Source organism: Prosopis cineraria, unplaced genomic scaffold, assembly GCF_029017545.1.
Source record: "Prosopis cineraria cultivar Desert tree isolate PC_DT_omini unplaced genomic scaffold, ASM2901754v1 PC11, whole genome shotgun sequence".
Classification (NCBI taxonomy): Eukaryota; Viridiplantae; Streptophyta; class Magnoliopsida; order Fabales; family Fabaceae; genus Prosopis; species Prosopis cineraria.
Genome location: NW_026555342.1, coordinates 16,376,328 through 16,448,416, shown reverse-complemented (window position 1 = coordinate 16,448,416; position 72,089 = coordinate 16,376,328). Strand labels below are relative to the sequence as shown.

General features: G+C 33.1%; 8 protein-coding genes and 3 pseudogenes across 8 annotated transcripts; 9 read left to right on the top strand and 2 right to left on the bottom strand.

The window, feature by feature from the left end:
• Positions 1-8,032: 8,032 nt before the first annotated feature.
• LOC129284907 (uncharacterized) lies at positions 8,033-8,979 on the bottom strand. Its single transcript, XM_054920422.1, has 2 exons — positions 8,934-8,979; positions 8,033-8,848 (listed from the first exon to the last, which is right to left on the bottom strand). The coding sequence occupies exon 2, from the start codon at positions 8,801-8,803 to the stop codon at positions 8,261-8,263; it is 543 nt and encodes a 180-aa protein (XP_054776397.1). The 5' UTR covers positions 8,804-8,848; positions 8,934-8,979; the 3' UTR covers positions 8,033-8,260.
• Positions 8,980-15,646: 6,667 nt separating this feature from the next.
• LOC129285451 (UPF0481 protein At3g47200-like) lies at positions 15,647-19,896 on the top strand (annotated as a pseudogene).
• Positions 19,897-42,247: 22,351 nt separating this feature from the next.
• LOC129286205 (uncharacterized) lies at positions 42,248-42,685 on the bottom strand. Its single transcript, XM_054922219.1, has one exon. It carries the CDS (start codon positions 42,683-42,685, stop codon positions 42,248-42,250), a length of 438 nt encoding a protein of 145 aa, XP_054778194.1.
• Positions 42,686-47,734: 5,049 nt separating this feature from the next.
• Positions 47,735-48,860, top strand: LOC129286767 (fasciclin-like arabinogalactan protein 12). Its single transcript, XM_054922789.1, has one exon. The coding sequence runs from the start codon at positions 47,805-47,807 to the stop codon at positions 48,654-48,656; it is 852 nt and encodes a 283-aa protein (XP_054778764.1). The 5' UTR covers positions 47,735-47,804; the 3' UTR covers positions 48,657-48,860.
• Positions 48,861-50,740: 1,880 nt separating this feature from the next.
• LOC129286766 (fasciclin-like arabinogalactan protein 12) lies at positions 50,741-51,931 on the top strand. The gene has a single exon (XM_054922788.1). The coding sequence runs from the start codon at positions 50,871-50,873 to the stop codon at positions 51,717-51,719; it is 849 nt and encodes a 282-aa protein (XP_054778763.1). The 5' UTR covers positions 50,741-50,870; the 3' UTR covers positions 51,720-51,931.
• Positions 51,932-53,758: 1,827 nt separating this feature from the next.
• LOC129286923 (fasciclin-like arabinogalactan protein 12) lies at positions 53,759-54,910 on the top strand. The gene has a single exon (XM_054923028.1). It carries the CDS (start codon positions 53,840-53,842, stop codon positions 54,770-54,772), a length of 933 nt encoding a protein of 310 aa, XP_054779003.1. The 5' UTR covers positions 53,759-53,839; the 3' UTR covers positions 54,773-54,910.
• Positions 54,911-59,320: 4,410 nt separating this feature from the next.
• On the top strand, positions 59,321-60,222 carry LOC129286204 (fasciclin-like arabinogalactan protein 12; annotated as a pseudogene).
• A 3,391-nt stretch (positions 60,223-63,613) lies between these two features.
• LOC129286932 (fasciclin-like arabinogalactan protein 12) lies at positions 63,614-64,854 on the top strand. Its single transcript, XM_054923035.1, has one exon. It carries the CDS (start codon positions 63,695-63,697, stop codon positions 64,505-64,507), a length of 813 nt encoding a protein of 270 aa, XP_054779010.1. The 5' UTR covers positions 63,614-63,694; the 3' UTR covers positions 64,508-64,854.
• Positions 64,855-66,981: 2,127 nt separating this feature from the next.
• LOC129286203 (uncharacterized) lies at positions 66,982-67,637 on the top strand. Its single transcript, XM_054922218.1, has 2 exons — positions 66,982-67,032; positions 67,140-67,637. Exons 1-2 carry the CDS (start codon positions 66,982-66,984, stop codon positions 67,635-67,637), a joined length of 549 nt encoding a protein of 182 aa, XP_054778193.1.
• A 68-nt stretch (positions 67,638-67,705) lies between these two features.
• Positions 67,706-68,355, top strand: LOC129286202 (fasciclin-like arabinogalactan protein 12). The gene is made up of 2 exons (XM_054922217.1): positions 67,706-67,715; positions 67,775-68,355. Exons 1-2 carry the CDS (start codon positions 67,706-67,708, stop codon positions 68,206-68,208), a joined length of 444 nt encoding a protein of 147 aa, XP_054778192.1. The 3' UTR covers positions 68,209-68,355.
• A 2,157-nt stretch (positions 68,356-70,512) lies between these two features.
• On the top strand, positions 70,513-71,813 carry LOC129287076 (fasciclin-like arabinogalactan protein 12; annotated as a pseudogene).
• Positions 71,814-72,089: the final 276 nt, after the last annotated feature.

Genomic DNA, 72,089 nt, shown 5'->3' with positions numbered 1-72,089 from the left:
AATAAGTGGATTAGTCTCAATGATTCAAGAAAATTGAGTTAAAAGAACCTTTAAACCCACAATGGCACTCTAATTGATGATTTGCTCCTCTGACATGTTTTGCATGTAATAACTTCCTTCGTTAACTGCTGATTACTCCACTAACTAATACCTTTGAATGAAAGGATCAACCATAGCTTCCATGCTGAAAACATTTATTACATGACAATTAGGAATTGGGATCTCAAAATAAAAATCATTAAAAATTAAATAGAATAGTTATCTAAAATTAGGTTGTTTACCTAATGTGAAAAGAGGTAGGAAAAAAAAAAAGAAATAAGGGTTACCTAAGGTTGTAGAAACTTCAAAACACCTCCAAGGTTCACCAACATGAAAACCTAGCAAAGCTCAAATATTTTTTCTCGACCTTACTCTCAAATTCTTCAATGAAATTTGATCATGTTTTGCAATTTTTTAAAATTCTAACGTACTCCTTGTGGAATATTGCATTGTTCATCACAACAAACCATCCAAAATAAACAACTCTAGTTAAGCTTAATTTTTGAGCTAAATTCAGCCCAAAAAGCCTCTAAAGCCTTATTTTTAACCCTTTAGAGAGTTCAATAGGTTTAAATGGCCATCCAAACCTAATTATTTACCTCTAATTAATCTAATTAATTAATTAAATCAACCAGTTAATTAATTTAAGTTCTTAAATTAATCTCGGGATGTTACATGGTACCCATGAGGGTGCTTGATCCTTTTCACGCCAATAATTAATATGATTAAAATTTGTAGATTATATAATCGTTAAATTTATGGATTATATAATCATAACAAATTGAGACACGATACGCGAGCAAGTACATAATTGACGGAAGAAGAAAGAAGGGACGATGGCAAGCAAACTGAGACACGGCACACGAGCAACACACAATCGATGGAAGATCAGAAAAAGACAATGGCAGTGAGCACAATCCCAAGTTGAGGTGAAGGGCTCAGACTTATGAACGGCTGAAGGCAAAGCAAAGAGATTTGGCACTCGAAGATAAATGGAGAGAGAGAAGACTGATAAAAAAATTTAAAAATCATTAAATGCTCCTAACATCCACCACCAGATTTGAACACTCAGTAGAAAGCTCCCTCATGTGACTTCGTTGAAAAAGCTCACTCTCCCCCAAACACCTGTTAACCTTTTTTTTTTTTAAAAAAAAAAGAAAACCAAGAAAACCAAACAAGATCGTGTTATGATGGTCTTTTAACACCCCAATTTAGGTTTGGGTCACCCAACCTCAGTTTGGGTTGAGATGTTAATCAAACATACCCTAAATGTGACATGTTATTAATTTGTATGAGGTAATAAATATGGTAGTTATGTTTCTTTCTTTCTTCGAAAAATCACCACAAAAGTCTTTAATAATGATTCTAATTATTACAAAAAGATATAAACTACTCTCAAGTCTTAAATCCCTTATTTGCAAATATATTTTATGTATAATTGATTGCTCCTACAAGTGCACAGGATAGATATATATAGTAGTAATAAATCTGATGTATTTTAAGTCGAACTCAAAGAAAGATAGTGATATTTGTCATTTATTAAAATAAATAAGAGTTTTGAAAAGAGATTTAATAACTAATGCAAATAAAACTAACGATAAAAGAAATAAAAATAATGAACCAACTAATCAGAAAAGCATCAGGGATCAGGATTCACCTACCAGGATGTTTATCCAAATTCATTTAATTATCTTCCCTTATTCATAGTGACAATTATTTTTAAGGTGTCTTAATTACCTTCTAATATATTAGGATATATTTAGTTAGAGTTAAATCTAGTTCTCACTAAATCTTACTTTTTAACTAAATCATGAATCTACAATCTAAGCTACCACATATTTCCAAATTATTCCTAATGTAGTTATTTGTGTCTAATTATTTTTCTAAGTTTAAGTAAGCATTTCACCTTCTAGTTCATCAAATTATCCATAGGCATATTATATACTGGCCACATATATAAAAAGACAATTAAACCAAGAGAGATAAATATAAAAGCAAACATATAAATTTGGTAGATAAAATTCAATGTTCAATAGGAAAAACAATCAAAAATCACTAAAAGAACAAAATCTATCCTAACTAAGTTACTCCCTACCTGATTGGTAGTTTAGCAAGAAACCATAGAGTTAAAATTACAATTTCAGATTAAAAGGCATAAAAAAAATTTAAAGAAGATGAAAAGAGAAAATCTTAGCTCAGAAGAACTCCTCTGGACTCCTTAATATGTCTCATAGCCTTCAGATCTGAAATTGGATATATTGAGAGGCTTTTGAGAGGTTTATTTATAATTAATACGACATACATATAATTAATTCAACATACATTGGCTTAAAATTCATCCAGATCATGCCTTATCTTATCTGGTATGTTGATATCTAATTTAAAATAATTTGAAATATTAATTTTTTTTGTCTCAGCACCTTTCGTCTGCGCGAGATTGGGTTTAGTTTGGCCATGTCCGCCGGCGGCATATGTCTTTGTCTGCGACTGAATGGATTTTGCACGGAGATGTTCGTGGCCAATGAAGTCACGACGTCCTGGAATCATTGTGATGAGCTGCGTTCGCAAGCAAAGGCAGCCTTTAGAAGCTTGTCCACGATTGGATGGGTCCTTTTTGGTTTAATTCTTTGATCTTTACTCCCTCCATTAAAAAATATAAGGTATTTTTAAATTAATCTCACTCTCAATAAAATAGTTACCTACTTTTCAACTAACCTTATCTTTCTATATTTATTATTATTAAACACTTTACAATAAATATAAAGTCATTATCAATAGGAGTACTTGAAAAAAAGGTAATGATTACACCTTAAAAAACTAAAAGTGCCTTATATTTTTAAACATTTAACTCTTAAAAAAATGCCTTACATTTTTATACAAAAGGAGTAACTCTGAACTTCACATTTTAAAGTTTTTTTCATGTTATTTTATCTCATTTTCTTGAAAATACATCAAAATTTTTGAGTGTGAAATTTTTTTTAATTTTATCTTTAATTCACATATTAATTAATCAAAATAAGAGTAGAATATATATATATATATATATATAAATCTACGTAAAATACCTTTTATCAATAATTGCTAAAGTATTATAATTTAAAAAAAAAAAACTTAAGACATCAACCACCCGATCGATTATCGGATGGGTCATGGGGATCCGAGAGGATGCAAATATGAATTGGCTTTTGTGGACAAGTTGCAAACTACAAAGTAAACGATCTATTCAGCTGCAAACAATTTTAGAAAATTGATTGTGTCAGTGGATTCGCACACAGACCCCAACAGATGTACGCAATTAAGCTGGCAATCGCTTCTTCCAAGACATTAACGCGGTTGTTGAATGAGATTTTTCATTCATAAACTTTTATTTAATGATAATTAGATATTCTTAAAAATTGTTAAAAAAAGTTATAAATATTAATTTAAACTATTGCAAATACAAAAGTGATAATTGCTAATTAAGAATTTTTATTAAGTAGGAGCATTTTGTTCAAAACAAAATGTTAATAAGATAACGTCTTCTGATGGATGAAAATAGAATATTAAAAATAAAAGATTTAAATGATGTGACAACCAGTTAAAAAAACTGGATCACTGGCCAAAAAAATCTCTCTTTGAACTTTATCATCAGGCTGTAACTAGGAGTAAGGGAAGGGCAAAAATAAAAGGAAGAAGATGAGCATTGTTTGATATAATCAATTGGTCATAGTTAAGATCTACAACCTAATTATTACTTTTTATGATAGTTTACAATAAATATTAGAACTTATAAAGTGGTTCTCCCTCGTAAACAAAAACAAACATATTCTCTCCATGAAAAAATGTTTTACATTTTTTGAGGTGTTGGATCAATGTTTTCATAATCAAACCAGATATTAAATCGAAAAAGTTAGTAGTTTATAATTCACATAGTTCAATTAGGTTGGATAAATAGTCAAATAGATGATGTAATGATTAAATTAAAAAATTATATATGTATATAATAATCTAAATATAAGACATAAAAATAAGATTGCTACTTAATTTAAATATAAAACTAAATATTTTAAGTTTATTATAACTTAACAAACCACATGATACAAATATAACATTAAATGATTAAAAAAATTGGTCATTTTCTTAAAAAAATTTGATTAAGAAATAATTTTTAAATAATTCGATTTTTGAAAACTGGATTTGGTTCTTAGCTTGATCTCGATTTCTAATTTGACCGCCGGTCCAAAGCAGTCTAACCTAACTTAACCCCCAAAATAATTTTTATATGCTGACCGATCGAGTTGGTTTGGTCCAATTTTTTAATCATTAGGTTGGATGTAAAAAAATGTAAGATATCTTTAGTATTTCGAGATGTAATTAATGTGCTTTTCTCAAAATTTTTTATAATAAATCAATCACTTTACATTTATTTTAAAATAAAACACATTGTTAAAAAGGATAAATATAAAAAGATGATATTAGTTTAAAGACAATCAACTGCTTTATTAGGATGAGATACGACTAAAAATTATTTATATTTTTAAACAGAGAGAGTAAGAAAGATTTTGGACAAAAGAATTTGTCAAAAGATTCTGCTGCAAGTATATATTGATCAGAAGCAAATGTGTGGTTAAAGGGACTATAATCAAACACGAGGGAGTAAATTATACGATTCATTGATTTTCTACGAAACTCATTGTAAGCATTCTCAAAGAGAAGGAAGATGCTATATGGTATTGATGTTATTAAAAAAAGAAAAATAAAATAAAATATTGTATTGAAACACCATTAGAGAGTTATAAATAGTCTCTTCAACTTGATCTATAATCCTTGCCACTTCTGTTTCGAAGTTAGGTGCTCATCATAAGTTGTAACGTCTATTTTAATTCCTTGTTGCTTTATTGTTCCTGCTCTAGTTTTTTGCTGCAATCCCTACCCCTCATATCATATTTCTTCTTTGCCATAACAATTGATCTCATCTCCTCCAGATTGCTTAGTTATTAAAACTTTCTCATTCTTCAACTTTCTGATTCGGCGAAACAAACAAGAATACACAGAAGCTGCCAGATGGACGAAAACGAAACTTGGTCAATAGAAGAAAGTACGTCGTGGAAGTTAATACCATTGACGGGTCACCTTCCAGCTCCGATGCGATCTCATTGGTTAGTCAAATCCGTCTCGGGAGGCTTGAGGCATGTTCTAATAATGGCCGCGGTGTTTCTGAGCAGAGAATGTCAGCCATGAATGACATAATGGAGGCGTTAACAGATGCCAATGCTTTTATCAATGGCGTGTACGGAACACAACCTGCGACGGTCGATGTGGTAGAGAGAGTTACAAGAAGAGCACACAGAGACAGGTTATTTGATAAGGTGATCAGCGTGAGCGTAGCAATGAAGCCACACCTTAAATGGACCAATTTATTTGTCAAGTGTTTGAGAGTAGGAAGAAGGAGGCCGGACTTGAAAAGGATGCAGGCAGAGCTAGCAGATGCATTGGGCTTCACCATGGAAGAGAAGTCTGAAGCTAACAGAGCTGCTTTGTTGAGAGAGAGAATCAAAACGGAGCAGAAAATTCTGGTGGTGGTGCAACATGTGTACCAGGGAATTGATTTGCAGAGATTAGGAATTCCTTTTGGGGATGATCACACAGGCTGCAAGATACTCTTGACTTCTTCTTCAAGCCCACAGATACTATCAAACCATATGAACGCTTATATGGTTTTCGAGGCTGATGATTTTGTCTAATAAAGGACATTGGATATCAAAGGCTTTTTGTTTTGTTTTGTCTGTTTTTCTTCCATTACGTCCACCTCCTGGGTCACATACATGTTCTGTTCCTTTTCATGGCCGAACATTTTGAGTTTTTTTTTTCCTACCTAAACAGTTACAATTTTTTTCATTAATTTACATCATTGTTCTTAGTTCACTCAATATTCTATTATTCATGTCACAGCATATTTTAATAGTTTATGTTACCTCATCTTCAAAATCAATAAAAATTAAATACAAAGGTAGAACTGAGAATACGAAGTGAGCCTTTTTTTTTTTAAGGATTTGGCCTTCAAAAATTAGGACATTTTTATATGAGAGGACCTTTGAGCCCAACTTTTTTAAGCCTTAAAAAAAGAGCATAGATTTATAATCTTTATTCATGTTAATCTCCATTCCCACCCTATGGCTTTCATTTCTCCATTATCATCACCTCTTTATCAATTTACAACTTTATTTTAATTCATTTTGCTCTCTATTCCATTCTATTATATTTCTTTTCTCTAACCAACTGAGACCTAAGATTTTTATTATTCTTAAAATAAGTAAATCTAACTTTAATATAGATGTATATTTAAAGATTAATGTATAATTTTGTCCTTAAACTATTGAGTAAATTTGCCATTAAACTATTTATAACCTCTAAACTAATTGAAATAGAGCAATGTTGCTCCATTTGTTTAAAATCCAAACGTTTAACCGTTAAGTTGGTGAGGGAATAAGAAGTTTGACCGATAAAACTCCTGCTTTAGCCTCTCGCTCCATTGCCTCCCTTTCTCATCGATCTCGACCTCCTCCTCATTGTCTCTATATGCCAAAACCTTAACAATGCTCCTCATTGGCTAGTAAAAATGTTTCCTTCCATGCTGTTGAAGATTTGTGTGGGTGGTTTTTGACACTCGCATGGACAAATCAAGCGGTGGCGGCGGAGCAGAGTGAACTTTTTTCTAGCTGGGTTCCTGGGAGAAAACAAATTATGACAAAATGACTATGGTGGTGGTAGCGGCGGAGGAGGGAGAAGCGACATAGATGGTGGCAGCTGTGAAGCTCGAGAGTTAAGAATGCTTTCAAAATTTTTTGAAACTCCTCTTTGTTTCTTTTTCTTCCGCCTCAATGATGTTAAGAACTCTCTAGTCGTACTCCCTTTTTTTTTTCTTACCATGGCTAGTCTTCTTCTCCGATGACAGATATAACAGTGGCAGTGGGAGTGGTGGGATTGATGCTGGTGGTGGTGGTGGGAAATTCCTGACTTTCAATTCACTTATTTCCTCTTTCTCGATCATTGGAGCTAGCCTTCAGTGGATTGTGCTTGCGATGGCATGATATGTTCACTTTGCACATCTTCGAACTACGTCAGTGGATTGTACTTGTGGAGGCGATGATGGTGGTGGATGCGGGGAAAGAGTTGATGGCTATGTATTGAGGTGGTAGTGGGAGTCAATCAGAGGAATGAGTCGGAGTAGTGCCTCCCTCTCCAAATCTTCCCCATTGTTTTAGAGCCAATCTAATGTATTGAGATGATCGATGTTGAGTCGGTGAAAAGAGATATGTGGCCTTAGGTGACTGGTCTAGTAGGTTAGAAAGGCCAAGGTGGAGACATCGGCTGACAATGGCAGTGGCGTTGAATAGGGCCTTGCTGAGAATTGGGTTTAAAGGTGACTCATTACCAAATAAATGGGACCCACTTGTTTTAGATGACGGATGTGTTAGGGTTTTAAACTGTGGGGCAGCATTGCTTTAGTTTAATTAATTTATGGGCTACAGTGCTACATTAAATAATTTAAGAATAATATTGCTCCTTTATAAATAATTTAAAGATAAAATTATACCTTAATCTTACATTCAATAGGTGTCTGTGTCTATGCAATCGATGGGCATATACATTTAGGTATGTATCAATGTGGGGAAAAAAAGCTAGGTTATTAGTAATATGATTATAAAATAATTTAAAACATCTTTTATTTTAACATTAGCTCTCGTGCTAATTAATTACCTTGAGTCCTTCACTTTGACTTTCAAATTTCAATCAATTTTGACCTTTTAAAAAGCGAGCAAAATAACTGGGGAAGGCTTTTCCTTAAGAACCCCCATGATCAGTTTATGGTGGATGGCTATGGGATTTTTCTGCAGATCAATCCATTGATTCTATATACCAGGAGCTCCTTGTGTGTTGGCTTGAATATAAAACAAGAACGTGCAAGTCTTTCTTTTTGTTATATATAAGCAGAAGGTAGACACAAATCAAATAAAGCAGAGCTCAAATTATAGTAATATATTTCATCAGAAAATCTATAAATTACGCAATACATAAAACCAAAAAGGAACTAGAAGATAAACCAAATGAACAAACTTTTGCCTTATAGTGGCAAGGAAGGCTAATTACAGTTCTACAAGAATTAAACAAGCATAATTAAACATGAGAAAACATGCAGAAGATGGACCAATAACACACATTCAAATTATTACTAGACAGATCAATCAATCTGGAAAACCCGATGAGCTTGCATCTGGTTGGATAATATGTCTCCACTTGAAGAAGTCAACAATATCTTGCAATCTTTGAGAAGATCATCCCCATGAGGTATTCCCAATTTGTGCAAATCAAGTCCTTTGTGGACATCTTCTAGTATTATCAGAAGTTTCTTCTCCATTTTGATTCTATCTAGCAAGATTGCAGCTCTTTTTGCTTCAGATTTCTCTTTCATTGTGAAGCCCAATGCAGTGGCTAGTTCTGCTTGGATCCTTGTCAGGTCTGGCTTCTTTGTCACCTTCACGTTTATAACCTTATCAAATAAATTTTCTCTGTGAGCTCTTCTTGTAACTTTCTTTACCAGATCGGCCAAGGGGCAAGTTTGTATGCCGTACACCCCAATGATGATAGTAGCAGCACATGCGAAGGCCACCATAGTTCCATTTATGGTTGACACTGGCTGCGAAGAAATATCATGGCCATTTATTGCACCCGATAATGGCATTATGCCCTCGAATGATGGTGAGATAGTTGGGCTTTGGTCCATCTAGCCGTTTCTGCATATCTAATCCTGTTCTTCTCGTTTCGCTAGCTACAGCATAAACGATTATATTGAAAAGTGAAAAGTAAATAAAAAATAAATCTAAAGAGAGATAAATCGGTATGCTATGAAAGACCTGATATATCTGAGGTTCAACCTAATCTTCTGGAGTTGCGGATATGTGATGAGGTTATAGTGAAGTGAAAGTGCTGATGAGTAGATTTTATACATTTGTTCCGAAATATAATGCTCACCTAACGGTTCGTAATGCGGTTAGGTGGCTTTAGACTGGTAGCTGTCGAGACTTGAGAATGAAAAAGAGAGGGACTCAACTGAAAATATAATTTTATTAATCACTCAAACTACAATTTATACAAACACTCATTACTCTTTTTATATTTTTCCCTCACTCGAGTCTCTGTTTCTCTTTCTCAATCACACATTGACGCTACTCCATGGTATTGAAACCCAGACCGAACTGGTCGGGTCAACCCGAAAACCGATGATCCGGTCCCTTGTTCGGTCTGAGTTTACTCCTAAACCGGTGAGGGGATGAACCGGTATAAATCGGTCAACTCGGGTTCAACTCGATATAACCCGGTGGGTTGACTGGGTTAACCGAGTTATTTTTTTTGGATTTTTTTTATTTTTTATTTTTCAGAGTGCTAAGTTCAGAAATGAGATAACAAAAAAAAAAGTGAAACTAAAGTCAAAAAATGAAAAATTAAAGGTAGAGCACGCTAAGTCCAATTTAAATTTTTAGATAGCATTTAGTTCGGCCTTTCATCTGTGTCTCTCCTCTCTCGCCCTAACCTAATCAGCATCTCTTCTCTAGTTTAGTCTTCGCCTCTTTTTCAGGCTTCAGCTCTATCTCTGTCTCTTTTTCAGCTCTATTTCTATTTCTGCTATCTCCATCTCTTCTCTAGCTTAGTCTTTGACTCTCCATCTCTTTTCCAGCTCAATCTCCATCTCTTCTCTAGACTTTTGAGATTGAAGAGTTGTAATTGTAATAATAGATATTTAAAGTGTTGTATTTTATTACTGTTAGACTTTTGAGTGGTTGGATTTGGTTGAATATTTTTATAATTAATGTCTTTTTATTTAAATTGTATTATTTAAATCATGACCGGTTTGCCACCAGTTCAACCCCCGATTCAACCCTAATTAAACTACTAACCCGTGACCTAGTGTCATGACCGATTCAATAACCGATCTAGTTTTACGTACCTTGTGCTACTCTCACACACACACACACACACTTTTTCCTTTGTTCTCACCTCACGTCACGCACGTCTCTCTTTTCTCTCTTCTCTTTTCTCTTCCCTCATTACACTGCCAACCATGTCGGTGAGAACTTCTCCACAACATTCTCAATTTTCCTCTTTCACCTCCCTTAAAAGATTAAAACAATTATTTTCATAATTATCTTTTCACCGTCTTTGGGAAATTTCTTCAGCTGAGAAAATTTCTAAATTTTTCTTGATTTATTCTAACCCTAAATTTTTTCTAAATTAGTTGGTGCTCTTTTAACACTCCCCCTCACCAACTAATTTTGGCACATCTTCGTCAAGCTAAATTGCTTCTTGTTTTCCTCAATCTCCCAAGTGGTTTTTTGAACTTGTCATAGTCTATTTTGTCTTGTTGAGGAAACTCGTATGTATTGGTCTTCATTTTGTACCTTAAAACATTTCTTGATTCTTAACTTCTGTATCTCCATAAATGGTGATGATTAGTCTTCCTCTCTTTGTTCTTCATCTTCGTCCTCATTTTTTTTCTCGATTGATCTCTGAACACCAAAACATGATTCAATCACTTTTTCCAAATTGAGTTTCCCTATATCTTCAGCGTCCTTATCTACGTCTTCATCCTTGTTTACCTTAACATTCTCTTCCTTGTCTTCATTTGCTTCTTCCACAATGCAGCACATTGCTATTTCTTCTTCACTGAAATTTTCTATCACCATCTCTTCTCTAATGGCACTTGAACTCTTAAAATCCTATTCTTCCTCGCTGTCATTCTTATTGTGGGAGGTGACAACATTTCCTTTGGCCCTTCTATACCAACAGTCTTGAGCAAAGTGGCCAACCTTCTTGTAATTATAGCATTGGCCTCTTTTTTCAATGATTTTTCCTCTCTTCAGGCTTGTCTCGATCTTCACAAGCTCCCTCTTGATTTGAGCTTCTGTTGCGACATCCTCTGTGCCAATCATTTTGTCTCCTTTTATCATCTCCTTCCTTTATTGAGCTAGAGTCCTCTTGTTGATATCTCTTTTTACAAAAAGATAACCTTTTCATCATCTTTTAAAGAAACTTTGGACGTTTGAGTATTCAAAGCTTCTTGATTAGCTGAGATATTTACTAACTCAGCTAAAGCTAGTTCCTTAGAGCAACCTTTTGTTGTGGTGACTAGACCATGGTATTTTGAGTTTAACCTCGTAATAATAATTCTTCTCATCCTTGGGCCAGTGATAGGATTTCTTATATCTAACTTTGAAATCTCATTACAAATAGATTTAACTCTTAAAAAAATGCTTGCTTACTTGCATATCATTTTGTCAAATTGAGGCAAGCTCATTCTCCAACAATTGCTACTTCACATCATTTGCTATTGCAAATAACAAGGCTAACATGTCCCATGCTTCTTTTAGCGTCTTCGCTTCTTTGACATATCTAAGAAATTGTGGCTCAACAGTAATAGCCAACATGTAAAGAGCTTTCTTACCCTTTACTTGCCATTTCTTTAACTCATTTGGATTTGTTGAAGGTGTAGCATTATCTCTGTCGATGAGGTCCTAAAGATTCTAACCTTCGAGATAGAGCTCAACTATTGTACTCTACACTTGATAATTCTCATTGTTTAGCTTCTCCACTAAACAAGCATTCGACGTCATGTCTACCATGATGACTTTGGTGGTGCCTTGTACTTACACCAAGTTGATCTGGTATCTGATTGATCTAGTCCCGGACTATGTACCAACAAAACTTAGAGCAAATCTAGACTCCCATAGTTTTTCGCCTAAATATTTGAACTCTACCAAGTCTTGAGCAGCCTAGATGCCCCCTACTAACTTCGACTCTGATACCAAATGTTGAGATTTGAGAATGAAAAAGAGAGGGACTAATATATTTTTATTAATCAATCAAACTATAATTTATATAAATACTCGTTATTCTTTTTATATTTTCCCCTTACTCTTGTCTCTTTTTTTCTCTTTCCGACTGACACTTTGACACTACTCTTGTCACGACCCAAAAAAATGAAAGTGATTGATATGGAATATATGCATAAGCACACATCTTTTAGGCTTTTAATTAATAAAAAAATTTATTTTTAAAATTGCAATCATATTTGCATTGAATTTATGACAGTCTTAATGTTTTTTATTCAAATAAAAGTCTTGATATTTTTTTGGTAGAAACTTCAGTAGAATCTCTCTTGTAAATAGAACCTTTGAAAAATTCTATAACAAAATTCTCAAATAGGAAATCACTATAACCATGAGCTTTATTCTTTTCAACCAACAGATAAAATGTATAAAAAATAAGGACCTAACTATAGTCCATGTGGAGTATTGAATCATATTTTTTATGACATAATATATAAGTTCATATTTACATCAATAGAAAATATTTATAGAACAAATCTCTACCTAGCTCAGCAAAAAAAAATCCCTCATTAGAAAGTAGGAAGTACAACATCAGTTACGTTATCTGAGATCAAAATAACTTTTCAGTGAATAATGTCCTAACCATAAAAATTTTTAGAATCAAAATGAATAAAATATAATAATTATATAAATTAAATAAAAAAGCAATTTAATGTAAACAAATTTGTCAGCTTGGAATAAAAGTTCCATATAACTTCAATAACAAAAACATTAAATCTATAATGACAAAGCAACTTAACACTTGATCTTGATAAATCAAAATAATTAAATAATAAATAAGAATAATAATATTTACTAATTGAAAACCATTAAATATGAAATCATCAATTAACTAAAAATTCATATTTTTGAAGATTTATTAGAACAATTCACAAATGTGGACACACAATACACGAAGATAAATCACTAATAAAAAATGAAATTTAGCGAGGTACAAATCTCTCATTGAATGTCATTTTTTCTCGCTAAATTGCATTTTAGTAAGGGATAAATTTGTAGCCAAAAAAGAATTTGCTAAATGTAGCGAGGGATCACTTAGTGAGGGATCTAGTGAGGGACTGAATTTCTCACTAATTCCTCACTAATACTATTTAAAATTTGATAATTTTAACGAGAGATTAGTCCCTCACTAATCCCTGACTAAATTTGCCTATATTTAAAAATAGTGATGCCACATTACTTGTTATGTGTGCGTCAACTTATGACATATCACCAATAATCTCATGCCTTGTCAACTGTCATGTCACCTACCATCTCGTACCTTATCACCCGTCACATGTGCAACAATTCATAACATGTCATTGTCCACCTTACATCATATCATTTGTTCCTTACCATGTCATATTTTCATCCTGTTTATGTCAAAATCAAGATTTGAACCCTTGATTTTATACCTTTCAAGCCTTATGTTCTCCTTCTTTACTAACTAAATTGAAAGGTATCTGTAGTTATTATATGAGAAATTAAATATATATTATTTAACTACATAAATATATCAAATATATTATAAAAAATACACACATACATAAATATTAAATTTTATTTTGAATTATTACTATGTTAAAAAATTTATATTTTATTTAAATTATTCTTTATATTATATTTTTAATAAAATATTATTTTATTAATGAAAAAACTTAAAATAAAGATAATATTAAATATTAAATAATTTTATTATGAATATTTTAGTTAATTTTTAAATTTAATTTTTTAAAATAAAAATAATTAAATATATAGTTAAAATTCACTATCAAAAGTTAATTTTTTTAGTAATTAGTTAGGGATAAAATTTCTCACTAATTATCTTATTTTAGAGAGGAATTGACAATCTCTTACTATTTTTCTCGCTAATTCTTTTATTTTAGAGAGGGATTGACAGTCTCTCATTATTTTTCTCACTAATTTTAAGTCAACTTATAAAATTAACATCCACTACTAATTTAGCATTTTAGAGAGGAGTCGAAGATGCCTTACTAATTTGCATTTTTCTAGTAGTGAATAACCAAAAACGACTTATGTCATGAATACAAATATGAACACCCAATCGACAAGGGTAATGCTAACTAAATGTAGCCTGAGCTATAAAAATAGATATAGACACACAATTTATGAGGGTAATTAATACTAACCACGCGCAACTCAAAGCTACAAAAATAAAATGTGAGTACTGAACCCACGAATAACAAACGTATCCATTGTTCTATATAATGTCCCCGTCAAATTCATTTTCAAACATGCAAAAAAATTATCTTTTAAAAAAAATTCTCATTCTTAAAGTCAAACTCATATAAATAGTTTTGAGCATTAAAAACTTGCCAAAATAAAATTTTATAGGTAATCCCATGTTTGACATTTATTGAGTAACTCAAAAATTACTAAAGTTAATAAAAATAATCTCAAATATTTTTCATAAGGAAAAGCACATACGCTTGCCATCATTCAAATATTTTCAACATCCCTTTATAATTTCTCAAAACAAAAAATAATTTAATTAAAAATTATTAAATACTTAATATAATAGTTACTAAATGATCTATGTAAAAAAAATATTTTGGTAGAAAAATTGTATTGATAAATCAGTTGTGACGCTATTCACTTACCTGCAGTATCTTCAAGGCTCAAAACTTACTTCTTATGACTCCAATTGAGCTTCCTTTCTTCTAAACACCCTATGATAGATAATAGGATCTTAATGGGCTTTTCTTTTAAATCAATGCATTCTTTTCTAAGAGAGTTTACTTAACCAGAATTAACTATAATAACGTTCAAGTTTTAGGACCATAATGTATGAATAAAAGTTTCTTCAGAACACTCAGCCAAAGTTAACTACTAAATTAAAATTTAATCTCTTCTTAAGCTTTTTGTCCGACGCCTAATGTGCAACATTCTAAACTATTCAATGAAACTTTGTAACTTTTAATTCTCTTGCCCAACAATTTCCAACATTTAAATATAACTTTTAAAATGATAATATATCTTATAAATTAGCATCCATATAACTCTCAAAAATCCATAACTCACATAAGATCTTATTAACCTCTTAGATAACTTCCTCCATACAAAACTCAATTTAGATTTACAAATAGCTAACACCCAAGCTAAATCACATTTTGTGAAACTAATAATATTACAAACACATAATCAAGCAAAACTCTTTTAATAGGCATTTTATCAAACATCTTATAAGCATTCAATCTTAGACTTCAATTCCAAATTCTTTCTCTTCAATTTCATTTTTCAAAATTACAATATTGATATTGAAATCAACCAACCTCCCTATCCAATCCCTTAACATTACCAAAAAAAAAAAAAATCAATTGAACTTTAAAGAAAAGTTAAATCAAATTCCTTTTTCTTGCAGTGACTAGCATGAGTGAAATTATTTACCAAAATCATGCTCTTCAGCTCAAGTTTTAATTATTATAAATAAAAGTACAAATTTTATGAAATATTAATTAATTTTTTAAAATATTTTCATAAATAAATAACATCATTAAATAAAATAAATAAATATTAATTATAAGAACATTTTAGTTTAAATATTTGAATTCAGATAAAATTAGTTGGCCAAAAAGAAAATTCAGATGTAATTATTACAATTAATTAATTTTCATAAACCGTATAAATGAGTGGGTTGAAATTCTCGTTGCATTTAGAAACAAAGAATTCTGTCGGGGCGTCAACGACATTCTCCCAAGCACTAATGACTAACCAGTCTGCACATGGCCTTTGTCGGACAGGGGGATCACTCAACCCGCTCCGAAGTTTCGCTATTGCTGCCTATGTTGAAAGATAAGAGCACTGTGGTCAGTGATTGCTCGATTCATCTTCTCTTTCCTCTTTCCTTCATAACGTTTCCGTGGGTTTCTTCGATTTGGCCTGTTTTGTGCACTTTCTCGTAGATGGCAGCCAGAAACCGCGACGATTTCGTAATTGAAATGAGCAGAATGCTGGAGCAACTAGAGCCAGCCATGACTGCTGAGAGCTGCTACTGCATTTACAGGGTACCCTCTGATATACGCGCACTGAATCAAGATGCGTTTACCCTCTGATACTTCTATCGGCCCCTTACACCATGGGCAACCCAAACTCGAAGAAATGGAAAAGCACAAGCTCATGTATCTCAAGCAATTTTCTCAGAGAATTTCAAGTAGCGTATGTTTGGACAGGTTAATCAGTTTCGTGGAAGAGATTGAACCTAGCGTCCGTCATCGTTACTCAGACACCGTTGAGCTTGGCAACGAGGAACTTGTGAAGGTGATTCTTGTTTCTTATTTGAGCTATTTTGGAGGTCTTTTTATGATGAATGGTCTGGGAATGATGTTATTGTGTTAAAACCGTGGCTGGCCAATACTGTAAGATTGGATTTTCTTTTACTTGAGGATCAGTTGCCTTTTTCTGATCTTGACAGGCTATTCAATCTAGTTTTTCCCTCTAGCACAGCTAATCAGAGACTCCCTTCATTTCTTCAATTTACTTTTGATTACTTTGCCCACTACAACAACATGAAATTAGACACTCAAGGTGTTAACATATGCCACTTTACGGATTTGGTTAGAATATTTTACTTTCAACCGTTGAGTAGACGACCACGGAGACAACAATCAGTGATACATCTTCAAAGTGCAGCTGAGTTAGTTGAAGCAGGTGTGGAATTCAGGAAAAGCACAAACCCATGCCTATTGGACTTAAATTTTTCAGGGCGAATTTTTGAAATACCAGAGTTGATAGTGGAGGATTCAACCGAGACTTTATTTCCAAATATAGTGGCATTAGAGCAGTGTCACTATCCTTCTCATTCGTACATTACAGACTATGTTGCTATCATGGACTTCCTTATCAACACAAGCAAAGATGTGGATGTCTTAGTTCAAGAGGGAGTCATCGTTAATTGGCTAGGGGATAGCAATTCTGTGGCTGACCTGATCAATAGTCTTTGGGAAAGTGTCACGAATGTAGATTTCAACTCTCATTAGTCTAATCTCTGCAAGGACTTGAATGCCTTCTGTAAAAGTCCTTGGCATAATATGAAGGCCACCTTGAGACATGATTACTGCAACACCCCTTGGCAAACTGCAGCTTCTGTTGCTGGAGTTCTACTGCTGGTTCTCTCTTTAATTCAAGCAGTTTGTTCTATCTTACAAGTCGTGCAGCAATATAAACAAGGCTCGTCAAATTGAGATTCTCTTTTTCCATGTATGGTAATATGGTAATTTATTTTGTTTATACCTTTTGCCTTCTTATGGCACCATCCTAAAATAGTAATGATTTTTTCAGTAGCACTGAAGTTGAGATATATTCGCTGATATATAAAGTGTCCGGATTATGAAATCTTAAAGATTCAATTAAATCTTGGAAGTTAAGCATGGAAGAATCTAGCTTGAATAGCACGGATAATAAAAATAACACACGTGAGAGAAGAATTATGTCTTAACTTTTGAACTATGAACTCGAGGCTGAGCCTTGGTGGTGGTTGCTTTCCTATGATTGATTTGGTTCTACCTTTTGGCTGATATAACATGAGAGAAATGGAAATATATATATTTTTAAGTATTGATAATTATTGCTGATTGCACCTTATGGTATAGATGTTAGTTGGAACAGGTTTGACATAGGCTATTAGAATGGGTTAGCTTTTTTCCCTTACTGGACATTCTATTAATGGCAGAGACGTTTACTATCAGGAATGCATAAGACCAATTTGAGTGCGCTGAATCATTTTGACCTTGTGCGTCTTGTCGTCTTCAGGAAAAATTGTGTTATGATTTAGTAGTTAATTTCGTGTGTGGTTCTAATTTAAACTTTGTGGTCCAAAAGAAGCGGAGATCTGACATATACAAAGAGTCAGTTGAGGGAGGCCCCTGACCCTCCACAAATATAAACTTTAAGGGAATGACCAGAAGAATTATCTGTGTATGTGTTTGTGTTTGTTCTTGGATATAAACTGACAAGTAAGATCACTTTGTTCAAGGACTAAAACAAAGTTGTTGGATGAGAATTGAATTAAAAATTCAATACCTTAGCCATTTGTAGTGTTATCTTTGTGTGTCGTAATTTAAAAAGCTTTGTGACAGGGAAGAATTCAGTTTTAAGTCTAAATGAATGCATCGCTCTTGACACAATTAACCCCGGTGCTAAAAAGCGAACCAGAAGCTGCTTTAGAAAGAAAGAAAAATTCACAATGAAAGGAATGATTCTTTTTACTTTGTAAATATCTATTGTTTTTAATGTTGTTGAAATTAAATTTATACAATGAAAAACTGCTTTTTATTCGGCACTAGCACACAGAACAGAGAAATCAGATCCTACAACTACAAACAGCTCTCGGTTTTAGTGGATGCTGAATTTGAAAATTTCTGGGAAAGAGGAATCGACTTCAACTCTATGTAATATAAAATATAAAACAGAGGGACAAGTATTAAATTAAAATATAAATAAATGTAAAATTTAAAGGATGGACGAGGACATTACTATGAATTATGTGTTCATCCTAACTGCGTTCCATATGAATCAAGTTTAGAGTAGAAATAAACTTGTGTTTGAGACGAGACCACACCGCAGCCACCGGAAGCTATTCCTCTGACCTTGAAGCCTAACTCGAAATCACGCGTTGAACCTAATTGCGATTCATCAAGAAGAAAAACCTGGCTACATAAATATTGCAGATTGCATGGAGAACACGAAAAGAAGCTGTGTGCATCATCTATATTCCGTTAATATGTAAGCATATAGAATCTATAGAACCTATGGGCTTGTCAACGTCATTTCAGATGTGGCACTAGATAAGCAAAGCAATCAATATGTAGTCCTCTGATCTTATATATATATATATATATATATAGCCTTTCATCTTCTGGTCCTCCACCTTTTCTCAATCTATATAGCTCGTCATCAAAGGGACAACAGCGGCTCAGCAGCTGATTTGTTTCGCTGAAATTTGCAAACAAGAAGAGAAGCTTTCACCCTAAACAGCACCAACTTTTGAACTTACTGGTTTTGGATGGAAAGGGTAAGGTTTCCGAACCAATTTCATTTCCTCATTCTGTTTCTAACTTATCAAACTCCAGTCTGGTGCTTTTGTTTTGGCTTGAATGATTTGATTTCGCTGTGGATGAGTGTTTCAACTTTCGATTTTCTTCGCAGACTGTGAATGGAATAGTTCAGCAAAAGAAACCAAGAGGGGAACCCCAAATACTCAAGTTGATGAACAGAGAAAGGACGAAGTCGTGAAGCAGTTCTTGCTTGATGGGTCAAGCCACCAATCACAGTAGTTCCTGTATCTCTCTGCAGAGAATATCAACAATTAATGGAATTATGGAGGCTTTGACTGATGCTGGGACTGTTATTATTGGGGTGTACGGAACAGAAAGTAGTGAGATGGCCCTTCTGGTTGAGAAAGTTTCAAGGAGACGCAACAGAGACAACTTATTTGGGAAGGTTGCTGTGGTGAACGTAACAAGGAAGCTGGATTTGAGAAGGATCCAAGGAGAACTAGCCCATGCATTGGGCTTCACAATGGAAGAGAAGTCTGAGGCTAAAAGGGCTGAGATTCTAAGGGATAGAATCAAAATGCAGCAGAAGATTCTGATAATACTCCAAAATCTCAATGAGGGACTTGATTTGGGCAAATTAGGAATCCCTTCTGGTGAAGATCACAGAGGCTGCAAGATATTGTTGTCTTGTACGAGCGAAGAGATATTAACCAACCAGATGCATGCTCAAAAGGTTTTCGTGGCCTGATCCTGTCCGTTAAATGATGTCTGAATGTATTTTGTTTGGATCAAAGGTTGTGTCTTAGTCGTGTCCACCTCCCGTGTGATTTCTCATGTTCTGTTCACTTGGATCATCTGGACCTTTGGTTAATTTCTGAAGTTCATGTTTTGATTTATGGATATCATGCTTATTTATCATAATCTGAGAAGTTTTTCTTGAATTTGATTTGCCTCTACCTTTTGCTCATAACAAAAAGATAGTTTTGCTCTTGTTCATTCAACCCAACATTAAAAAAAAAAAAAAAAAAACTCTTTTTATAGAATCAAAATTTTTCAATCTTATCGACAAAAACTATTGGGTATTATCTTAGTTATCGTTTTGTTATATTCATTTGTCAAGGGAAACTTGCTGATAAATTGGGCTTGAATTTGGTTGAGAAATCTGTGGCTAAAAGAGCTAGACTCTTGTGCGATAAATTTAAAAAGGAGCAGAAAGCCCGGGTAATATTGCAAGAACTCTTTAAAGTAGTGTTTTGATTTATGTATTTAGATTTAAATTTTAGATTTGAAATTTTGCATTTAAAATTCATGTATCTAAATTTTTTTATTTGGATGGTTTAAAAAATTTCAAACAAAGATGATAGATGAGTTGATATTCAAAACAAAAATAAAAATTAGGAATACTGAGTTTATATATTCCTTCCGTTAAAAAATGTAAGATATTTTTAATTGAATTTTACCCCCTCAATAAAATTCTTACCTACTTTTAAACTAACCTTATCTTTTCATATTTACCCCTATTAACTACCCTATAATAAATATAAAGTCACCATCAATAGGGATACTTTTAAAAAAAATAATGATTACACTTCGAAAGACTATAAATGCCTTACATTCAACTCCTTAAAAAATACCTTATATTTTTTAACCGAGGAAATATTAATCAATTAGAGATAATAATGAGTAATGAAAAAAAGATATGATATGAATAATGAAAACATGAAAAGAATGTAATGTTTAAAATGATTGAAATTTTAAATGACCATGGTGTAAAGAAAATTTAAAATTACAAATAAATTGTAGTAAAAAAGTATATTTGGATTTAAATTAAATCTAATCTAAATTTATAAATTTTTGTATATCCATATAAGCGATTTAATTAAACCAAATCTAAATTTAAATTCATATTCTCATCTTATTAATCCAAAAGGACCGTAAGGGACTTGATTTGAACAAATTTGGAATCCTATTTGGTGCAGATCACAAAGGGTGCAAGATACTGCTGAGTTCCACAAACGAGGAGATTTTATCCGACCGAATGCGTGCTCAAAAAGTTTTCATCATATGATACTGTCCACTACAATGACAATTTAATCTGGAAATGCTAGATTTGTGGAATAGTCTAAATAAATTTATTAGTCTCGTGGGAATGGTTAAGTTTAACTGAGTCAGTCAAGTCAATAATAAATTTCATGGTTGAGTTCTTTAATTATATATGATGTTACTATTAGAGCCAGTAATACAGGTAAGTTGGACTCAATTTGAACCCCAAATAAGCTCGATAATATAAAATAGTTCACATATCCAAGCCGCTCGAGGTTAGAGATTATACCGCGGCCAAAGTACATGAATTGTCAAATCTCTCTCTCTCTCTCTCTCTCTCTCTCTCTCTCTTGTAATTTACAGATATTGACTTGTTTCTGACCTTGTTTACATTATTCCCGTGCAGCAGTGAAGAAATCAAAGCAAGAAGGCAAGGAAAGGGAACTGAGAATCACAAATTACAGGAACATAAAGGCACTTCTGGTTTAAATTCAATCCAAATATGAATGAAAGCCAACCGTCCTTGATAAGTATAAGGAAATGGAATGATACAGATCCACCAATTGACCAAACATGACGAAAATGGAAAGGCTGATAAGGATGAACGGATAAAACTCGTTAAATTATTATCCAAAAAAGCCGGCAGAATGAATTCAGTTTCCCAAGGAGGTTTCAGTGCAAAGAATGTCAAACATAGGGAGCATTGTGGAAGCATTGAGTGATGCTGATATAAATATAATTGAAGTTTGTGGATCACAGTGTCGAAAGGGGTGTTACAGTAGAGAAAGTTTCAAGAAGAGCGGAGACAGACCGTTTATTTGATGTGATTGTAAATGCAAGTGTGACAGAGAAGCCAGATGTGAAGAGGATTCAAGCACAACTTGCTGATGCATTGGGCTTTCATCTGGTTCATAAATCTGTGACCAAAAGAGCTTCAAGCCTACGTGATAGAATGAAACAGCAGCAGAAGATCCTTGTAATCCTCGAAGATCTCTTCGAGGGTCTTGATTTAGTTGAAGTTGGAATTCCTCGTGGGGCTGATCATGGAGGCTGCAAGATACTTTTGACTTCCACGAGTGAGGAGATTTTATCCAACCCAATGCATGCCGACAAAGTTTTCATCGCTTGATAATATTCTGTCCCTTGAATAATGAGCAGCTTGTCATTAAGATTGATTAAGCTGTTGGCTACATCTTTCATCTTGTGTTATGTCATTTCATCTTTCTGTTATCAAAGCGAACCATTCTTACGCCTCTTAATATAGAATTATAATAATTAAATCACTCAAGACACAAATGGTATATGATGATCCCATTGTAGTTGAATAAATCATAAATAAATTAGAAAAAAATATAACAAAATAAGTCCCTATATTTTAATTCAATTTTATTTTTAATCTCTATAATTTTATTTTGTTCCCGGTTGTTTCCTAATCATTTTAATTTGATCTGTATGCAACGTTGATTTCTATAAGTTTAAAAATGCATATAAGAAATATTGTATAACCCTTAGTAGATTGTGTTCTTGTCAATGAGTTCAGGGTTTTAGGATGGCCTGGGTTTCCTTTATTAGCAAAAATAAATAAATAAATAAATAAAAATAAAAAGCAAGAATATGCTCTTGTTGCAATTTCATTTTTATTTATGAAAATAAATTAGGGATAAAAAAAAGAATATTAGTAGATAAAGTTTTCTATTTTTCTCTATATATAAACAAAGGTTTAATTACAAATTCTAAACTTAGTCCATCAGTACCAACATTTGCTTAATTGTTTAATAATGCATGCGTTGCCTTCCACACAATAAAGCCGTACGACCGAAAAAAAAAATGATGTACAGGCCTGGGGAGAGAATGTGGCGGAGGTGTTGCTGTGATGTACAGGTGTGCATGTTAATCTAATAGTATACAAGAGCATATTTCAATTATTAAATATAATTGAATTTAAAAATAATGAAACTTTTAATATTTACATTTATTTATATAATCATATCAATTTAGTTACTCAAATTTAATTTTTAATCCATTTAGTTATTTAAATTTATTTTAACTATCAATTTGGTTCTCATTGTTTGAAAATGAGGTAACATCTTTTGCTAATATGAATAATGAAATAATAATAATAGAGATATAAATTAATAAAAAGAAATGTAATTATTTTGGCAAGGAAAAAATAAACTAAAAAATTTTTAAAAATAAAATAATAAAATGAAATGTAAGGACTAGATTAATAAAACTATTAAATTGTTTTGTTGGCCAATTTATTATCATTTAACCACTTATATATGTTATTTCATCAACATATTATACATATCAAATTAAGTTGAGGGCTAATTTGTGTAGCAAAGCCTAAAGGATTAATATGATAAGTTCTAAAATGTAAGGAACTAAATTGATAATAATAAATTTTGAGAGACCAAATTAATAATTGAAACAAAATAGAGGGATTAAGAGTTTTATTATCATATCAATTTAATAAAAATATTATTAAAAATATAAAATCAATTTTTTGAAGTAAATATTACACTCATTTCTACTACACACCATCATGTGTTGTGAAAATAGGTTTTTAACTATGGCACAAATTGTTTTTCACATTAGTGTTAATAATTTAACCATTTCTCCTTAATCTGATGAGATGGTGAAAGATGTCTTATAATAGAAATTGAAAGAAGTATGCAATTAAGCTTCTTGTTCAAAGACATTAACGTTGTTGTTATTGAATATCCTGATTAAAAAAAAAAAAAAGAGCATGGGATTGAAATACCATGAATAGTCCGTTCAACTTGATCTCTAATCCTTGCCTCTTTTGTTTCGAAGCTAGGTGCTCACCATAAGTTGTAGCAATTTACGCGTCTATTTTAATTCCTTGCTGCTTCATCGTTCCTGCTCTAGTTTTTGCTGCAATCCCTACTTCTCATATATATCATGTGTCTTCTCTAATATACCGATTGATCTCCTTTCATTGCTTAGCTATTAATCAACAGAAGCTGTCAGATGGACGAATCGAAATTTCTTTAACAGAAGAAAGTACGTGGACTGTCATACCAACGAAGGGGTCACTTCTCGTTCTCGATGTCGTACATTGCGTTACGAGCTCGGCAAGTCCAAATGGCCTTGATGTTTCTGCGCAGGAAATGGCAGCCATGCATGCCATAGTGGAGGCCTTGACAGATGCTAGTGCTTTTATCAATGGCGTGTACGGAACACAACCTGCGACGGCTGATGTAGTAGAGAGAGTTACAAGAAGAGCACGCTGAGACAGTTTATTTGATAAGGTTATCAGTGTGAACGTAGCGACGAAGCCAGACTTGAAATGGACCAATTATTTGACAAGTGCTTCAGGATGAGGAGGGTAGCATTGAAGCCAGACTTGAAAAGGATACAAGCAGAACTAGCCGATGCATTGGGCTTCACCGTGGAAGAGAAGTCTGAAGTAGCTGAGAGAGCTGATGTCTTGCGAGAAAGAATCAAAATGGAGAAGAAAATTCTAGTGGTGCTGCAGGATCTCAACCTGGGACTTGATTTGCACAAGTTGGGAATTCCTTTTGGGGATGATCACACAGGCTGCAAGATACTCTTGACTTCTTCTTCAAGCCCAGAGATATTATCAAACCAGATGCATGCTCACAACTTTTTCGAGGCTGATTTTGGCTGCTTTGTTTGATTATTGTTTAAACCTTCGGTTTACTGAATTTTATGTTTTGGTTTATGATAGCTTGCTTTATATGATGACGTACGGCGGGGGTCGTTTTCCTTGATTTGGGTATGGTAGACTATCAATTACGATAATCACTCGCACTTGATCAGCAAGGATTCTCAAGTATGTTTTTGCTAGAGTCTCTTTTTCTTTTTTCCTTTCTTATCTCCCTTTTTTGCAAATGAATTATTGTGGGACTAAAAACATAGCATTCTGATGGGAAACTTTATGAAGACAATTATCCTTAGTTGTTATCGAAAAGACAAGGATCCTCGCCTTGTGTTCCAACTTTTTAGAAAGCAAGTAAATTAAGAAGGCTCGTTGTCCCTCGCAGGCTCGTTGTGAAGAATTGTCCCATCTCACTAGACCCAATCTTGTAAATACTTCATTGTGGTTTGTCTTGAGTTTGCAGGCTCTCTAAATCCAGCTCATTAAAATAGTTTGTATAAATATATATTAATTAAATAACTCCTTTTTTAATACTGCATAGATGTTTAATTTACAATAATATTTGATAATTAAAAAATTTAGAAGCTAAAAGTTATATTATCCCTAAAATTTCTATGGTCTAATCTATATATCGCCGACTAGTCTTAGAGGTTAGTATAACGTGTGAAACCAAAAATCATCTATAGTTTCGTCTAGAGTCAACTCTAAAATGCTGGCAAAAATGGATAACGTGTCCCTTACCTTTATTTATTTATTTATTTATTTTCGCATCATTTATTATAATTTTTGAGATGTTGGGATTTTCTTTTGTGTTTGTGTGCGTGTGTGTGTGTAGACCTATAATAGTAATGTGATCAATGAGATATTTTATTGTAATGAGCTTAACGATGAACACTACAGAAAACAAAAGACCTTTGGTGATGATTAAAAGCTGTTGCCAAAAGTTTAAAAGTTATTGTTAAAGATTTTTAGGAACACAAGGTTGTTGCCATAACTCTTGTAGCTATTGTTTGTCGCCACCAAAAGTTTCTCACCCTAAAAGTATATTTTTAAAAATAATTTATTTTATGCTACATTACTCTCCTACATATGCATCAAGTGACGCCATCTTATGTCCTGTTACCTACCATATATATGATAGATGATGTCACATCACTTGCCACTTCATGCGCCACGTCACATATTTATTGCAAAAGATGCCAAAGTCAAGGTTTGAATCCTTGACTCCAATCTATAAGTCTTAAATCTTCCTTCTTTATCAGTTTGAACTAAAATATGCCTGCAATTATTATATATAAAATTAAATATATGTTATTTAACTACATACATATATATCAAATAATATATTATTAAAAAGATATATATATATATATATTTTATTTTATTTTCAATTATTAATATGAAAAAATAATTTATATGAATATTTATATTATATTTTTAATAAAATATTATTTTTCCAAAAAAATATTATTTTTGTTAGAAAATGAATTTAAAATAAAAAAATTTTAAATGTTAAATAATTTTCTTATAAACATTTTAACCAATTTTTAAATTTATTTTTATTTTTAAATGAAAATTATTAAGTATATAATTTATTTATAAATATGTATTATATTATTTTATGTTAAATCTTTTACTTTTATCATCTCCATATTTTTCTCAAAAATTAATAAATTAAATAATTAAAATTTTATCTTCTCTTAAAATGGTTAAATATTCCCCCTCTTTTATTAAAAATATATTTTATCTACAATTTTTCAATATCTTAAAAAATTATTTTAATAAAAAATTAATTTTAACCACTTAAATTTTTTAACTAGTCATTTTGAATAATTTTAAATTTTTAATTAATACTAATAAATTTTACAATACAAAATAATTACAAGGATATCATATGTGATCAATCTAGCTAATATCTAATCATTCTCTATCTTATAAAAGAATATATTTGAATAATTTTTTATATTCTTTTTAGCAATAATTAGTTATAGAAATCTTATTAATAACTTCTTCTTTTTTAATAACAATGGAAACCTAAATACATTAGACAGAATCAAATAAAATTCTTGTCAAGCTAAACATTAAGAGTGTAATATGCCAAACAACTTTAATGTCCTAATACCATTTATGTATTTGTATATATATAATTATTTATGTATAACTTAACTTAATTATAATTGAAAATAGTAATCCATCAAGATTTCAATTAATCATATTTAAATACTAACTTAATAACATAATTCTTAAAAAACATGAGCTATATATGTCTAAAAAAAGATTATGAATAATACATAATTAAAAATGATTTAATGATTAAACTTAACACATTTTCACTATTATTATTTTTATTCTAATTTTGTATATAAATAAGAAATTTAGTTTCATAAATATCATTTGAATGATTTTATTTAATTTTAAATTTTAAAATAATTCACAAGAAGTTTTTTAATAATTTAAATGATAACTTTATAAATTATTTAATATAATTTAAAATTATATTTATTTTTTAAAAATAATTTTATTAGAGACAAATGTTGTCACTAAAAGTAATTGTATAAATTATTTTTTTAAAAAAATACTTTTGACAACAATTATTAAAAGTCGTTGCTAAAAATATACTTTTGGCTGCAACATGTAAAAGTTGCAGCTAAAAATTTATTTTTGATGATGACTTTAGATGGTGGTATATTGTCTATTGTTAAAAAAATTTTCTTTCAGTGATAACTTTTTTTTATCACTTCTTAAAGTTGACATCAAAAGTTTTTTTTTTTTTTGTAGTGGTAAATGAACCTAAGGCTTTTCGTGACGGCGTAGACAACACGGTATGGATCAAATTGAGAGCAAGTGGCAAGTTAAGATGCCAATCTAATTAATTTTGAATTGATTTGGAGGATTAATAATGACTCTCAATGGATTCCTATATATTCTCTAGAAAACAACAAAGTCAAGTCAATGTAATATTAATCCAGCTTGCAGCCATTACTATATATATAGATGATATAAGTAGAGGATCAACGTTATTATCATTGGATTATTTTAAAATTCTACTTCGGGTCCAGTGATTTTAAAATCAAGTTCATTGTCATAGTGGAGAGAGGGTGTGATTAGATTAAGAAGAAAAACTTATATTCATATGGCCTTTGTCTGACCGTGGGATCAATCTTCTCTATCAAAGGCAAATTGGGAATTTTCTTTTTTCATAGCCATAGTTGACAATATAGCTACAGTACCATAGATATATTTCCTTTTTTACTCTTTCCATCAACCATGTATAAACTGGTACGTACCACTACTCTAATCCTCCACTTTCATAACTTGTGAGTTTCTTGGATCTATCTGACCATCTTGTGTCACTTAATCCCCCCCCCTTTAGATGGCAATCAGTGACCAGAATGATTTTGCAATTGAAATGACCACGATGCTGGATCAAGTAGGACCAGTCGTGAGGATATTACATAATCATTACTTTGGATGAATTAATCAGCTTTGTGGAAGAGATTGAACCTAGTGTTCGTAAACATTACTCAGACACCGTTGAGCTTAGTAGCAAGTAACTTTCGAGGGTGATTCTATTGGATTCTTGTTTCTTATTTGTGCTATTTTTGAGGTCCTTTTATGCTGATTGGTCAAGGGGTGATGTTATTAAGTTAAAACTATCAGATTGGATTTACTTTTACTTGAATCAGTTGCCTTTTCCTGAGCTTGAAAGGCTATTCAAACAAGTTTTCCCCTCTACCATGACCGGTCATGGAGTTCCTTCATTTCTTGAGCTTTCTTTTGACTACTTCTCATATTATAACAACATGAAAGTAAATCCTCATGATGTTACTGTTAAGATAAGCCACTTTACGGATTTGATTAGAGGATTTCAATTACCTCCATTGAGCGAACAGCCTAGGAGACAACGTGAATCAGGGATTCATCTTCCGAGTACAATGGAGCTAGTCGAAGCAAGAGTGAGATTCAAGAAGAGTATAAGTTCATCACTATTACAAAATATACATTTTATATTTCTCAATTTACGTCACTTTTTTGTAAAAGTGACATAAAAAATAGAGATAATGACAATTTTGTAAATAAGTATTAAATATATAAAACTATCAATGTCACTTTTTTAAAAAAGTGATGTGAAAAATATGTAGAAATTAATAATTTAAAATAATTTATTTTCTAAATCCATGAGCTTTTTTTTAAAAAGTAACATAGATAACTTATCACATTGCTTTTTTAAAAAAGACGACTTAGATTGTAAAAAATAAATTATTTTAAATTATTAAATTTTGGACAATTCTACGCCGCTTTTTTAAAAAAGTGACGTGAATAACTTTTCACGTCGCTTTTTTTAAAAAAAGAGATATGGATTGTAAAAACTAAATTATTTTAAATTATTAATTTCTGGACATTTTTCAGTTGCTTTTTTAAAAAAGTAGTGTGGATTTCAGTTAGCTTTTTTAAATCAGATCGAGCTCCTCCCTCTCTCCATCATTTTGTATTTTAAAATCCAACTCTTCTCCCTCTTTCCCTTCGATGGTAGCATGTCTTTCTTCTTTTCCACACTACAGATCTCTCCTCTTCTCCACACAACAACTCTCTCTTCTCCTTCCCACTGTATCAAGACCTACAGCATCGAGATCTACGACCGACAAACTAAATAGAGACCCAAGGCTAGTATTTAACGTTGAGCATTTGACAGACAACTCTCTCTTCTCTTCATCTCCTCCTCTTTCCCCCATTCGACAGACAGCTTTAAGGCCCACGGCTAAGATCCATGGCTTCTTCTCATCTTTCCCCAGAGCGAACAATATATAGTTAGTGTCACTTTCAATCACAAATCGTTTTTCTTTCTAGATATTTCTGACATCTGTTTGAACCTTCTCCATTATCTTTGGTTATTTCATCAATTTTGGTATGGTTTTATTTTTCTTTTATTTTGGTTTTAGGTCTGTGAAATCTATAGATAGCTAGAATGATAAAATGGGAATAACATATATTTAAATTTAAATTATTTTAATATTCGTTTTAGAAGAAATCACGTCACTTTTTTTTAAAAAAAAGTGATGGAGTTTCTTTAAAAACGATGTCCCTCATAAAAGTAATGTGGATATTGCTCGAATTTACATCCCTCACGATAGGGACATGAAATGCCCTAAGAAAGCAACGTGAAAAGCTATTTTTTGTAGTAGTGCATGCCTTTTGGACTTGAAATTTTTAAGGTGAATTTTTGAAATATCGAAGTTAAAAGTGGAGGATTGGACTGAGACATTGTTTTGCAATCTAGTAGCATTAGAGCAGTGTCACTATCCTTCTAATTCTTACATTACAGACTATATTGCCATGATGGATTTCCTTATCAACACAAGCAAGGATGTGGATGTCTTAGTTTAGGAAGGAATCATCATTACCTGGCTAAGGGATGCCAGTTCTGTGGCTAACCTCTTCAATAGTCTCTAGAAAAATGTCACAACTATAGATTTCAATTCCCATTACTCAAAACTCTACAATGAGTTAAATGCCTACTGTTGGGTTATTCACCCTTGGTGGATCAGGCCCATATAAAAGCCCAATAAAGGGAATGGGGCTTTTGTGACAATTATGAAAAATGTCTGGGTTCAAAATGCAATTTACTCAGGGCCTTAAAATGTAATATTGTTCAACCTTTGAATTTTGAATCATGAGCGATTAGAGAAACTGCCATACATTCCATAAAAGGTGGTTATGGGTGCAGTTTCAGTCGGTTCAGATTTTCATTCTCTGCATGAAGAAAGAAATCAAACACTCTCATTTTCAGTCAACTCATTTTTCTCTTCACAACTCTTTCTCTCAAAGAGTGCGTTTGCTGTATACCGGAATGAAGTTTACCGGTGTAACTTTGTTTTCGCATACGTACATGTGAATTAACGACTTGAGGTATGTTTTTCCTCCTCAATTTCTTTCATTGGTATCAGATCGTCTTTCCTAGGCTGTGTTTCCTATGTCTAAAGAACTGATAATGATTTGCTTAACTCTATACACGCAAATCTCTAAGTTTAGTTTTTTATTTTCTTACTGTGTTTACGCTTCGATCTTTCTCTGTCTGTCTTTAAGATTATCACTATCAAAATGAACGTGTTAATATGCTTCTTGGTTAATATGAATGTTCCATATATGGCTATACACATTTTGCATGCAATCAACAGTGATGAACATAACGACTGAAAACAAACCAAATAATGGGTGTTAAAAAATAATATTTTTGAACAAAAGGATTGCATAAATGTGAGGAGCTCAAAAAAAATGAAGAAAACAACACAAAGAATGCGTAAAATGGAGACCAGACGAAAAAGATATGGCCTCCGGAAGTTTCGAGTCCGATGGACCCAACACGCTGGAGGAACCAAGTCAAGTTAACCCGATTTGGGAAAGACGACGACAAAAACAACGCATCATTTTTATCCTCATCAAAACAACATGTCATTTTTACGTGTCGTAAAAAAAAGGAAAATTGGTTTCTGGGCTACGAGCCCAAAAGCCTTAAACAAAGAAAAAAAGGAAAGAAAGGTTTAGGCTTGGAAGCCCAACCTAAAAAAAAACAAAAAAAAATGTTAATGGGTCCATGGGTTGTGTTTATCAACCCGACCTAGTTATAAATATATATATAAATATATATATATATATATATATAAAGAGGACACTTGGCACGTGAGACCCACCGACTCACTTAATCGGTGCTTGGATGACCTCACCATGAAGCTGGTGGCGCATGGAAAACCATGGTCCGGTACGTGTCATCAACTGAGGTAGATAAGGTGGCGCGTGCACAACACACGCCTCCCCTGAGAGTGGCATTTTAAAAAAAAAAAGAATTTCTTGATCCTGCACCTTTCTTAGGCGGGTGTCAGTGCATGTGGGACCATATTGGGACGAAATTAGTCTTAAAAAATTCCTAAATTTGAGATCTTCATTTTGATATATAATTTGCATATTTTTTGAGATAAAACAAGACTTTATTTTTTGAGTTATCTAGTACTTTTTATGAGTTTAAAAAAAATATTTCTAAATTTTTTTATTTTTTTTCAAGAAAAATATAAAGCAAGAGGCTTCTAACAGCACTGATAACTCAAAAAAAATATTCTGTCAGCATTCAGTATCTGGATGAATCAGATTATGAGCCTCTTATTGAAGATTCCGACCCGAAACCTTTCAAAGAGGAGGAGGAGGAATATGAACCTCAAAGTGAGGATTCTGATTCTAATCCTGAAGAAGATCCCAATGTTGATCTTGAAAATGTGCCGAAAGGACTTAAAGAGGTGCGCATGCTGTCGGGACCAAAATATGAATCAGAGGGTGATGAGAATGTTTAAAATGAAAATGAAGATGTCGAACAACCTTTCACACCCTCAGTAATCATAAATATAGCAACAAGAGAAGCTAAAAGAATAAAAAAATGGATCAAATTTCTCAGATAGTCAGAGCATATTCAAGCTTCATAACGAAAGAAGAACAAGCCGTGGTTATAGGAGAAATTTGCAAACAAATTAGAAAGGAGTTTGTGCAACATAACAAGCAAAACAAGTCATACTCTGAAAATCCTCTATGGAATAGAGCCATCAAAGGGATGAAAGTATAAGAAAAATATGAAGACATAATTAAGAGTTGTCTTTTTTAGGTTTGTGCCTTAAGCATTATTCTGTTTTTCAAGAATTTGTTTTTATGCTGTATTAAGACCTTGATGATTTATGAAATATATGAAGCATGTTGTTTTATGTTTAATTCCTTTATATATACTTTATTTGAGTGGGAGCTCTAAAGTGATAAATCATTTATGAGCCATATGTAACGATTAAAATATTTGTAAAATTCTTTATAGAAGATAGTGATTTTATTAGAATCAATGTGATGGGAGATACAAACGTAGCCTCCTGATCGTTAACCTAATAGAGTTGTTATCACTTTAATAAAAAATAATACAAATATAAGACATTATATGTTTCTCATAAGTATTTTATTCTTAGTTTAATATAGAAAACTATTAATGTGAGATAGTTTCGTCTCAAAACTAAGAATGGAAACAAAAAGCATTATCGCTGAATTGAATAAGGGCAACAAATTAAACGGGAATAACTGGGATATTTGGCATCATAAGGTGTCATATATTTTGGAAGAATAAGATGCTGTTAAGCTATTGACTAAAGTCATGGTCGAGCCTGAAGCAGGAAATTCGGCTCAACATAGGAGAGACCAAGAGGCATTTGAGGCATGGAAATGAAAAAATAGCATCGCACGAATAATACTTCTAAGTGCTATGGCAGACGATTTGATGTGCGAATTTGAGAAGCACTCCACTGCCCAAGCCATGTGGGCTGCCTTAAAAGAAAAATTTGGTGGTACCTCAACCACCAAACTGAGAAGGCTTACAATTAAATTCGACACTTATAAACTAAAGTTGAATACTCCCATATAGCAGCACCTTAGAGAAATGGCCAACATGATCCGTGAACTTAAAGAAGCTGGGCACAATCTTTCTAATGAACAACAAGTATAGGCTATAATCAGATCGCTCCTATACAGCTAGGAGCATATGAAAGTTAACTTAACCCATAATGAAAATATCGTTAACTTTAACGATATGGCTAAACACTTGAAGCTAGAGGCTGAACGTCTAGAGGCTTACAAGTCATCTGGACAGACTTACCTTATCGAGAAAGGTGGTCCTTCAAATTTTAAGCCCAAGAGAGGTAAGAAGCAACATAAGAAGGGCAATAAGAGTAGCCCTAGACTAAAGAAGGACAAATAACCTTTCAAGAAAAATGGCAAGAAGAGCAAAAAATAGAAAATTAACCTTAAAAAGGTCAAATGTTTCGCCTGTCAAAAGATGGGCCATTTTGCAAAAGACTATCCTGAGCAAAGTGGACATGATTAGGTACTTGTGGATTATGTGAATTCACATTTTTCTTATGTTTCCAGTAATGTTTTTCTAACAGAAACTGTTTCCTCTTCTTGGATTGTAGACTCAAGCTCCACAAACCACGTAAGCAAGGATTGTGGATCCTTTGTAAAGTACCGTCGGTTGTCGAATCAAAGCAAGTGGCTTTACGTTGGCAATAATGTGAGGATCGAGGTAAAAGGCATAGGAACTTGTGAGGTGGAAAACCCTTAATTCTCCACGATGTTTTACATGCACCGGACATCCGACAGAACTTAATTTCAATTGCTTGCCTTTTAGAATTTGGGTTTATGATTAATTTTCATGACAAAATTGTTGACATTATGTACAATTCAACTTTTTATGGTTGTGCTTTGCTTTCAAAAAGGTTCTTTATAATGGATATTGTTGACCAAGTTTATTTTCATGATTGCTTTACCACCTCTTCCAATAATGTAGATATGAATATTTAGCATGCTAGACTGGGGTATATTAATCAAAATAGAATGATTAAGCTGGCTAAAGAAGGAATGCTAGGTCCAATTACAAACATGGAAATGTCCCTATGTGAAAATTGTCTAGCTGGTAAAGCAATAAGAAAACCTTTTGGTAAAGGTGTTAGGGTTGAAAATCCATTACAATTAAGCCATTCTGATATATGTGGTCCTATAAGTATAAGGGCAAAACACAGAGCTTGGTATTTTATTATATTTATTGATGATTTTTCACGTTTTGGTCATGTCTATTTGATATCACAAAAGTTTGAAGCTCTTGAGTGCTTTAGACGATACATTAATGAGGTTGAAAATCAAATGAAAAATAAAATTAAAGCATTACGAATTGATCGAGGACGTGAATACTTGTCTGATCAATTTAAAGAACTCTGTGAAGAAAAAGGAATAATTAGACAACTAATTATTTCTAGCTCTCCACAACAGAATGGAGTTGCTGAAAAAAGAAATAGGACTCTTTTAGACATGGTTAGGTCAATGATGGCACAAGCAAATCTTCCAATCTCGTATTGGGGGCACGCTTTACTTACTGCAGCCTTCATACTTAGTCGTGTGCCCTCAAAATCAGTTACTTTCACACCCTATGAGTTATAGACAAAACACAAACTGGATTTAAATATCTTAAGACCATGGGGGTCAGCTGCATATGTTCATGATGATTCCCATAAATATGGAAAATTAGGTCCAAGAGGAAAGAAATGTATCTTTATAAGATACTCTGAGCAATCAAAGGGTTATGTTTTCATTGGTGAAAATGATGATGGAACTGTAACTAAATTTGAATCTAGGAATATCACATTTTTAGAAAATGAGTTTTCTAGCAGGGGAGAAATTGATCGAACTATATCTCTTTACGAGACACAAGAGCAACATAATATAGAACACATAAAAAGGCCTGAATCATCGCAAAATGTTGATTTAAGTGGGAGCTCTAAAAGGTCTTCCAGAAGACCTAAAAAGAATCAAAATCCATAAGAGACCCCACTTCAAAAAAGTAATAGAGAAAGTGTGCCAAAAAGATGCTTCCAAATTGAGGATGAAGCATTGGTGGTAACTCCTCTAGATGATGATGAGCCATGTTCTGTAAATAAAGCTTTATCAAGACCTGCTAAAGATAAGTAGAAGAAAGTAATGGATGAAGAAATGGATTCCATGAGGACTAATAAAGTATGGAAATTAGTTGATTTACCACATGGCTGAAAGGTTATTAGGAACAAGTGAGTTCTCAATATCAAAAGAAAAGTGGATGGATCAATTGATAAATATAAGGCTCGTTTAGTGGTAAAAGGGTATACACAACAAGAGGAAATAGATTATGAGGATACATTTTCTCCTATTGTACGCTTCAATTCTATTAGACTGATTCTAGCAATAGTAAATAGTTTGGACTTAGAGTTGAACCAGATGGATGTAAAGGCTGCTTTTCTTAACGGTGATCTGGATGAAGAAATTTATATGCAACAGCCATTAGGTTTTATTGATAAAGGAAAAGAAGATAAAGTATGTAAATTAAATAGATCAATTTATGGACTAAAACAATCATCCAGACAGTGGTATTTGAGGTTTCACAGAGCAATAACCTCATATGACTTTCAAATGATTGAAGAAGACTATTGTGTTTACATCAAGAGGTTCAACGAGAACTTTATAATATTATCTCTTTATGTGGATGATATTTTACTAGCTGGAAATAGTCTGGATTCGATAATTGCTATTAAAGAATGGCTTTTGTCGAATTTTGAAATGAAAGACATGGGTGAAGCAGAATATATTCTTAGAGTTAAAATCTAAAGAAATCGCTCTAAGAAGCTTTTTTATCTTTCACAAGAGAATTACATAAGGAAAATTCTTGAGCGTTTTAATATGAAAGATTGTAAACCCATGGATACCCCAGTAGCTTCAGGTGTGAAGCTTAGTCCTGATATGGGTCCTAAAACTAAGATAGCCAAAAGGAAAATGGAAAGAGTTTCATATGCCAGTGCAGTTAGAAGTTTGATGTATGTAATGATGTGTACAAGACCAGATATTTGTTATGCTATAAGACTTATGAGTCACTACCAATCTAACCCCGGAGAAGGACATTGGAAGGCTATAAAGAGGATCTTAAGATACTTAAAGGGTACTGTTGACTATGCACCGTGTTATCAAGGGAGTGATCTACGCCTGACAGGATACTCCAATGCGGATTTAGGTAGAGATGAAGATGAATGAAGATCAACTTTAGGCTATACTTTCTTGCTAAACAATGAGGCTATTTGTTGGAGCAGCAAAAAGCAGACATGCATTGCCCTACACTCTATGAAAGCTGAGATTGTAGCATGTACTGCAGTAGTACAAGAGGCTATATGGCTAAAGAGATTTATAGAACATCTTGGATTTGGAAATGAAAGTACAAATCCAGTGTTAATTCATTGTGACAACACTGTAGCCATAGCCTATACTAAAGATCCTAAATATTATAGAAAAACCAAACACATAGACATTAAGTACAATTTTGTAAGGGATTATATAACGCAAAAGGTTATCATTATTCAATACATTTCCATAAAATGTATGATAGCAGATCCCCTAACAAAATCCATAACTAAGGAGATATTTGAGAAACATGTAAGGGCTCTTAGCATGGCTAGATTGACTTTTTTATTACTTCCATATGTGTACAATTGAGAACATACAATGTCTAGTATGTCGTACAGGTTAATAAGGTTAGCTCTCTCATATGAGCAACTACCTTTGATATTGAAATCAAAGATGAGACATTAGTGTTTACTATCAAGGCAATAAAAAATGTTGATATGGTAGAAAAGAAACACAAATCATATGTCACCTCGATCAAAGAGCAAGTCAAGATGAGATCCATAAGCATACTTGGATCAAGTCATGGATCCCCATATCCATGATACCTATAGCCAAACAACAAATTCTTCTAAATTGACGTCATGTGAGATCAATAGAAAAGAAGAATTTGGGTTTAGATACAATAAATATCTAAACTTAAGTTTGTATGGTGCTAATAATAAATGAAAATGACATACACTCTTACAAGCAAGAGTAACACCATAACATGTGTTTCATACCACATGTGCTTAAGAATCGCAATGGGAAGCAAGTGAATAAATCCTTACTTCATTGTTGTGTGAGTCCCAGAAAGGAAAAATCCTTTCATTGATGTCCTTTGACTTTGACATTATCATGGAGATATGTTATAGTGTCTACTACTTTAACATACACCCTATCGTCATGATTGATGCGACCTAAAGATTTCATGTTAGGAAAGCGACTGTTTCCTATCAAAGTGGTATATGGGTGAAAGGAAGATTATCTTAAATATACACATCCATGCTCATATTCAAGACATGTCCTTTATGAAATAATTTGTGAATTCATAAGTGTGGATACTATACATATAAGAGAGACTATCTGAGTCTTAGACTAACTTAAAAGGGATCAGATTAGTCATAATGAGAAAAAGTGTATATTAGTAAATCTAGGACATTAAGGCATGAATTTAATCAAGAATAAATTCAACTTTAAAGTTATTTGTGCTGATCCTTAATAGGATTTCCTGGTACAAACAACTGAAACGAAAACGTTAAGCCTATGCAGTCACGACAAAGCACATAGTATGAAGAGGGGAAAGAGAAAGAGATAGGATTGACATTATCTTCTCCACCAAGTGTGAGTGGGAGATGTTGGGTTATTCACCCTTGGTGGATCAAGCCCATATAGAAGCCCAAATTGGAAAATGGGGCTTTTGTGACAATTATGAAAAATGTCTGGGTTCAAAATGCAATTTACTCAGGGCCTTAAAACGTAATATTGTCTAACCTTTGAATTTTGAATCATGAGCAATTAGAGAAACTACCGCACGTTCCATAAGAGGTGGTTGTGGGTGCAGTTTCAGTCGGTTCAAATTTTCATTCTCTGCGTGAAGAAAGAAATCGAACGCTCTCATTTTCAGTCAACTCATTTTTTCTCCTTACAACTCTTTTTCTCAGAGAGTGCGTTTGCTATGCACCCAAATGAAATTCGACCAATGTAACTTTATTCCTGCATACATACGTATGAATTAACGACTCAAGGTATGTTTTTCCTCCTTAATTTCTTTCACCTACAGTAAAAATCCTTGGCATAACATGAACACCACTTTGATACATGATTATTGTAATACTCCTTAGCAAGTTGCTGCTTCTGTTGCTGCCAGGGACGAACCTACTTGTATCTTGAGGGGCCAACCTCATAGCAATTTTCATGTATGAGGGTGTATTGTGTGCCTAAACGCATGAAGTTCCATCCCTTCTTTAAAAAAAAAAAATATTACTCTCCCCTACACATATAATTTCTTATTTTTTGGCAACACATATATAATTTCTTATATCGTATGAATATTAAACAAAAATATAAGCCACTTTTCATGAAATAAGATGTGAAAAAATATAAGATATTTTGAATTTTTTAATGTACCATTAATAAGATTTTTTAAATATACCCATAATTAATAAAAAATTTAAATAAGACACTGTATTAAATAAGGGTAGGCATAATTTTTTTTTGGCCAAGTTAATGTTAGTTTAAGCACATTGAGCATGTAATTTTTTTAAGTTTCTATTATATGTATAAAATATATACTAGGACTTAACTTTATTTTTTTATTTTTAAAAATTTATAAAATTCTAAATGATTCTTATTTTATTTTTTTTTTATTTTTTTATCTTATAAAATATTTTAATATAATTTTTATTGCAAATATAATTTTTTTAAAGAAAAATATCAATATATATGATCGTTTTTTTTTTTTTTGAAATTTGGCCCCCCAAACCTCGTGGCCTGGTTCCGCCCCTGGTTGCTGCAATTCTACTCGTTTTTCTCTCTTTAGTCCAAACAGTGACTTCTAACTTACAAGTGGTGCGGCAATGAAAACAAGGCTCGTTGCAATGAACTTCTCCTTTGCATTTAAGGTAATTTATTTACTATTGAAGCCTTATACCTTTTCCTGTGGGTTGTATCATTGTTTAATGCTAAAAGTGAGAGAATTCTATTCACCATAGCTTAGAAGCGCAAGTTACAAAAGCCCATCTTCGCTGTTAAGATTCGACGATCATTAATTAATTAAACAACACCATAAAAGAATCAAGTCTTAGCACGGGATTTATGAACCCAAAGCTGAGCTTTGCTAGTGGCCGGCTGTTTTTGTTTCAGGGGACAGTGAGGAAATTAATGTCTCTTTGTTAAAGGGAAGAAATTATGCAGAAGCCACTCAACTCAGCGGTGACAACCTTGTGAAGCTTATTATGATTATTTTTAGTAAAGATTGATAGTTACTTTTGTGATTTTGGTAAGCATTATATGTATTGATTATTGAAATCATGGTTTACAATTGATAAATTTCAAGACTTGAATGTTTCCAACTTATTGAAGACAATAAGCCTAATTTGATTCTGACAATTTGTTGGTATCACTTCACGATTTGATTCTGCCATTCTATGCTTATGAAGAAGAACCAAATGAAGAAATTATCATCGGATTCTTCCCTACCTTGTTGAACTCTACACATTTCCACTAACCTATTCTAATTCTTTAAGCTGAGCAATTTACATCTCTCCATATATGCACTTGCTCCTTTCAAAGTTTTGTCAATCAAGCCACTTGAATACTTAGATTCAAACGCATGACAGTACAATTGTCAAGTTTAAAAGGGACCAAATTAAAGCTCTCGATCGATCGCTTTTTCTTTTTTCTTTTTAACATAAATGAGTTTGAAAAATCAGTAGACAAGAAAGAATGTTCATGTCGTGTCAATTTCAAACATCTCTTGTTTTAAAGAATGTTCGTTTTCAACATCTCTCCCGCCTCTTTTTCATATTATAATTTCCTTCTGCTTCACGTCTCTATTGATTATTCAAACTCATTTATTTCCCTTTTTATCTAGCTTTTCAATCGTCAACGTGATCCAACGATTACTATTGTGACACGCGTCGGCCACGCATTCCATGCAAGGAGTGACTGCCCTCATGGAATGTGGATCCCATATGTACGTAATAATTGAGCTGGCTATTTAGTGTTCCAAGATATTAACGCGGCTGTTGAATGCGATTTTTTTTTTAAAAAATTTAATCTTTTAATCCTTTAATTTTTAACTCATTTATAACTCAGTCATTCAATTATTATTCATTACAATTCAGTTTTTCAACTATAATTCACTACGATTCAGTCCCTCAACTTTTGATTCATTTATAACTTGATCTTTATTTTTTTAATTTTTTTTAAAAAATTTTATCAAATAAGAGGGATAAAAAAATGCTCATATATTATTTTAAAATATCCTCTCCTTGCTCATTGATGTGAGATATAAGCTAACATGAAAAAATAATTAATAAAAGTTTAGGAACTAATTTGTAAGTGATTCAAAAATTAAGTGACTGAGTCATAGACGAATCATAGTTGAGGAATTGAGTCACAACGAGTTATAGTTGAGGGATTAAGTTACAAGTGAATTAAAAGTTGAAGGATTAAAAGATTAATTTTTTTTAATTTACAAACTTGGATTTAATATGCTTCTTATGCCATTATATAAGTTTATAACAGCGGAGATCCATGGTTAGATCCCAAACTTTTATTTAATGTTAACTAGGTTCTTAAAAAATTTATTAAAAAATAAGTTGTAAATATTAATTAAACAATTACAAATATAAAAGTGATAACTGCAAATTAAGAATTTATATTGAGGGCATTTTGTTCTAAACTAACATTTTGGCGAATTAAAATAAAATATTAAAAGTAAAATATTTAAGAGATGTGAAAAGTGAAAACGTATAAAGAGTCAACAAGAACTTGATTACTGGAAAAAAAGGTGTCTCTTTAAACCTTTTTTTTTATTTATAATCAAGGTCTCTTTAAACTTTTATCATCAGGTCATAGTTAAGATCTACAGTATAATTATAACTTTTATCGATCTTTCAAAATAATCAATTATAAGTTCTTCAAAGTAGTTCTTCCCTTATAAAAAAGAAGATATATGTGGAATATTTTGGACTAAGAAATTATTCAAAAGATTATGCTGCAAGTATTGATCAGAACTAATTAAATCTAGAAGGGATTGTACTCAAACATCACGGAGTAAATTACACGACTCATCGATTTTCAACGAACTCATTAGCAGAAGGAAGATGCTGCTGTATATTAATTAAACATATATGGTATTGACGTTATTAATATATATATATATATATATATATATGATATTGAAACACCATTTAGAGAGATAAATAGCCTATTCAATTTGATCTCTAATCCTTGCCACTTCTATTTTGCAGCAATCATATTTCTTCTCTAATATTATACCGATTGATCTCCTTCAGATTGCATAGCTATATTAACTTTCTCATTCTTCAATTTTCTGACTCAACCAAACATATATACAGAAGCTGCCGATGGACAAAAGCGAAATTTGTTCAACAGAAGAAAGTACGTCGTGGAAGTTAATACCATTGACCGAGTCACCTTCCTGTTCCGATGTGTCTCATTGATTAGAATCGGTCTCGGGAGGCTTGAGGTATGTTCTAATGGCCATAATGGTGTTTCCGCGCAGAGAATCTCAGCCATTAATGACATAATGGAAGCCGTGACTTGAATAAATTGAGAGAAACTTAAAGAATTAAATCAATAAAAATTGAAATTAAAAGACTAAAAGTTTTGTTATTATTAAATTTAATTTAATTAATAAAATTAATTTCAATAATATGTGTGTCGAGCAAATAAATTGGGGAAGGCTTTTCCTCATGAACCCCCATGATCAGTTTATGGTGGCTTTGAGATTTTTCTGAATCCATGGATTCTATACCAGCAGCTTCTTCTGTGTCGGGCTGTATAATCAACAAGAAGTCTGGCTTCTTGTTAATTATAAGCAACAAGTAGCCACAAATCAAGTAAAACTGCTCAGATTATGGTAATATATATATACATATCATCATAATAAAATCTATAAATTTAGACACGAGATACAGAAAACCAAGAAGGAAGAAGAAGATAAACCAAATGAACAAACTTGCCCTAGTGGCAAGCAAGACTCATTAAACACAGTTCATCAAGAATCAAGTATACGTACAGTCATCGTCCAAATGTACTGAAAACCTAATAAAACATGAGAAAACATGCAGGAGATGGACCAACAACAGACATTCAAATTATTACTAGACAAAATCAGCCTGGAAAACCGTATGAGCTTGTATCTGGTTGGATAATATCTCTCCACTTGAAGAAGTCAACAATATCTTGCAATCCGTGTGAAGATCATCCCCATAAGGTATTCCTACTTTGTGCAGATCAAGTCCTTCGTGGACATTTTCTAGTATTATCAGAACTTTCTTCTCCATTTTGATTCTATCTAGCAAGATTGCAGCTCTTTTGGCTTCAGACTTCTCTTCCATTGTGAAGCCCAATGCAGTGGCTAGTTCTGCTTGGATCCTTTTCAAGTCTGGCTTCTTTGCCACCTTCACGTTTATAACCTTATCAAATAAATGATCTCTATGAGCCCTTCTGGTAACTTTCTCTACCAGATCGGCAGTGGCGCAAGTGTTTATGCCGTACACCCCAATGATGATAATAGCAGCACATATCATGGCCTCCATAATTGCATTTATGGTTGACACTCACTGCGAAGAAATATCAGGGCCATTTGAGAAAGACGAACAAGGAAAAAACAAAAAAGTTTGGTTTTGGTACATCTAGCAGTTTCTGTATATATAATCCTGTTCTTGTTTCGCTGCTGCGTAAATACTTGAAAAGTGAAATGTAAATGACGAGGCAATCTACGAAGATATCAATCGGTATGTTAGAGAAAACATGATATATCTGAAGAACTGGCAAGAAATAGAAATATAATGCTAAACTTTGTTGGGGAAACCTCCGGGAAATTTGGAAAAAATTTATTAATTAAAGTCCAGCAACAAGTGATTGTGATCACCGTGTGTGTGAATCCATTGACTCACAAATTTAATGAAATTTTGTCTCAAGTAAATGCACCATCTTTTTTTTTCCTCCTTTATAAGTAACTTTTAGTATGTTTCATTAAAATTAAGAAAAATCTTACTCATTTCGTCCAAAAATATAAAATATTTTTTAAAGAATTAGATATTCATGTATAGCATTTTTAGTCTTTTGAGATATAATCATTGTCTTTTTTCAAAAATGTCCCTATTGATAATAACTTTATATTTATTGTAGGTATTTAATAGGGGTAAATATGAAAAAATAGGGTTAGTTTAAAAGTAGATAACTACTTTATTGGGGTGACATTCGATTAAAAATGTCTTACATTTTTTAACAGAGGGAATAAAGCTTATTAATTTTTTTCTCAAAATCTGAAAATGAATATTTTTATCTTTGTCTTATAAGTAGAATAGTAGGGAGTTGTTTCCCTTATATAGATACAATAACAAACTTTATCTTATTAGATAGGATCGATTACATAAATTATAATTTTTAAAAAATATACTATTTCTATCCTAAATTATAAAACAATTTTTGAGATATCTTGTTATCTCAAAAAATAAGATAATTTGATAAAAATAAAATTTTATTAATAAATTTTTTTAATTTTATCATTCAAGTGAAGAGAAAATCGAAATAGTTATAGTGTAATCATTAGGTCTGTAGGAACATTTTTTTTTTTAAGTTTGCAGTTTTATTTTGAAAAATTAAGTTTGTAAAGTATCATTGTTAAACTTTATTTGTATACATAATTTTATCTCGAATTGTCTTTTACTTGAGAGGAAGGGAGTATATGACTGGGTAGTGGATAGCTTGTAAGCGTGTTTGCACGCAGCAATGCAGAAAATATGAGCATTCAATTTCGCTAATATAAAACTTTACGAGGGAAACCACGGGGAAACATCCAACAAATTAAATTTATTTGACTCCTCGAAGTGCAAGAGATTTTCAGCGTTTGCGTGCGCGGGCTTTTTTATCCGTTGACTAACAAATGTATTGGAGCTTTTATTGTTGGGTTAAATGGCAAACTTGTTTTGAATTTTTTTTTTTTTTTTTGCGAAAGCGTATAGTATTTGAATTTTTTTTTGAGCAATGTCACTTCAAAATTTTAAAAAAAGGTGCAATGTTATCATCATTAACCAAAACTAACGTTCGTCATTAAATCTCTTGGCTTGACCAAGAAATGTGCACGTGGTTTCTGCTTTATCGTTCGTCTTCTTCCTCAATCTTCTTGTTTGTCTTCTCGATACCCTCCACTCAGCATGAATGCTGGCAGTAACACCCTGACACCATATACTCCCCCCTTTTTAAATTATAAAACATTTTTAAAAAAAATCTCACATATCAATAAATTTCATTAAATATATTTAATAACTTTATTTTTTTCAAACAAAAATATAAACTTTTAAAAATACCCATTATTTAATATATTAAAAAGATAAGAGACAAAAATTAATTATAAAAAGAGAAAGGATAATATAAAAATTAATGAATTTAATAAAACATTAATTTACTCAAAGTATTTTATATTTTAAGATGTAAAAACTCTTTCAAAAGTATCTTATAATTTGAAATGGAGGAGTATATTATTTACAAAAATTCTCCACTTTTAATGGTTAAATCGTGGTTAACTCGTGCTGAAAAACTGGCAAATTTGTCATGTTAATGTCTCTCGTTGGTCCAGTATTTGCTGAAGCTCCAAGCTAGAAGTCTATGTGCTTCAACCCAATTCGCCTTCACTCAGAAAATCCAACATACATCTCCGCAAACACGTAATTAACTATAACGGGATTCAATTTTGTTCATGTCGATCCCGATGTTGTTATCATCAAAGTCTTTGATCTCTGGGTTCTGTCCAATGTCGAATTCAACGGCGAATAGGGAAGCGACTATGGGATGGGTAGCGTTGGTATGAAGAGACCAAAGCACTGGCTGGCGAGGGCTCTAGGAGGAGCCATGGTGCAATTGGTGAGGACGAAGGCGAGACCGAGACCTGGGCTAGTGAAGATATGGGGCAAAATGGAGAAGATGAAGGAAGTGAAGAAGGAAGAAATGTTGGAGGGTCAAAAATATTGGCTCTGCTGGAGAAATTTGTTGCTCACCATCAAAACCGTACCACATGGTCAGGGAGAACAATTCGCTCTTCAACTCTCAAGGGGAGCAATCTGCATGGGGTCAGAAGAATCGAGAATGGAACGACTTGTAGAAGAGCACAAAAGCGATAAGGGAGAAGAAGAAGGAGGATTCAACAAGACAAAGAAGGCCTCAGGAAGACGCAAAATACAAAGAGCTGGGATTCGACGTAGTTGAAGAGGAGGAGGAGGAGGAGGAGGAAGGCAAAGGATGGGCCGGAGAGAGCTGGACGCGTAAGATAGTTGAGACTTCGTAGTGGAATGAGGAAGAAAAATGATTCAGCAAGTGTAATGTGTTGGTCAAACTATGTCAGCTTTTTCATGATTTAATGACATCACACTCTTTTTAAAAGTTTTGTGACCATGTTGCTCAAGGTTTAAAATGCAAGACACCTCTCACACGAAATATATATATATATATATGAAGACATTTTACCCTTTAACTCTTTATAATGTATAAGCACTCCTTGAAATCATGATATATAAGTTCATGATATATAAGTTCAGTTTAATTATAACTACATTGCAAAAATAAAAATTATTTTTATAAGTCATTTTTAATGTACATTTTATTGAAATCAATTTTCCAACTTTGCCTTTATAATTAAATATACGGGTTTTAAGAATCTATGGTATTCTATTGTAATATTGTCCACATGACAGCTTATTTGATTTGAAACTTGATCGTTACTTTTATATTCGATATGATCTACTACTGCATGGGATAGATAATGCTTCATGCTTTTAAAATATTTTACTTATGTTTTTAAACATTTAAATCTTGTTAAAACTAATGTGTGGAAATATTTGTTGCATGGAGCCTAAAAGAAGTCATATCTTTATGACTTAAGAATAATTTCTTTTTTTTTTCTTGATTATGCAAGATTTGGATCATTGACTTTTTATTCATACCACATGCACTACTACAAAAATGACTTTTTACAGTGGTTAAAAATAATTTTTTACAGCGGTTAAATAGGTGGTGTTGTTACAGGGGATGTAGAAAGTCTAACTTTCTACATCGGTTATACGACCGCTATAAAAAATACATATTCTATGTCGGCTAACAATAACCGATGTAGAAAATAGTTCAACGATTCAAAAATTAATAAATGGAGCACTTTCTACAGTGGTTGGGGTTCCAACCGCTGTAAAAAGTTTGCTATTTTACACCAGTTTTTACATTAATCGATGTAAAATATTAATTTCTACACCGGTTATGGTAATAACCGCTGTAAAAAGTGTATTTTATTTTTAAAATAAACAACCATATTTTTAAATTTACCCTACTCTGTACACGAGAATTACCATAGCCAAATCAGACAGCTTAATTTATTTACAATTTTCAATATAAAATTAAATTAACAACTATCCAAAACTCAAAGTTATCTACGAACTATCTAAGAACTATATATTGAGCTATCCAAAACATTGTGTCAACAAATGTTTTCAAAAGTTATCTATAACTAACAAACTTCTTAAATTGTACAAAACTTTTTACAAAACTCACAAATTCTCTCCAAAATAAGTTGCCCAACATATGCGAATGTCTTCAATTTCAGCTTCGGAAAATGGATCTGAATTATCAAACATCTAAAATATAATTTGTAAAAGAAACTTATTATGTACTCTCAAATAACATCATAAAATAAAACTCTTAAAAATATATTTACCTTTTTTGTAAATTCAGTCATACCCAATGTGATAATGTTAAGCATATGTCTCATGACATATAGGCCGCACAAATTCATCTTCACTAGTTGTCTACGGCTCTGTATAAGAATAAATCATAAGAAATCAATAAAAAAATTTTAGTAATTGAACATATTCATAAAGTATAGCATTATCTTTGGCTCGATCCATGTAGGATCCTTAAGCTCATGTCCGTGCTGTTGCCACCGCCTTAACTTTTTACATTATTTGCCTTTCAACCGATGTAGAAAGTGTCCTTTGAATTTCATATTTTGTACTAGTGATGCCATCCGCCTTTCGTTTGACTTCATAATGATAAATTTTACTATCTTGATTCTTTGATGAATATGGGCCGGATTTAAGCTGTTACAAGTACTTAGGGGAATAATTGGTTCTAAACACATCATTATGGCCCAACAAGTTGCTGAGAGAAGTGAGCCCAAGTCCATTTTTTTCCCTTAAACAAAGTAAGCTGCAGAAAACGATATTATTCCATGATTTATGAATAATATTAATATTAATTTTCAATTTATCAATAAATATATTTCTCCATGTTTTGTCAATTTTTTTTATTTTTTTTCCAAATTCTTAACTATATTCATAATTTTTTGTTGAATTCGTCCACATCAGATGAATCTGAATGAAAAGAGGCTCTTCCCTTTCTGAATGTGCATCTTCATCAACTCACACCTAATCTCCATTCTCTCAATCGCTTTAACTTCTCTGATGCACCACCTTAATCTCCATGAAACACAACATACTCTATCACACGCCATAACTATAAATCACTGCCATGAATCAACCTTTTACCCAACTCATCATTCTCTTTCCACCTATAAAACCTTACCCTTCCACACCTCCTCAATCATCAAACACGCTCATTCTCAAAATAGCATTATCGCTTTATCCTCATCTATACTATAAGCTCAACAATATGGAGCAAATCCTTTTCTTCTCTCTCCTCTTGCTTTCTTCGTCTTTTTCTTCGTTCACATTAGCTCAGTTAACACCAGCTGCAGCGCCTAAACCTCCGGCAAAACCCGCACCAGCCGTTCCGGTGCCGGCTCCGGCAAAGCCCATCGTTGCCAGTGGACCAGATTCTTCAGACACTTCGAATGACGACATCATTAAGATCCTCAGGAAGGCCAAAAACTTCAACTTCCTTATCCGTCTCCTGAAAACCACCCAGCTGATCAACCAGATTAATTCGCAGCTCATAGCCACGAGATCCGTCAGCGGCTTAACCATTCTCGCTCCCGATGACGATGCCTTCAACGAACTTAAAGCTGGATTCCTCAACTCTCTGGACGATAACCAGAAGATCGAACTCTTGCAGTTCCACGTCCTTCCGGTTTACGTCTCGAGCTCCAACTTCGACTCGCTGACGAACCCGGTCAGGACACTCGCCGGACTGAACCCGAGCAGGTTGCAGCTGAACGTGACGGCTTATGGAAACATGGTGAATATTTCAACCGGGGTGGTGAATACAACTGTTGCAGGCATTGTTTACACCGATAGGTCGCTGGCGATATATCATTTAAACAAAGTGTTGCTCCCGTTGGATTTCTTCAAGCCAAAGGCTCTCGCACCGGCGCCATCGCTGGCACTGGCTAAAGCTCCGAAAGCTGATAGAGAGAATCCGTCTATGGAAGGGGACGATGACGACAGTGATACCGCGAAAAAGGACAAGTCTGGGGCTGCCGGTTTGCATGGCACCTTTGTAGCAACAACGTTGGTGTCTGTCGGAGTAGCTTTGGTTGCAGCAACATTAACGACGTCGTATTGAAGCTGAATTACGCCATTTTGCAAGATGTTAATAATTGTTTTCTTTCTTCTTTTTCCCCCAATTTTTCCCTTTTAATTTTATGTTCGTTCTAATTTTGTTGTTGTGGCATGGGGAGAGACTGAATGGAGGGATATGTATGTGAAGCGTTGGCTTTATATTCGTGTTTTTCAATGAGAAAGATCGATGTGATTGTTTGTTGGGTGATTTCATCGGCGCTGATCAATCTCTATGCATGTTCTACATCTCATCTAGTTAAGACGTGATGATCTGATACTAATTATTAGGTACTCATTATTTTACTGTATGAGTTTAATTTGGGAAAACAATGCTTGGATTGAAGTGAATGGATCCTGACCAAAAAATTTAATCCATAGAATGGAGATAAATCTTTCAAAAAGGAGATGATCATTTTGTATTTAGAGAAGACAATTCCCTGTGACCTTGTCTTTTGCTATGAATATTTACAAGAGTCAAGGCCAATTACTATTTACTATTTTATGTTGGGATATATATGGTAAAGCCAGTTTTCATGCAGAGACAACTTTATACTTTTTTTAAGTCAAAATATAAGCATTTTTTCTCAACTAATTTTAATTTTAAATATAAACAATTTAGTTCATGTAAAAAAAATTATTTTATCCTTTATATTTATTAACCTAAATATTTATATAAATATATTTCTCACTCATCATCAAGTGCATTGGTGATTAGGATTAGGAGTAAAAAGAAAAAATAATATATATTTTTATGAAAATGAGGATTTTATTGGTATACAAATTTTTTTCAAATATTGCTTATATTTTGAACCAGAGAGAGGATTGCTTTAATTTGTCAAGAGTTGAAACAATTGATGGGTTTTTTTCCTCCTTTTGGCCATAACAATTGATGGTTTGAAGATACTTGTGCATGATATAATAATTATCGTAAAACGATGAGAACATTAAATATAGTTTATTGTGACATATTTTGGAATCTGATGATTGTACTTGATTATTATCTTATTAGTGCTTAATGATACCAATTACTATATGCAACTTCATTGTTATTTCACAATAATGTATGGTAAATTTAGGACATGTTTTCCCTTGTAATGTGAGCATTTTTTATTTGCAATTAATATTCATCAAGTATTAAGGAAGGGTAAAATTTAGAGATAAATTACAAGCTTCTCTGCAACACACGCGAGTGAACGCTGTTTATATATATATATATATATCATGGCTAAATATGGACTTTATGCTATGGCTGGATTACATATGGTCCTGTACCCCCCACCAAATATGGGAACGGTACTCCACAGGCTAGTTAGGTTGGTTTCGTTTGTTATTAAAAAAAAAAAGGTGAATCGTAAATATTACCTTTAAATTAAACCTAGTAATAAAAAATGAATGATACATATATAGTTAAAATGGAAATGAATGGAGCATAAATAAGATTGATACACGGTAACCTATCAGAAGTACTAAAAACTCAAAAATTATCACTTGTGGAGTAGAGTGAATATGGGAAATATAGGAATCACATGTACTAATACATTGAAATGATCCCATGCAATACATAACAAATTGAGAAGTTTCTAATTTATTTATTTAAAACCTAAATTTTTTTAGGTAAAATTATATACACAAAAGGTTAAACTAATTTAATTAGTATAAATACTATTAGTTGTTATCAGTGGGAAAAGAACATATATTAAAAATAGTTGGTAAAACGAACATGGTAGGTCTTGGGTTATATTATTAGTTCCACAATCCTTTCCACCATATTTCTGTCAGACGATAATTGGCTTAGCTTCCTTGATGGAGTGACCGACCTATATACACATCCAATTAATATATCCACCTTTCAATTCCTTGTTGTCATGCAGCTCATTTGATAACAACGTACTAAACTTACATAGCTATACCTCCAAGGGTCCACATCATCATTGTGGCCCCAACTTTTATTTTCCATCCTGTTCATTGAAAGTTGTTTCTTTTCATATCTCTACCCATCGATCTGTACTTACCAACGTACCAATCATTCTCCCCTCATTCCGAACATTATAAAATGGCCAAAGCTTCATATGCATTTCCCTCACGGCCAAACACAACACTCTACTCACCATCAAGTGTGCCAATCAGTAACACATTATCAAACACACGCTCTCATCATTCCCAAAATAACAACAACATCGAGTATCTCTTTAGCCTTTTATACAATAATCTCAACAATATGAAGCAAATCCTTTTCTTCTCTCTCCTCTTGCTTTCTTCTTCTTCTTCTTCGTTCACCTTAGCTCAGTTAACACCAGCTGCAGCCCCTAAACCTCCGGCAAAACCCGCACCCACTGTTCCCGTGGCCGCTCCGGCAAAGCCAATGGTTCCCAGTGGACCAGATTCTTCAGACACATCGAACGACGACATCATTAAGATCCTCAGGAAGGCCAAAAACTTCAACTTCCTTATCCGTCTCCTGAAAACCACCCAGCTGATCAACCAGATCAATTCGCAGCTCATAGCCACGAGATCCGTCAGCGGCTTAACCATTCTCGCTCCTGATGACGGTGCCTTCAACGAACTGAAAGCTGGATTCCTCAACTCTCTGGACGATAACCAGAAGATCGAACTCTTGCAATTCCATGTTCTTCCGGTTTACGTCTCGAGCTCCAACTTTGACTCGCTGACGAACCCGGTCCGGACACTCGCCGGACTGAACCCGAGCAGGTTGCAGCTGAACGTGACGGCTTATGGGAACATGGTGAATATTTCAACGGGGGTGGTTAATACCACTGTTGCAGGCATTGTTTACACCGATAGGTCACTTGCGATATATCATTTGAACAAAGTGTTGCTCCCGTTGGATTTCTTCAAGCCAAAGGCTCTCGCTCCGGCGCCGTCGCTGGCACTGGCTAATGGTCCGAAAGCTGATAAGGAGAATCCGTCTATGGAAGGGGATGGCGAGAGCGATACCGCGAAAAATGACAAGTCCGGGGCTGTCGGTTTGAATGGCGGCTTTGTAGCAACAACGTTGGCGTCTTTCGGAGTAGCTACAGTGGCAGCCATATTAACCACGTCGTATTGAAGAAGATGAATTGTGCCATTTGCAAGAAGTTCATAATTTGTTTTCTTTCTTTGTTTTTTTTTTTTGCCCCACCAATTTTTCCCCCTTTTAATTTCATGTTCTGGTTTTGTTCGTGTGGCACATAGGGAGAGACTGTATGGAGGGATATGTATGTGAAGCGCTTGCTTTATATTCGTGTTTTTCAATGAGAAAGATGTGATTATTTTGTGTGATTTCACTAGCACTGATGGATCTCTTTGCTATACATCGCATCCAATTAAGACGCAAGATCTATATACTGTGTGATTGATACTGATTATTAAGTAATCATTAATATTTTAATTGCAATATCCTTATTTATCATTCTTCCAAAAAAAAACAAAAAAAAAACGAAGCATGTTTTAAAGGTAGCTTCCTCTAACCCAGCACAATGTATAAAAACTAATCAATGATCAATCTTAATATTTTTTTGTCTATTTATAGCATTACTTAGTTGTAATTAGTAAAGCTTTAATTGTCCGTGTGGCTGGATTAGTTCGTGTAATATTGTTTTTTTATATTAACAAAATGGCCTTGTTTTGTTCAGAAAAAAAAATAATTATCCTTGTGAATTTGCAGGAATATTTAAAAATTGTCCTTGTTTGAATTTATTTCTAAAGCTGTACAAAGTTCTATTTCATGAAAATCCCTCCCCACACCCAATCCAAGAACTTAGAGATCAATTTTATCTCAGACCCATTAATTTGACGTTGATCCTTTGCATATAATTTTTAATACATATACAAATTAAAGAAAAAATTTATATACATAACACGTCGTATTTATATTTTGTCTTTAATTTCATGGGATTCACATAACCTCAAAGTATTCAAATTCTCACAGATTAGCCAATTTTTGGTAATTTCTGTGAAGGAGATAATAGCCTAATTAACGGATCATTAATGGAAAAGACTAAATTGTCCATAAGGTAAAATTTAGAGGCACTTGCAAAATTCGAAAGAATCTCGTACTACAGGAATTATATTAGTGTTACTAGTAAATTACAAAGCCAATTTAGTGCATGATTGGAAAAGTTGTAACAAGCCAAACAGAAGCAAGGATTCGCATTTGGTGCTTATCATGCTGAGTGATCTTGGCCTTCATTTTAATTCAAAGTAATATCTGCTGTTGATCTTAAACTTATTTTTAAATATTTTAAATAATATTTGTTAAAATAAAATTATAAAAAAATTTAATATTAAATTTGGATTGTCTTTAGGGTTCATTAAATAATGAGTATTATGGTATCCATCACTCTTGTTGGAATCTAGAAAGTCCAGATTCAAGTTTTTATTTTTAATTTTATACTTATCAAAATAAAAATGTATAACAAATGTCAAATTTTTAATAAATCTGTTCATCATCAATTTTTTTAGTACAAATTTAATCTGCATCATCAATTTTTTTAGTGTAGATTTAATATACACTTTTTCTTCTGCCAAAAACATGATTTTGGCCACATCAATTAATTTAATTGGCTTAAAAAATTATTTATTATTATTGGGAAAAGAGCATATAGAGTAAATCGATCAGTCCATTTACTAAGGGATAAAAATCAGATTAAAAGTAGTTGGTAAAACCGAAAATGAGTATGGTAGGTCTCAGGTTATATTATTAGTTCCACAGTCCTTGCCACGATATTTCTGTCAGACAATTTTGGCTTCCTTGATGGAATTATCAACCCATATACAGATCCAATTAATATATCCACCTTTTCAATCGTTCTTATGAGTTACAAGAGCAACGTAACTCATTATAACAACGCACTAAACTAAAATAGTTATAACTCCGAGTGTCCACATCATCACTGTGGTACCACCTTTAATTTATCATTACATTAAAAAAAAAAAAACAATCCGATTTGCTCATAGAAAGTTGGAGCCCAATAATTGAGTTTTCTTTCTTTTTTACTACACCCATCAATCTCTGCATGGACTTGCCATCCAATTATTCTCTCTCCTTCCCGCCATTTTATATAAATGGCGAGAGCTTCATGTATTTTCCTCACGGCCAAACATAACACTCGACTCGCCATCAAGTGTACCAATCGGTAACACATTACCACTTGCAAAAGCAGTGTTCTTCAGATCAGTCAAATTAAAATGACGGTGCAAATAATCTTGGCCTTTGTTCTAATCATTGTTACCTTTTATTGCTCCACCACTTTAGCCCAGCTATCCCCAGTTCAGGCTCCGGCAACGGCTCCGCCGGCTTCAGCATTGCCGGTGTCAACTCCGACTGCAACACCTTCCACTCCACCAGCCGCCGCGCCGGGACTGAATACAGTTCCCCAAGTACCCGTTTCGCCCGGTGGAGCCCCGAAACCAGCCATCATTCCTAAAGCTCCCGCCATTGATATAGTGCAAATTCTGAGGAAAGCCAAGATATTCTCTGTTCTGATACGGTTGCTGAAGACGACCCAGTTAATCAACCAGCTCAACTCACAGCTCATGACTTCCGGGGCCGGTGGGTTAACCATTTTCGCTCCGGAGGACAGTGCCTTCTCCAAACTCAAACCAGGGTTCTTGAACTCCCTCAATGACAGGCAAAAGGTAGAGCTTCTACAGTTCCACACAATCTCTTCCTTCATTTCTATCTCCAACTTCGATACCCTCACCAACCCGGTTCAGACCCAAGCCGGGGACGACCCAAAAAGGCTCCAACTCAACGTCACAACTTACAGCGGTAACCAAGTTAGCATGACCACCGGTGCCGTTAACGCCACCCTGACAGGCACCGTGTATACTGACAACAAGCTGGCCATATATCAAGTGGATAAGGTGCTTCTTCCACTGGACATTATGCTTCCCAAGGCTCTGGCGCCGGCGCCGGCGAAGGCACCAGGAGATTCACCTAAAGCTGCTAAAACGAAGTCGTCTTCTGTAGATGAGAGTAGTGGGGATGATAATAATGATAAGAATGATAATGTCGGTACGATGGAAGCCTCTAGTGGTTCAGTGAATTTTAATGCAGAGATGATACTGCAAGTTCCTATTGTTCTTGGGGTCGTCTTTTTTGGTGGAGCCATGATATGAAGTTGATGCTCATACTGCAAGTTCCTATTCTTCTTCCACTAGTTTTGCTTTGCTTTTATTTAAGCGGCCACTTGTTACTTACTCTCATAAATTATGTATTTATATTTATTAATTATTTATTCTCGTAAATTTTATATCCATACTTGTCAATCATTTTAATCAAATTCTACTAAAATGTGAATAAAAACTTATTGTTTTTAATTTATTTTTCTATTAAATAAATCATTCATTTATCACATATGATTTTATAAGGTAAAATTATATAACTCAATTGAAAAACAAAGGTTATAACTTGAAACTTTTTATTACATTTAATCGGCTATGTATCTGTTTGGTTTACATATTTATATAAGACTATTTATACTATGTAAACTTGTAGAACTCATAATTGTCTTATAAATATTTCCTCCACTTATTTTGTTGAAATCTAAATTGGAACATTATTCATTAAAAATTTATTTTTAGTTTCACATAATATAGCTAACATTATACATCCTGCTATCCACTAAGTGACTTATTGTTAAGTAGGGTGGAGATTTGCTTTGTAAATATCTCTTTTTTTATGTAATTATAAAATTTATATATTATGTTTTGAAAATATGATTAAAAGCTCCACGTAAGCTATAGTTAGGATTCTTATTTGGTTATATATTCTATTTGTTGGATGAATAGAGCTGTGCTCCTGATTTTATCAATATTCTGCTTAAGCGAGGTGCTACCAAAATTCTTACAAAAATATTAAACCTTTTGGTTTAAATAAAAATTAGTCAAGATATCCTAATTTCAATATAAATATAAACAAGTATTAGAAAATTTTCTTGAATTGAGGCTCAAGGGATATGTGTTTTGTACACATATCTCATACCAGTCACTCCTATATTTCAAGACGTGACATAAATTAATTGAGATAGATTTTTTTTAATTGGAGAGTAATTTTGGAAAGTAGTACGTGATTTTTTTTATCATTTTAATGATACAAACTACTGTCAATTACTTTTCTTAATTCTTGTTAATTAGTTAAAAATATCATATATTTAGGACTAATTAAAAAAACATTGTGCAGAAAACATTTACTGTCTGAAATTGTAAAGAAAATGTCTCATAGACTTGTGGGACATGAACGAGAAATACATGAAAGGTGGTATACGATGGGAAAGTCGTTGGTCTAATGCCTTGTTCCTCAATAATCCTCACTATGGCTGGCAGAAAAAAAAAAAAAAAAGCAATAATCCTCACTGTGATCAGAAGCAAGCTGTAAGATAATGCAACTGAGCAAACTGACTAAGACTTATCTTTGGTGCAGGTGGTTGATGTGAACATATAATCAACCTACTTTCTATGCAGAGATTCAGATCAGCCATCTCTTAGATTAGTTACATGCATTCCCATTTACACCAACCTAGCTACCTATGCCACGTCAAATCCAACTACTCATACCTTCCGACTAATTAGTATATCTTATATTCCCTAATCACTCTGATTATCCGTATGAAGCTCTAGCTAGGTGTGTGTGTGCGCGCACGCGCCTCTCCGGATAGGTAAGTAGATTTGTTCTTGGAAAGTTGCACCTAATTAATGCTTAATTATATGGCGAACCTACACGCCATCACTCTCTCATCATCGGACCCCAATTTTATAAATAGCCAAACGTTCTTTATCTTTCTTCACAACAAAACTAACACTATGAAATCTCACTCGTTCTTCTTTTCAACTTCCCAAAGCTTCTCAAGGCTTCTTCCAAACCAAAACCACCATGCAGAATTCCTTCACTTTAATTTCTGTTTTACTATTAATCATTTTCTTTTTTGTCACCAGCATTTCTGTGATAACCCAAGAATTTTAAGTAAAATTAAATATATATATATATATATATAAGTTTGTATTTTAATAGTAATTATATTAACTCCTGGAATTAATATAATAAGAAAGAAAGCTGATGTTGTGGCGGCTGAATATGTACACTTTCATCAGGCCTCAGGTTCGAATCTGGTCAGGCCAAGGAGCTCTTTTTTTTTTACTTTATGAAATTACTAAACTCCCCTTGTCACAACCAGATTTTTTTAACACTCTTCCTTCTTCCTTTCTTCGATCATTCTGGAGCAGATAGAGAGTGTTGAGTGACTTGCACCAAACCTTTGCCTTATCACCCATCAAATCGCTGCCTCCTTCCTTCTCAGTCGATGGTTGCCATCGTTCATACCAGTCGCTGCCGCTGTGTCGTTTGCCACTGTCGTGAGTTTCTCCTTGTTTTTCCATCTTTCTCTTTTATGCTCGTCTCCATGGATGCACCCTGAAATGCTTCTTGTTCTTCCTGCTCTTGATGTGATGATCTAAGTCTGTCCATGGGAAGGGAAACATGCAAGACTTGGGGTTGCTGGTTGAAGGTCTATAATTGAGCTTCACCTCCTCTATTCGGCGTTCAAGGTTCTTCTTTTCTTCCCTCTGTTCGTCCGCACTGCATAGCTTAACTGAGTTGAGGTAGAGTCTAGAACCTTTCCATTGTTGGTCTGTTGTGCGCGTGAGAGTAAGGAATAATAACGTTGAAGTTATAATTTTTTTCTCTTCTTGATGCTCTGCTACTGCCCGTGTAGTGAGAGAAGGAAGAAATCTGGATTCAGTTGTAATTGTATCTTGAAGTTTTATTATGATATATGAATATATATGGGTCTGAATCTTTAAGTAGAATTGATATTGTTCAGATTGCAATTTTTTTTCTTTGGTTCTACTATTGCCGTGTTGGGTAGGGAGAGTAAATAGATCCAAATTTGAACTTGCATGTAGTTATTTGAATACTTGGAGCTTGTTTGATTCTTGGTAAATTGTTGGATGTTTCAAATTGAAAAGGTGGAAATAATGCACCTAAGGTATTTGGTGCAAAGATTGACAAAAAATTATATTTCAAAAAAATGGATTAACATGATTTAAACAAATGGGAGAAAACTAGTAATATAAATGATAATACTTGGACCAACTCTAAAGTATGAATTTTAATTTTGAAATTTTAAATGATGATAATTGGTTGAGATTGTGTAATAAATTAAAAAGTTATTAAAATTATATTTATTTATATTTTTACAGGGTGTGTGGAAGAATAGAATCTTGACAATAATTAAAGGAAGAATATTTTTGAGAATTTGGAACTCCAATGAGTGAGTGAATAGCATCCCATTTAATTATTCATTAATAGTTTTTTTACTGAAATATTTATTTTTATAAATTATTTTAGTTTTGAAAATTATGAAATAATTATGAAGGATAACTAAATTATGTTATGTGCATTTATTTTTCCTCAAGAAGTATAATTCTAATATTGATGAAAGTATCTTTGTTTATTGAATTTCAAAATTTATTGGCTATACAATTAATGCAAGATTGCACATTAGCTCTCAAGTATTAATTTGGCAAGTTTTGATATTTGAAACAATTTATACAAGTTTGGTATTAAGAATGAAAATTTTATTTCTAAAATATTTATTTCTCTTGCATGTTTGAAATGTGATTTCGAAAAGGATTTTATATAGAACACTAGTTGTTAGTGATAGTTTCAATAGCCCTCAACACCTTGGTTAATGACTAGTTAGTTTGAATTTCATGAGCCTTGTTCTCACGTTTGTTATTCGTGGATATTGTACCTGCGTTTGATTTCATGGCTTTAGGCCATGCTTGGTTAGCATTATCCTTGTGGACTATATGTCTATGTTTGTTTTATAACTCAGGCTGCATTTGATTATTTATCCTTATGAACTGTGTGTTCGCGTTTATTTTCATGGCATAAGCCACGTTTGGTTATTTACCCTCATAGACTGTGCGTCCACATTTGTTATCTGTTTTATTAAGTCCTCATTATTTTAAACTTCAATTAATTTATATATTTAAAATTTAATGGTTTCAATTATTAGTGTGTTATTTTGATTCATATATATATATATATATATATATCACTCTTCTCCTACCATGATGGAATAAAGTGTTTAGTTACCCTCATTTTTATGATTAAGATTTATACATTTATTAAGTACATCATATTGAATTCTCATCTTTTCAACTAGTTTACACAATTGTTTGAATTTATTTTTTATTTTTTTAAAAAAATTTGGAGACGCTATTCACTGAAAAATTTATTTTAGTCCTAAATTCATTAACTGATGCTGATTCTACCACCGACCTTTAAAGGGCAATACATTTATACTAGGTGGAAATTTTGTGTCATATTGTTACCTTTTGATGTAAATATTTTAATATTCATGTATTTTAAGTTTAAAAAAAAGGTTAGTTGCTCTACATAAATTGTTGTTAGGACTTTATTTTAATTTATATAATGTTTGGTAGATGGAAGGAGCTAAACTCTTGACTGATACTATATTATATAAAAAAAATTGTGTTTTAGAATTTTCAAGAGATGTTATTTATAGGGAAGGTTCTGTCAAAATTTTTACAAAAATATTAAAGCTTTATTATAATAATTAATATTAAAAGTGTTAGTATTTTCACGTAACCTAATTATTCTTTTAGAAAATGAAATGAATTTTTATTTTAAAACTTATAGGAATGTGTAAAGTTATTCGCTGTGGCGCCAATCACCCCTGTTTTCAAAGTGTGACAATTTCAGCCCAGTTGTCACCAATTGAAGCGCCGTCAGCATCTCCTCCAGCAGCTGCACCTTCAACTCCACCCATTGCTGTCGTGCCGGGAATGAACACGGTTCCATTGGTTCCAGTTTCACCTAATGGCTCCCCGACACCGGCAGTCTCTAAAGCTTCCGCCATCGATATAGTGCAAATTCTGAGGAAGGCCAAGAGATTCTCCCTCCTGATACAGTTGTTGAAGACACCCTAATTAATCAACCAACTTAACTCACACAACTCACGACTTCTAGCTCCTCCGGCAGATTGACCATTTTCGCCGCCGAGGACAGTGCCTTCTCCAAACTCAAACCAGGGTTCTTGAACTCCCTCAATGACAGGAAAAAGGTCGAGCATGTTCAATTCCACACCATCTCTGCCTTCTTTTCTATCTCCAACTTCGATACACTCACCAGCCCAGTTCAGACCTATGCCGACGATGACCCGAAGAGGCTCCAACTGAACGTCACTACTTCCGTCAGCAGCAGTGTGAGCTTGACCACGAGTACAGCTAATGCCACGGTGACCGGCACTATGTACACAAACATCAGGCTCGCCATATATCAGGTAGACAAGGTGCTTCTTCCACTAGACTTTGTGCTACCTAAGGTTCCTGCACCTTCACTGACGATGGTGGCGAAAGCAGAATTGCCTAAATCTGATAACACGAAGTCGCCATTGGCAAATGAGAGTGAAGATGGTGATGATAATGCCAATAAGGCCAACACTGTGGAAGCCTATACAGGTTCTGTGAGTGTTATTCAGGCAGAGATGATACCTTTTATTATTGGAATGGCATTTCTTGGGGGAGCTTTGATATTAAGTTGAAGCGTATTCAAGATTGCAATCAGTTTGTTTTGATATCTGGTTAATTTTGTGTTGCATTAATTTCTTTTCTACTCTTTCTTTTCTTATATATAAAATGTTTTTAATTAAATCACGCAAACCAATAAAAATTGATTATCTAATTAAAATTACAGCAACATTCTAATTTTACCCATAGTTATTATAAATAAAAAATAATTTTTTTAAAAAAATAAATTAATGAGAGTACTTATCTTTTTTTCTTTTCAATTTAATATGAGTATAATGATTTCTTCATTAAAAAAAATATGCCAACAACCTTTTATATTTAAAGATTAAAAAAAATTCTAGAAGACTTCTTATATATAAAGACGAAGGAAGTATTTCTTTTTTCAATTTTGATTACTTGTAATCAATTTTTTATTTTGTTATTTATTGTTTCTTTTTGAAACATTAATGTTTCATTCTCCTACCAATGTTTGTTTATTTTGTGATTGGAGAAAACTTATATATTTAACATTATATACTTAATGTGCTTGTATCCAATTAAACCATAACATGTGAATCTTTTATAGATTATTTATTCTATAATAAATGTTGATTATTGATTAAATTAATGTATTAAGATCCATATTAGGCTAAGTACATAAGTCTTGTTATTTTTGTTGTTGTACATGCAAGGAGACTCATATAAAGTAGGTAATTTGAGCAGAGCTAGGCTCAGTGAAAATACTCAAATATATATAAAAAAAATCATACATATATATATATATATATAGCAAAGCCTAACCCTAAACCCTCAGGTTTTTAAATTTATTTAAGCTGGCTTGAATATCCAAATTATTAAATTTTATTTTATTTGTTTATTTTATATAATTTCAATTTTTATTTTGAAAAAATTAATATTTTCAATTTTTATCCTATTTTAATATTATCTTATTAATAATGAAATGGTATTCAGCCTTGACCTAGATTTCTTTAAGTTTATTCAAGAGGTCCTTTGAGAGTTAAAAAAAAACATTCTAAGCTCTCAAGTCGAGCTTTAAAAAATTTTGAGTTTATTCATATTGACCCATTGAATTACCTCCTCTAGAATGCAGCACACTGAATCCGATTAAACTTAATTAACATTGTAGGATTGGCCTAGACCTTGAGATATTTTTAATTTGCTTGCCACATCTTTCAGGAAATTCTTGTATAGAAGAGCATGCCGCATCTCCAAATTTTCTCCCTTTTATTTCCAGTATTAGCTAATATTTAGATATTGTTAGCGAGTAAGAAATAATAAAGGCTGGTCTGAATAGTATATGCATGCTAGTTGTATCGAATACAATTTCAGCACTTGCATAAACGAGATTATCGATGATAATATGTGTATATATGCGCAGACGTGTATTCCAATCAATGTAAAAGTTTCAAAGGTTTTGATTTTATAATCAACACATAGCTAGCTAAAAGTAGATTATGTGTAATTTCTCACTTCTTTCTCAGGAAAAATATGAAAGAAATGTTCGAAAAAATGATGTGAAAAAATCTGCAAAAACTCAAGGCTTTCTCAGGATAAATGTTTTGATATCAAAGCTTTTGAGAAGTAACTGGGATGTCAAGACTACTTATATCTCAAGGCTCGAAAACAATGTGACTGATAGACTTGCTAAAGAGGCACTAAATGCCTCTTCTTTTCTTGACAGTGTTCCTTCCTCTTTGAAAGACTCAGTTCTTAAAGATTGTATGGGATCTTAATCCCCCTTTCTGTTTAGTTAATTGATAACTTCTCATGTATTTTCGCAATTTCTCACCGAATTTTATTCCATGAGAACTTATTTATTACTAACATTTTCTCAGTTTATTATTCACTGTTTTCCGAGAGAAAATTGATGTAAGGATTAATGTGGACCTCTCTCCTTTTCCATCTATTCTTTCCGGCAAAACTAGTTAAATCCCAATCCTATTATTCTTCTATACCAACAAATAGTTTCATCGGTTGCTGGTGCAAGTTTACTTACGCGATACAGTTGTGATATACTCGATCGGTTAACTAACATAAGCGATGGACGAGACAAGGTACACATAAAAAATAATGTTGTATCTGAAAAATGTTGTTTTTTCTTATTTTGCCTACAATAAATAGGTTTAGCATAGAGTAACGAAAATTATAAACGGATACAATAGTTGTCTGGATGGTTTTGTAAACATCAAATAAAATAAGCTAAAATATACATTTAATCCTTTAACTTTATAAAACATTTCATTTTAATCCCTTAATTTTATATAGTATCTTTTTACTCCTTTAACCATTAACGCTATTAATTTCATCATAAAAAATTTATATATTAAACTTTTAAATATTGACAAAGTATTTTTAAATGTTAACACATTAAGTTTAATTATTTCATAAAATAAAAAAAATTGGCACAAAAATAATCATTTAAAACTAATGATATTAGGGTTAGAGAATTGAAAATATACTTTTTAAAATTAAAAAACTAAATTGAAACTCTATATAAAGATAAAGAACCAAAAGTATACTATAGCAAATTAAATATTCATTCAAGTTTGTAATGATATTAATATTGCTTATATTGGTAATAAATTTTTTCCCATTTTAACTTTAAACTCCCTTCATTTGGTATTATAAGATAATTTTTTAAAGTATCATGTTAAAATATATAAGACATTTTTCTCAAAATGTAATTAATAAGGTTTTCAAGATGTAATTACTACAATATTTTCAAAAATACGCTTAATTAGATTTATAATAGATAATTTTTTCTAATTGAAACAATCTATTAAATAAGGATGTATAAATTTAAATGGCATTAACCAACTTATATGAGAGTGTAAATTAGTTAAAAGCATTTTAAAATACTGAAGGGAGGTAGTATTACATAATGGAAGGAGTATTGTTTTTTATTCTACTTATTTGATCCTCCCATTCATTCCTTAATCTTAATTAATTACCTCAGCATCCAACTTAACAAATTAACAATTTGCTTAATTTCAACATCCTCAACCTGAATGATGGAAATATTCCACCTATACGTGTCTAAAATAGCCACCTTTTGAGATTACATGTCATATTATATGTATCCCGATTGACATTACATTCGATGTGAAAGCCAAATAGTTTCTATAGTATGACGTGCATGCCTTCGATCGATTGTCTCATTCATCTTTCACCACTATCTCATATATATCTAGTAATTATCCATAATAATGCACAATAATATATATCTTTCAAGGAATAGGTGAGGAGATTCATCATTAACTAGAAAGTTGCAATTAAAAGTACATTTTTCATTAATAATCTTTTTTTCTTCCGAACTAAACCTTATTAATTGTCCCATCCTCATCATTTCTGTCCACTGCCTCAGTTATAAAAAGCCATATCTTCTTCCTCTTTCCTCACAACAAAATCAACAAGCAGAGCCAGTTCCTCCACTTGCTCTCCTAGACACTATCACTCAGACTTCTTAAACTTCAAAAACAAGTCACAATGCAAGAATTCATCATCTTCACCACTATATTACTTCTAGTCACAACCTTCTATTCAACCACCACTTTAGCCCAGGTGTCACCAGTTCAGGCTCCAGCAGCATCGCCGGCGGTTCAGCCCACTGCACCAGCACCTGGATTCAGTACGGTTCCTCTGGTACCCGCTTCACCAAATGGTGCTCCGACACCGGCCATCCCCAAACGTCCCACCATTGATATTGTTCAAATTCTGAGGAAGGCCAAGAGATTCTCTGTTCTTGTACGTTTGTTGAAGACAACACAGCTCATCAACCAACTCAACTCGCAGCTCATGACCTCAGGCTCCGGCGGACTCACCATTTTCGCCCCTGAGGACGGTGCATTCTCCAAACTCAAACCAGGGTTCTTGAACTCCCTCAGTGACAGGCAAAAGGTCGAGCTTCTTCAGTTCCACACCATCTCTTCCTTCGTCCATCTCCAACTTCGATACCTCACCAACCCAGTTCAGACCCAGGCCGGCGACGACCCGAAGAGACTTCAACTGAACGTCACAACTTCAGGCAGCAGCGGAGTGAGCATGACCACAGGTGCGGTTAATGCCACCGTGACAGGAACGGTCTACACAGACAACAAGCTTGCCATATATCAGGTGGACAAGGTGCTTCTTCCACTAGACTTTGTGCTTCCTAAGGCTCCTGCACCTTCGCCGGCGGTGGCGGCGAAAGCAGAATCGCCTAAATCTGATAACACGAAATCGTCGTCTGCAAATGAGAGTGAAGATGGTGATGGTAACGCCAACAAGCCAACACTGTGGAATCTTCCGCAGGTTCTGTGAGTTTCCAGGAGAATATGGTGCCTCTTGTTCTGGGGATCGCATTTCTTGGTGGAACGATGATATGAGCTATGAAGTGAAAGCTGATTCAGGATTCCGTTCAATTTTGTTTTTGTTTTTGTTTTTTCGTTTTTTTTTTTTTTGCTATTTTGATTGTTGTTGGGTTGCATTTATTTTATATCTCCTTTTCATTTTGACGAGTTGAAAACTGAAATTACATTTTGATTTGTTGTTTATTCCTTATCAAATAATTAAAAAATTTGATAATTATTAAGGGTGATGGACAAACTTAGCAAGTTGGTTGTATTTTGGACATGTCAGAACAAATTAATAGGCTTGTTGTCCTCCTATACCAATTAAGTTTTGTCTACATTTGAGACCTTTTGTAAACAATATAAAAGTAATTTAATATTATGGAACTGAACTTTGCATGATTGGACTTTAATTTCGGGGGTTGACATCCAAGGATGAATAGATCATTTTTGCTTTCCATATTTTTAAAAGAAATTTCAAACCCGTCAAATTATAAGAGGAGAGAAAACGTAGAAGATAAAAAAGATGAGAATGAATTATTTTTTTTATACTTGGATGGACGGTAGTAAATAGGGAAAAAAAGTGATTAATTTTACAAAATCAATAATAACCTTATTTTTTCAAGAAAATATTTATTTATAATAAAAATTATTATTCTACCATATTATTTATATAATTTTCATAATATATTACTAAATGAAACTAAAATATAGAGTGATTTTAATCTTCATATTAATGTATAATTACTTTATCTAATTTTAAGTTTTTAATTTTTAAGATTATTTTTACACAACGATTTCATAAATTTTAAAATAATTCAAAAATTGAAATTATATAACATAATAAAAGAGTCGGGGGAAGACGCGCAGCAGAAGGAAAGAGCATAAAAAAGTAAGAGAAAGGATGGGAAAGTGATGAGTGGGATAATTTTATAAATAGAATTTTCTCTTTAAAATTTTCCAACTTCTTTTAAAAAAAGATATTAATACCTCTGTCATAAATTATAAGAAATTTTTAAATAAAATTTTATATATCAATAAATTTTATTAAATATATTTAACAATCTTATTTTTTTAAAATAAAAATTTAAAATTTAAAAAAATTATCATTTTATATATTAAAAAAGAAATGAGAAAAATTAATTATAAAGAGAGAAAAATAATATTAAAATTAATATATTTAATGAAGCATTAATCTATCTAAAAAATTTTATATTTTAAGATGAATTTTTTCTTTTAAAAATATCCTATAATTTAATACAGAGGGAGTATTATTTTTCCTTCAACATTTCCCTTCCTTCCACTTTTCCATCTCCCAATCTAAGCACGCTTCTCTACTTTTCTGCCTTTTCCAGTATAACTCAAGTCGACAAGTTTGATTATTGTGGTGAACAAAACGGTTAGATTAGGGTAATCCTAATAAAGTCCGGTTTGAAAAGTACTCAAGTTAGAACTAGATTAAATTTCAATACTTGGATTATAAAAGAAAATTGAAGATATCAACAGATAAATCAATTTCTTTACTTTCACGTTTCCAAAAAAAATTACTATTTTGAATTATGTTACAAGCGAACCGGTTTTATATTATTATTTTAGATTTATTTATTATCTCTAAGAAAATTAAATAGTTACGTTTTCTAAATTTTAGATCATATACAAATCAATGTGAAAGCAAGCTGAGATGAATGTTAAAGACTCCATCACGCAGTGAACTGGAAAGTGCATAAGAGATTTTAGATGCATTTCACATACAAAGCGGTTAATTTAGGGCCTTTTTTTGTTTTTTTTAAACTGTTTTACAAATGCAATTTTTAAAATTGTTTCCAAAATAAAATAAAATAAAAATTTGTTTCATCATGTTAATTTTAAAAAAGTTTAGAATTAAAAAATAAATTAATAATGATGGTTATAGACAATTAATGGTGATGATTTATAAACAAAATTGATCAAGGTACCTGTAATTTTTAATAATCAAATATAGTGTATTTTAAAAATAAAACATAAAATAAAAATGACTTGAAGTTGCTTTTATTTTTTGTTTTTAAAAATAAAAAATAAAAATAATTTTAAAAACAATTAAATCAAAAATACTTAACCAAACAAGTTTTAAAATTTTTCTATTTTCAAAAATAAAAAATAGTATTTAAAAATAGAAAACAAACAACCCTAAATCTCAATTCTATTCTTCGCCAAGTTTATCAATTTAATTGTGATTCTTTTATTCTATCCATTTGACACATACTGCCAGCTAGCTTATCCTTTAATCCTAATTAATTACCTCACCCTCAAATTAACAATTTGCTTATAGTTTTGTTATCCTCCGATTGATTGATGGAGATATTCAACCTATACACATCTAAAATAGCCACCTTCTGAGACATATCGTAGTATATGTATCCCAATTGATCTCTCTCTCGCTCCCTCTCTCGCGTGAGCGCGCGCGAGATGTATCAGTTCGGTTTGTTTCATTCATCTTTGGTCACTATCTCGTATCAAGTAATTATCACTAATAATGAAGATCATATGTTTCCAGGATAGGTAAGAAGATTAATCAATAACCTGCAGAAAGTTGGAATTAGATATTATTATTATCCCAGCCATAGCTTCGTCCTTTCTCCTCGCTACAAAATCATCAAACACATCACCAAGTCCCTCCACTCACTCTTTTCAACACTATCACTTATGCTTACATAAACAAAAAGATCACAATTAAAGAATCACTCATCTTCACCACCACTCTACTTCTGGTCACCTTCTTCTATTCCATCACCACTTCAGCCCAGTTGTCACCACTTCAGCCTCAGGCACCATCGCCTCCCAAAGCTTCACCTGCTGTTCCGGCGACTGTACCAGCGCCTGGATTCAATACGGTGCCCTTGGTACCTGCTTCACCAAATGGTGCTCCGACTCCGGCCATGACCAAACGTCCCACCATTGACATTGTTCAAATTTTGAGGGAGGCCAAAGAGATTCCATGTTCTTGTACGTTTGCTGAAGGCAACATAGCTCACCAACCAACTCAACTCGCAGCTCATGACCTCATGCTCCAGCAGACTGTCGCGAATCCTTCGGGAGCCTCACAAATGGTGTGGAATTTATAAGTGTGAGGGGCTTTCTCTTTCAATAGACTAGTCTTTTGGGATGAACACACCATTTAAGAGCCTCCCTGATGTGGACTCGTGACACAGACTCACCATTTTCGCCCCTGAGGACGGTGCATTCTCCAAACTCAAACCAGGGTTCTTGAACTCCCTCAGTGACAGGCAAAAGGTGGAGCTTCTTCAGTTCCACACCATCTCTTCCTTCATCTCCATCTCCAACTTCGATACTCTCACCAACCCAGTTCAGACCCAGGCCGGCGACGACCCGAAGAGACTTCAACTGAACGTCACAACTTCAGGCAGCAGCGGAGTGAGCATGACCACTGGTGCGGCTAACGCCACTATCACTGGCGCCGTGTACACCGACAACAAGCTCGCCTTATATCAGGTCGACAAAGTTCTTCTTCCACTAGACTTTGTGCTTCGTACGGCTCCGTCACCTTCCCCGGCGGCGGCGAAGGCAGATTCGCCCAAATCTGATAACACAAAATCGTCGCCTGCAAATGAGAGTACGACGGTGATGGTAAAGCCAACAAGGCCAACACTATGGAATCCTCTGCAGGTTCTGTGAGTTTCCACTCGGAGAAGATACCCTTTGTTCTTGGGATTGCATTTCTGGGTGGAGCCATGATTCTTTGAAGTGAAAGCTGATGGAAGATTTCAATCAATTTTGTTTTACTATTTGGTTACTGTTGGGTTACATATATTTAGATCTCTGTTTCATTTGTATGAGTTGATATTACTTTTTGATTTGTTATTTGTTGTTATCAAATAAGAGAATGCTGTTCTGTAATTACAACTCGAATGGCCAAACTTATGGAGTTGATTGCGATCGATCTCCAACATTGTCTTCGTCTCTGTTTTTGCTTTCCATATTTTCTAGGAGTTTCAACGATTCTTGTATACATTGGGAAAAGAAAACAGAGCACTTATCTCAAGTATATAATTATCGGTTGACCAAAAAAATGTATTATTGTAATCCATTGTAAAGTCTGGTTTGAAAAGGATGTTAGTGGTTTCAGATCCAATTTCAATTCTTGCATGAAAGAAAATTGAAGATAAATTTTTAATGAATCAATTACGTTATTACTCTCACTTTTCCATGCAAATATTGTTTTGAATTATTTTAAAAGTGAGATTGTTTTAGTATTGTATATTTATTTATTATCTCCATAAGAAATCAAATGGTTACATTATTTAAAATTTATATCATTAATTAGTTTAAGAGGAAAAACTTAATTTCAAAGACAAACACTAACAGGTTAAAGTTACAAACAAAATCAAAGCCGTAACATTTTACTTATAAAGTGTCCATGCCAGTATGCCATGAGAGTATTAACATATAAGGATCGTGCTTAAATGAGCTAAATAGACCTTTCATCTCTCAATTTATTATTAAGCCATAGACTCACTTAATTCATACACCATTCAATGTCAATCAATTACAGAAGATTTGTTTTCTTCATATCACCATTGTACATTATCATTAAAAACAATAATAATCATCACTTTGAAGATATGAGTAATAAATCAAGCACATATATTATTCGATAACAATATATTAGAGGTTATTAGAAGACCCCAAACACCGTCAACATGAAATGCTAAAATTCCCAACATACACAATGATAACAACCAAAAACAAAATAGAATGAATTAAAAATAAAATAAAAGAAGAAAAATAGGTACTTCAATTTATTTACTTAAACTAAATTTCCCAATTAAATTTGGATGTGTTTATATATGTATATTTCAATTGCATTACTTATTTTGTGACTAACTAATGCTATTAACATTTTGAACTTATTTTCAAAGTTAAAATCTTCTAGTTTTGATTTGATTTGGTAGAAAATATTTTAGGTGAGTTGGATTTCAAGGATTCATCAAAATTATGGCATGTTCCTAAACTTAAAAAGTACTTACAAATTGTCCATCAATAATATATTTATATCAAGAGCAGGATTTGAGCTCACAATCAACTTTATTATAAGTTATAGGTCAAATCTTTATTAATTAGAGTAACCTTTGTTAGCATAAAAAGTATTTTAAATACGTATGTTTGTATGTACTTAAGTATTTTCATTTAAATAAAATTAAAGGAAAGTCAGAAAGGGTGAGGAGGTATGGCTAGTAAATACTACAACATAAAGATTAAATAAGTACCCGCTTTGTAGTTTGTACAAGTTTGGACAGGAATGTTCGTTGGGCCTTCCATTTTCGTTAAATCATTAGAATGGGCCTATACAGTGGTAAAATAGATCCTTTATTTGCTTGATGATCAAGAAGATAAATTGTATTGTTACAACATCGATATCCCCCACACACGCACACTTTTTTATATGTTTATGATTCTATATATATATTGATTACGGAAAATAAGTTAACCCTTTCCGATTGAATGGGGACTAATTATATATGAGTTACAACTACGACAGATGTAAAGGTTCCATTAATTCCTTAAATCCTAATTGAAGGAACATCCCACGTAAGAAACTAACAAATTAAATAATTTGATTGATGTGCAAATATTCAACCTATTCACATCTAAATCATACATACATGTATCCCAATTGATGTTGATAGTCCCTTCCATGTGAGAGCCTGCCTCTACTTCACTGATGTATCCCTTTAAATATCCAACAATGATTCATCAATCATGACAATAAACTCCACATATATCTTTCTATTACGATAGCTAAGGACATCCATTCTTAAAGTTGGAAATATCCTTTATCATTCTTTTTCAGCTCTACTAAACCTTCTTATATCAACACCCTATTATTGCACCCACTCACGCGAATTGATCTATATATAAATTCCCATATCTTCGCTCCACACCAAGTACACTGTCACTTATTAGACTTCTTCAACTTCACAAGCCATCTCAATAATTTCATACCCAACAGAACCAAACAAGTCACCGTGCAAGATTCCTTCATCTTCGCCACCACACTACTTCTAATCACCTTCTTCTATTCCACCACCATTTTAGCCCAGTTGTCACCACTTCAGCCTCCGGCAGCATGCCTCCCAAAGCTTCACCGACGGTTCCGGCGACTGCACCAGCGCCTGGATACAATACGGTGCCCTTGGTACCTGCTTCACCCAATGGTGCTCCGACGCCGGCCATCCCCAGACGTCCCACCATTGACATTGTTCAAATTTTGAGGAAGGCCAAGATATTCTCTGTTCTTGTACGTTTGCTGAAGACAACGCAACTCATCAACCAACTCAACTCGCAGCTCATGACCTCAGGCTCCGGTGGACTCACCATTTTCGCCCCTGAGGACGGTGCATTCTCCAAACTCAAACCAGGGTTCTTGAACTCCCTCAGTGACAGGCAAAAGGTGGAGCTTCTTCAGTTCCACACCATCTCTTCATCTCCATCTCCAACTTCGATACTCTCACCAACCCAGTTCAGACCCAGGCCGGCGATGACCCCAAAAGGCTCCAACTCAACGTCACAACTTACAGCGGCAGCCAAGTGAGCATAACCACTGGCGCCGTTAATGCCACCGTGACAGGCACCGTGTACACCGACAACAAGCTCGCCATATATCAGGTCGACAAAGTGCTTCTTCCACTAGACATTGTGCTTCCCAAGGCTCCGGCACCTTCGCCGGCGGTGGCAGCGAAGGCAGATTCGCCTCAGCCTAATAAAACGAGATCGTCGTCTGCAAATGAGAGTGAAGATGGCGATGATAACGCCAACAAGGCCAACACCGTACAATCCTCTGCAGGTTCTGTGAGTTTCCAGGCGAACATGGTGCCTCTTGTTCTTGGAATTGCTTTTCTTGGTGGAGCGATGATATGAAGTGAAAACTGCTTCAGGATTTCGTTCAATTTTGTTTTGCTATTTGCTTCTTGTTTGGTTGCATTTATTTTATGTCTTTTTCATTTTATCGAGTTGAAATTACATTTTGATTTTCTTTTTACCGTGGTCAAATGATAAAAAGCTGTTTGGTAAATTTTCTTTTCTCATTTTTTTTGGTCGTAACCTGCAGTGCAAAGCCCAAAGTGCCAAAACTCTACTCACAAAGTATCAATCATCAATTCAGCATCATCCATGGGTTTGCATTCAAAGATCAACATTCATTAAAAAAAAAAAAAATGCCACCGTGGTCAATTTTATTCCTCCAAGTTAGATAACTATACGTTTGGTTTCTTTTCTACCTTTGGACATACAATCAAATTACAGACTTCCCACACGATTGTAATATTTTTAAATAATTTTTTATTATAAAATCTACTTGTTTTGAAGCCAATCTGTTGAAGATTAAAAAAAATATTTTGGCTAAACATGAAGTTGGTAGAGTATGAGAAAGTTGTTGGATAAGCTAAATATTTACATGAGGGATGTACAGGAAAAAGTTTATTTACCAAGCTATTAATTTGAAATAGTAGCGCAGCCTATATAATAAGCCACAAATAATGTTTTTTCTAACAAGATCT

Bases quoted from the DNA above. Each gene is read 5' to 3' on its own strand.
- LOC129284907 (XM_054920422.1), bottom strand. From the start codon at position 8,803: ATGGACCAAAGCCCAACTATCTCACCATCATTCGAGGGCATAATGCCA.
- LOC129286205 (XM_054922219.1), bottom strand. From the start codon at position 42,685: ATGGAGGCCATGATATGTGCTGCTATTATCATCATTGGGGTGTACGGC.
- LOC129286767 (XM_054922789.1), top strand. From the start codon at position 47,805: ATGGAGCAAATCCTTTTCTTCTCTCTCCTCTTGCTTTCTTCGTCTTTT.
- LOC129286766 (XM_054922788.1), top strand. From the start codon at position 50,871: ATGAAGCAAATCCTTTTCTTCTCTCTCCTCTTGCTTTCTTCTTCTTCT.
- LOC129286923 (XM_054923028.1), top strand. From the start codon at position 53,840: ATGACGGTGCAAATAATCTTGGCCTTTGTTCTAATCATTGTTACCTTT.
- LOC129286932 (XM_054923035.1), top strand. From the start codon at position 63,695: ATGCAAGAATTCATCATCTTCACCACTATATTACTTCTAGTCACAACC.
- LOC129286203 (XM_054922218.1), top strand. From the start codon at position 66,982: ATGTATCAGTTCGGTTTGTTTCATTCATCTTTGGTCACTATCTCGTAT. The intron at 67,033-67,139 runs GTAATTATCACT...TCCCAGCCATAG, and splicing joins TGGTCACTATCTCGTATCAA to CTTCGTCCTTTCTCCTCGCT.